The sequence below is a fragment of the Lolium perenne genome, chromosome 7 (assembly GCF_019359855.2).
Source record: "Lolium perenne isolate Kyuss_39 chromosome 7, Kyuss_2.0, whole genome shotgun sequence".
NCBI lineage: Eukaryota > Viridiplantae > Streptophyta > Magnoliopsida > Poales > Poaceae > Lolium > Lolium perenne.
This window is the reverse complement of record NC_067250.2, coordinates 327,534,392-327,606,480: the sequence shown is the minus strand read 5'-3', so window position 1 is coordinate 327,606,480 and position 72,089 is coordinate 327,534,392. Positions and strand designations below refer to the sequence as shown.

Below are 72,089 nucleotides of genomic sequence, written 5' to 3'. Positions count from 1 at the left end.
TTGTGCTTGGTTGTAGGCTCAACACTGTAGTGCACCATGTCGCTATATTGTCACTCGTTCTCGATATTTTATTTTTTTATATCTCGGGTGCGCGAACAGCGCTCCCGATGGGAGTAGCCCCCGAGGCTATGATCAAATGCTTGCGTTTGATCATAGGCTCCCTCAATTTCTATATTGTCACACTCGAGATTTCCTTTTTTTTTCAAAGTAGCCCCCGAGCATTTGGGCAAAAACTTGTTTTTGATCAAAGGCTTCCGAAGTATTCAATAACTTCTCCTGTCGCCAATCTCCTTTTTATTTTTCTTGTCGAAATTTTCTCCCTTGGTCGGGTTACTTCATTGCTGTTAATAGTCGCAATTTTTCTGCCTTGTGGGTCCATTGTTTCCACCACATTGACACGTCGTGCAAGTGGGGGACACACGTCCTCCGCTTTTCCTGGCGCATGTACCGTAACTCCTCCACTGTAAAATACTGTTTTACCCTTGCTCCTATGTGGCTATCATCTGCTGCACACTTTTTCTATCCAATGGTCCACCGTTTCGCCACACCTCTATATAAGATCTCCTTCTTCTTCCTCGAGCACTTCCGCTCGCGCCGTTGCTGTGCTCCCTCTCGCAAATCCTCTTGCGCTCCATAATTCTCTAAGCTCTGCACTCCTGCGCCATTGTTGATGCCTCCGCGCCGCTTGACCAGACACAGCACGCCGGAATCTTCAATGGCTGCCGCGGATCTGGGAACCGCGGAGTGGGAAAGATCCAAGCTTTCCGCTCAGGACATCAATCTGCTGAAGAAGCTGGGGCTCAATAAGAAGCCCAACGCACTGCGCTTTCCTAGTGAGGAGAGCTACCCAACCCCTCCAATGGGGTACCGGGTAAGTTTCATCGACCACCTCATCCGCGGTCTTTCCGCCCCCATTCATCCTTTTCTCCGCGGACTGCTTTTTGTTTATGGTCTGCAACTTCACCACTTGACCCCCAATTCTATCCTCCATATTTCTATCTTCATCACCCTCTGCGAACCCTTCATTGGCGTCCAGCCTAACTGGGCGCTATGGAAGCGCATTTTCTTCTGTCGCCGCAATGGCTCTCCAAACGTCGCCTATAATATAGGTGGCGTTGTAATTTCTGTTCGCCCCACTGTCGACTACTTCGACGTCAAGCTCCCTGACTCAGTTCAATGGTGGCGCAAGAAGTGGTTGTATATTCAGGAGGAAACCATGGATGTGCTGAAGACAACATCCCCCCTTTTGACGGTGCCGAGAGAATTCTTCGCCGCCGCTCCTGGGACGCGGAGGCTACCGAAGGAGAAAGAACAGCGACTGAAGCCCTGATGGCTCGTATCCACGAGTTGCAAAATACTCGCGGCAAAGAATTATCAGGCATCCAAATCACAGCCTATTTTCTAAGGACCAGAGTGCAGCCTCTTCAGGCTCGCAAACACCCTCTCTGGAAGTATTCTGGCGACACGGACGTTGATCGGTTGTCGACGGATTTAGAAGTCAAGGATTTAGAAAAACTTGTCCGAAAAATATGGCCTCATCAATATGCAAATCGTGAATTAAACTTCTTGAGCTTATGCAAAATTTAGTGTGACGCGAACACATAGATAGGGCAGCGTAATATCACCTAAGACAATAGTAGATTATTTGCTGCCACGCTTCTCGTTGATGCACTAGTAGAAATCAAGGTTTTAAATAGCGCGCAATTTCGTCGATTTTAGCGCGCAATAGCGAATTTGGACCCTCCACGCTATATTTGACAGAAAATGGTCGCTACAGTGCTAAACATGAAATAACACGCTAAATCGTGCTAAATCGTGCTAAAACACATGACACGTAGCGGCGCTAAAACGTTTAGCTGCAAAAAACAAAGGTCTAAAACTGCATGCCAACCCATCCGCCCAAAAGTCCAATTTCCCCAACAAAGCTAAATACCTAAAGCCCATATACGTACGGCAAAACCTAGCCTAAATCCCAGTTTAACAGTTCCGCACAGAAGCGACGGCGGCGGCTACCTCTTCCAACGTGACGTCGGCGTCCGTTGCTTCCACCCATAGAGTTCTGTCGGCTACTTCTTTCGGCTCGGATGTGGGAGACGCCTTAGAAAAATCACCCACCAGGTTAGAGGTGACTAGAACCTCCTCCTCATCCTGATATGTAGATGCGTAGATGTATTGAACTATTGATGTGTAGTTCTTCCGATTCTGAATGAGTTCTTTCACCTTTGTTGTTGCCTCCTTGGCTCTAAATCATAATTTTAGTATGTGTTAAAAAATATTGCCTTTAATTTGATCCTGGGAATCTACTTTGAACGATTTGATTATGCAATTTGTTTGCTGGACAAGATTTTAGTTGCTGAAATCCTTAACATTTGCTTGTCTTTTTGCAAAACGCTATTTTATATATAGCGCGTTATAGCGCGCGCTATAACATGCATAGCGTTTGGAGAAGGTCCCCGCTAAATGAAATAGCACGCTATTTAAAACCTTGGTAGAGATACAAAATTCCATGTATCCATTTGCGCTAGCTTACTCCTCCGTGTCGAGGTCCTCGCTGAAGAGCCATGTCGGCGGCACCGCTCTATCCCAGTTGCGCGTTGAGGAACCATGTCCCTCAATAGCCGCCGGTGGTAGCTTGCTAACCTTCCCGTCCTTCATGTTATACACGTTGGCCAAGGCATCCCGCAGTCCCGATACTTCCATTCCAGTGGAATCATCCAGGAAGAAGATGCGGTCGCTGGGCACCCAGTGCTGATCTGCCACCACAGCCCTAGAGCACAGCCGGCCGACGAAGAGCGCCTCGTTGCCGCCTAGGGTGTTTACCTGTACCCATCGTGACGATTGGAGGTCCGCCTCAAACACCGCAAACTCGTACGTGGTCCAGCCATAATCCAACATAATCCTCTCTCCACCGGATAAGGTTTTGAAATTTCCAAATTCTTGAACCGACAGTGTTCTTTCTTCAAAATTTTAATGCAAGGGACGGGATCAGAGTTACTAGAAAGAAAAACATTCAAAGGGCTTGTAGAATCCATCGTGCATCCATGGCCGAACAAGTGCGTCGGCCTTTATCGATGGTTACTGACCGGCGATCAGCCGATCACCAAAGAGCTGTAGATCCAAATCTGATTTTTTTTTTCAAAAAGGTGGCCCATCATGGCATAAGGCCGAAAGATGTACATATGATTTCATGGGCCAAAAGGGCCTAGATATTTTTTTTGGAACAACGCGGGAAGGAATAAAAAGTCTACACGACCTATCAGAACCAAAGAGGCTTATGATATGGTTCAATACCCAGTAGAGCATCAATGCTGTTGTCAGAAGAAAGAACGAGGCATCTTGTTGGTTCGGTTCCAAGCAATGCAAAGTCTTTGACATAAGATAAGAATAGAAGCAACCAAGAGCATCCGGTGCAAGAACGGACAAAGGAAAAGGAATTTTATGCAGAAAACAGAGCCCCAGGTTTACTGCCACAAGCAACTCCAGCAGCTGAATTTGGTCAAATGATTATTTTTGTTGAATCGCATCCACAGTGCATGGTCCCTAAAACCAGGCATGTCAGTGTCTATCCCTCATTTTCTCGCTGCATCTTCGGTTTCGTCAAGTTGGGGTGGCTAGGGTTGTTTTGGCCATGCGCGGGCACTTAGCTAGTAATAAAAGAGCTGCCTTCATCAACTGATGCAAAGGCTATGGTACCCCATTTAGAAAAAAGATGGTCCCTTCAATATGCAAATCGTGAATTAAACTTCTTGAGCTTATGCAAAATTTAGTGTGACGCGAACGCATAGATAGGGTAGCGTAATTTCACCTAAGAAAATAGTAGATTATTTGCTGCCACGCTTCTCATTGGTGCACTAGTAGAAATACAAAATTCCATGTATCCATTTGCGCTAGCTTACTCCTCCGTGTCGAGGTCCTCGCTGAAGAGCCATGTCGGCGGCACCATTCTATCCCAGTTGTCCATTGAGGAGCCATGTCGTTTAAGAGACACCGGCTGTAGCTCGCTGACCCTCCCATCCTTCATGTTATACACGTTGGCCAAGGCATCCCGCAGTCCCGATACTTTCATTCCAGCGGAATCATCCAGGAAGAAGATGCAGTCGCTGCGCACCCAGTGCTGATCTGCCACCACAGCCCTAGAGCACAACCGGCTGACGAAGAGCGCCTCGTTGCCGCCTAGGGTGTTTACCTGGACCCATCGTGATGATTGGAGGTCCGCCTCAAACACCGCAAACTCGTACGTGGTATAATCCAGAATTATCCTGCAGACCATGAGCATACCTCGGCCGTGCGGTCTGACGACAAGGTAGCGCATTCGTGTGAATTCCTGTAAGGTGTAGCAGGAGTTGGCACCGTCGATGACACGCTCAATTCGACCAATCCTAGGATGGCCGCTCTCTTTATCATGGCTGACCTCCATGGCGAGGAGGTCCTCGTCATTGGTGAGCGCATAGAGCTTCCCGTCTAAGTAGACCATGTCCGTGTAACAACGCCACGAGTCAAGCGCTGACAAACCACGTCCTCGCCGCCTCCGGCTTACAGAGCGCTACCCTCGCGGATCGCTCGTGGCCGACAATGGCCGCGACGAGGCCGCTGTCTGGGCACACGACTAGCTTCCGCACCGGCGTCTCCTGGCTCCAACATAGTTCCTCGGGAGCCGGCTCGTCATCCTCATGGACGCGGATGCCGTACGGGACAGGGATCCGCCTCTTCCTCAGGGTGAAAGGGTTCACCAGGCTGTATAGGTTGCGGTCTTTGTTGTCAATTAGAAGCTGGCTGCTGGATGCGCCACGGTAGTTTTTACGAGATAAGCGATTATGTGGTATCAAGACGCTGAAGCACCCGGGCTTGAAAGTGAAGAAGCAACCGTTCGGGAGAGCCAGCCAGAGCTTGGGCAGAGAGTAGGGCAGGTGTTGCCGCTCGACGGTGTACCAGTGGCGGCAGACGGCGGCGAAGCGGAGGCGGAGGTTGTCGTTGAGGAGCGGGAGGCGGCATATGACTTCAGAGAGGATGTCCTTGGGGAGTTTTGACCAACGGCAACCGTCTCCTTGGGCCTGGGAGGGCCGCCGTCCATCGCAGGTGATCTCGTCGTTGTCTTTTGGGGACTGGGAGCTCCACCGCATGTCGCAGGCGGCAGCGAGGCAGGCCATCTCGTCGGAGTGGTCTTTCATCGGTGAGAGGTTTCCGTGCACGCGACGCGACGTAGCAGGCCGATCGATTGGACTAGCGAAGTCTTGGGATGTCCCAATACCGAAGTCGATCACCTGATCGTGCCTTGTCGATTTTATGTACTTACTTATATGCACGTCACGACCAGCTCCACGTGTCCTATACAAACTCTAGCTAACTATACCATGCTCGATCTCTTGTACTAATCGAACTCTGCTGCTACTAGACTAACGTTGAATCAACCAGGATATCCTTTCCTAACTTTAAACAAGTCTAACTGAATTAGCCCATGTTTGTTTTGCAACCACACTTGTGAGAAGCTTTTTTTGTCATGTAACAATCTTATATTTACTAATTGGAGACTTCCAACAAGCCTCCACGTTAATCCTAGAGATTAACCATTTTCGTCCATTAGATCTTCTAATTATGCATCTCCTGCCATCGCTTTGACGGCGTGAGGCGTGAGGCGTGACTCCTCTATTCCTACTCCCGTCTACTTCCGTACTAGGAAAAACCTAATTAATGGTCACGTCTACCTAATCTCGAGATGGCGAGTTATCCGGCCGCCGGCGTACAGCCTGAGGGAACCTATGAACTATCCCTGATATTCGTTTGTGCAGATGGCGAGAAACCGCCTCCGTCCATCGGTACACATGCGCACACGTACGGCAGGAGGATCAGCTGCAAAACTTCCTATCGGGCAGTGCTAGATCAGACGAGGAGCAGCGGAAAGACCTTCGCGTCCGCCGGTGATGGATGGGAAGCTGAAGCTGATGTATTATACGCAACACTGTCGATTCTTTCTACTAATCAGATTAAAGATTCGTGAGTTAGTTGCATCTCTCACCTGCCTCCATCTATTTTATGAATACAGTCGTTTAATTTATATGCATGACACACTAGGACTTGATCGTTGATTTCCGCACATGTCTGCACGCTCGCGCTTGCTCTTACACCAATTTGGTATTAAACTAACTGCTAGCCTGTACTCCCTCCGTTTCACAGTTAGTTTGCATTTTAGTTTTAGTCAAATTATAACATTAGAATCGTCATAAACTATATTTTTGTACCATATAGCATTCGGTATTATGGTTCTCGATATTTTTTCCAACGACCGAAGAGATGTGAGTGATTTATGTGCAATTCTGTTAGTAGTCAAACTAACTGATGGAGTATACCATTGAAAGGACATTTGTCATGTAGTATGTGCAAAAACATATCTGGACTTCAGGTTATCAACCTCACAGTACGCACTGCAACGCTATGTAAGAGACATGCAAGTTATTCGATAGATTTTGATGTATTATACTTCCATCTTATTTGCAGTACATCCCTCAAAAGTGATAATTATTTTTGTAATATTATTGAAGATGAAAGTGGGTCAATATTACCCTGGGATCCTACTTATATTTCAACTAAATGAGCTAAGCTTTTTAAATGACGATGTCATTGAAAATTAGTTAATTTGGTTGAAATAAGTAGGGTTACATGTACCATAATATGAATCCACTTGCATCTCTAAATATTATGATAATGCTATGCCGCTATGCTTTACTATTGTACTTGCAGCTCTTAAATTGTCACGGCTTTTTCTTCGGACCGAAAGAAATCAAATGATTACTTGAGCAAAATAGCACATGTACAACAGTACGTGTGGGACATGGAAGCAAGAAGAGAAGTGGAGGAGCTCAACAATCACCAATTCGAACCAAATTTGAACGGACAAGGTTAGCTTTCCCATAGCTCTTATTGTCAAATCAAATATAGATATATACGTGCAATCAAGGGTATGTAGAATTTGACCACAGTGATACTTTGAATCGTCGACCATATTTCTTATATATATATATATTTTACTAATTGGAGACGGCCAACGATGCTCTACATTAATCCTAGCGATTAACAAATTAGGTCCTTCAGATTAGACTAATCATCAATAAAGAACCGTCGGATGAAGTAGCATAGCCCTATCCGTGGTCTCCTCATCCTCTCCTTCCCAAATAGCCGCCTAACCCGATTTGCGAACCACGAGATCTCCAATGGCCATCTCACCATCCGAACCACATAAAAGTCTCCGACGGATTTGTGTCACAGATGGTCGCGTACTGCAACTCTGTTGAAGCATCAGCCCAAATTTTCATGATCCTGCCGGATGCACACATTACAGCGAGGATGCAGCGCAGGAATCTAAGGACATGAAGCTGGTCATCGATATATTAAAAAGGAGAAACGGACGAAAAGTTGGTTTGTCCTCCATCTAACGTCTGGCCTGCCTCCGATCGATTCGGACTCATGGTGGAGCAGCAACCTCTGCCTCTCCGCTGCATCTATATCGGCATCATACAAAATTTGGGGCTCTACCAGATTTGTGCAGCAATTTCCCGCTGTGCTGGCCAGAATTGAGTCTCAGATCAGCAACGTGATCTTCTATTTCAGACTAATTCATATCCTAAATCGATCAGCAAAAGGTGAGACCACACATTCTTTTAGGGGCGACAAAATTCAGCCGTAGGAGGATTGGTCATACATACTAGGGACCTCCTAGAAATTTGATTTGTGGCAAAAACAGTAATGTTTACGTTTTACAATACTACAGACATGAACGTGATATATGTGATAATAATTTCCTGATTCTACATGTATTTATTCAGTATATTCCAGTGAAAAAATATTGAGTTTGCAAATTATCGGGAAATTCCTGGTGTTCTGAAAATTTTGGTCACTATTTATTTTTTCAGAGCAACATGATACACGTGTATATAAAGGAAAATCAAGTTAGTATGTTCAGATTATTTACAACATCTTTTTCGGCGTATTGTGGAACAATCATGAGAGCTGCTCTTCCTCATGTTTTGCCCGCAATACTTGCTCTGCTTTTCTCAGCATCAGTCTTCCACCGACATTTGAATCTATTAAAATAAGGTACAGTCCAATCCAGGCTCTCTGGCTCTCTCTAGGGTTCATTCTCTACAAAATCTACCTACCTTTCAGTTTCTTAAGAACGCTGCAATACAACGTCTGTTTTTGGTGGTATATATGAATCTATCCGATAGCCTTCCGCGTCGCCTTCTGCGTCAACCACTGTGTCTTCTAGGTGTGGCTCTTCACGTTCTAAATTAAGTTATCCATTAAGCTTAATTAGCAGAGTCTCTGAAGTAGCGCTTACATCTCAAGAGTGATATATAGATGAGAGATGAACGTACATCGTCAATGGTAAGGGGTGTGATTATACTGAAATAAACCTAGCGTAATGGAAAAAATAAATATTGGAGTAAAGTGCATTCCTTGATGTGCAGATAATGGAGGATGGTAATGGAATTAATTTCTGAGTTTACGAGCAATAATACTCCTGAATGGATTATGAGCCAAAGGAAGGGAAGATGACCCAGGATGCATTGCCTCAGGCGGCACCACAAATCAAATAAGTGTTATTTTGTACTACTGATCGGTATTGTCTCCACTTCTGTAGGTATTGTTTTGATATATACTCTGTACCTTTTTTCACACAAATACATGTAGAGAACTGTTATGCGTTAGAACTTGGGAGACATGTCATGTAGGATTTTCACCGAAGTATTGATAAGCTCGATGTGTTGCATGGTTTCTCTCTAAAAATGCACATTCTCTAATAATCCTTCCCTCCGTTCGAAAATAAGTGTCGCATATTTTTCTAAATACGATGTAAAACTAATCAGTTGCTTCTTTCAGGACCTTCTTTACAGTTAAGTGATTATTTAATTTTTTGGTACCATGGAGATGATTTCATATAGTTTTATACACATTCTCTAATTGAAATATGGCAAACAAATGGAAGTAAGGTAGCTTGCAACTTGAAAACTGCAGCAGCAGCAGCAGAGAAAAGCTGTATCTATTTATTCATACAAAATAAAGTGGCAGACACCACTGTTAGAGAGTTTATTAAGTGCCATAAAACATTAACATATGCTTGAATTTTGCCAAAATTATTTATTACAACTTTCATGTAAAATTTGTAACAACTGAGAGTTTGTTTGTTTTTTGAACTTACAGCTAATGAAACAATTGCCTGCTCCATTGTTCGTGAAACAGGCGAAGTATATGTTTCAGTGGAGTAACACAGCTTGACTTTATTTGGCCTACAACGAAACAAAAGCAGCGGTCGTTAAAAATTGAGGCACACAGCTTGCCAGGGACTTACCTTTGTATTCAACCATGTCAGTAAGTTTCTCTTATGTATACTCATTCATTTGCTGAAAATGAGAAAGTAGAAGGTATTTTATTATGTTGTAATCATATATTGTTATAAAATATAAATTTGACGCAATTCTTCTTATATATTTAGTTAGCCCGGGCATATTTTCTGCATTTGTCCTTAAGTTCTGAAGAATGAATAATTTTAGACTTAAATAGTTTCACCATATTAATGTGACATAAACTATGTAGCCCGTGTGATGCACGGGTTGGTGACTAGTGGTAATAATCAACACACAAAAAGAACTGTTCCTCGCAGCATTGCCTTCCAGAAGAAATAGCAAACATGGGTGAAATATTACGGTGTGCTTTCTTTATTAGCGGAGAGTCTTGCTGAAACACGTGAAGAAGCAGCCGCTCAATGAGATGGCGATGATGACGAAGAGGCCTGTGCAAAAGAAATAGGCTACATGAGTTCAAAGCAGTGAAGTAAACAATTGTTCCATCTTATGCTTGTCTCCTCAAAAGCGAAAAAGGGATTGCATTGGCTTGCCCTGGACTTGCTAATAGCAAACAGTAAAGTATAGAACACTGCCTGACACAATGAGACATGCCATTTTCTAAATGCAGGTTTTAGAAGGAAATGAGCCTGACATAAACCTATGATGCATGCAACAGCTATCTAAAGCAAGAACTAGCTGATTTCTGACACACATAAACGATGTCAACTAGTGATCCGTCACTAATTTAAGTACCACAAAGGTGCCACTGCAATGATTATGCAACTCGGACACGTACTAGCCCTGCTTTTCAAAGTCATGACCTATCAACAAGTCTCTGAACTTGATAACAGTTGCAGACTGGAAAGAGACTCCATCAAGACAGAGTTTCTATGTTGCCTTATTCTGTACAACGAGAAATAAAAAGCATTGCATTGCCTTATCCCGTACAACATCCACAAGGCATGCTAGTAACAAACATATTTGACACACCTAGAACACCAGCAATAGCTGTTTGTTGTTGTCACAATACAACATGGCATTTTCCAAATGCAGGTTTTAGGAGGCAGGAAATGAGCATGCATGTAACAGCGGGCTCAGCTTATCAACTATCTATCTAACAAGACCTAGCGCCTTCAAATGGTTGTCCAGGATAAATGACAAACAGACTATTAACAAGAACAGGAATCAAGCAGCAAAAATCTTTTCGGTTGCAACCAAAGAGCTATATGAATTTTACAACTACAGGATGTAGTCTGAAGCTAATACCACTTTTGACACCCATTCCAATTATGTTTGGCTAAATTATCTTTGGTGAGCAACACTCAGAGAGCTGGTAGAATCCATCGTGCTTCATGCATCAATGGCCGAACAAGTGCGTCGCGTTCATCGATGGTTACTGACCGGCGAACACCAAAGACCTGTAGATCCGAATCTGAGTTTTTTTTTCAAAAAGGTGGCCCATCATGGCATAAGGCTGAGATGGGCAAATGATTTCACGGGCCAAAGGGGCCTAGATTTATTTTTTTGGAACAACTCGGAAAGGAACGAAAAGTTTATACAAACTATCATCTAAGACCATCCACTAGGTGCAAAAGCGAACCAAAGAGGCTGATGATAGAACCATCAATCAATCCGGTGTGGGCAAATATTTGGTCTCTCAGAGTGCCTGCTAAAGTCAAAATATTTTCTTGGAAGTTACTACATGGCACTTTGGCGTGTAAGGGGGTGCTGGCTAATTGGCACATTATTTACAGTTCATTGTGAAGGTACTCTACATGCTTTTTTCAAATGCCCCAGAGTTGTTGAAATATGGGAAAATCTTGACCTTTCGAGGCTTTTTTTTATTTATGATACACTAGTGAATCTAAATGGTATAGGACTGAGGGAGCTAGTGAAAATGTCATGCTGGTATATGTGGTGGGAGCGAAGAAAAATTATCCATGAGGAGCATGTGCTGAGGCCAGCAAGATCCGCTCAAGCTATTCAGTCTTTAACACTAAACTATGACAGAGCTCTTAAGAAAATGCAAGAGTGAGAAAAGAAGGGTGGGAGAAACCAAGAGATTGTTATACTAAACTCAATGTTGATGCAGCGTTTTCAGTCAAGTCTTTCTTAGGTGCTTCGGGAGCACTTATTCATGATCATCCTGGAAATTTCATTGCAGGTAGCTCCAATGGGATACCGCATGTGGATGATGCAACAACGGCAGAGGCCAGGGCGTTGCGCGATGGTCTTTCACTGGCAGGCCAGACTGGTTGCTCCAAAATTGAGGTGAATAGCGATTGCATGAATGTCATTGAGGTAATGCAACAAGAGGGAAACTCAATTGGACCTGTTGCGGCGATTTATGAAGAATGCGCCTTCCTGTCTCGAGGCTTTGCTCATGTTATCTATAGTTATAGTCCCAGGGATAGCAACTGTGTAGCCCACTGTTTAGCTAGTAGAGCGGAGGGATCTCAATCAGTAGTCTGGCATGAGGATCCACCCGATTTTATTGTTGGGCTTCTTGCCAATGATGTAAACCTTTTTGTGAACTAGCAGCAGCAAGTTTTTGACGAACTTTTTTCCTTACCAGAGTACCTAAAGGGACTGGAAGATTTTTAATGAAACAGCTTACTTGCTTAATATATTGCTTTATCAAAAAAAAGAGGCTTATGACACGGTTCAATACATAGTAGAGCATCAGAAGAAAATATGGCCTCATCAACTTCGTAAGTTTATGCAAAATTTTGTGTGACACCAACACATAGATACGACAACGTAATTTCACCTAAGACACTAGTAGATTATTTGCTGCCACGCTTCTCATTGGTGCACTAGTAAAAATACAAAATACATGTATCCAATTGCGCTAGCTTACTCCTCCATGTCGAGGTCCTCGCTGAAGAGCCATGTCGGCGGCACCGTTCTATCCCAGTTGTGTATTGAGGAGCCATGTCGTTCAAGAGCCACCGGTTGTAGCTTGCTGACCCTCCCATCCTTCATGTTATACACGTTGGCCAAGGCATCCCGCAGTCCCGATACTTCCATTCCAGCGGAATCATCAAGGAAGAAGATGCGGTCGCTGGGCACCCAGTGCTGATCTGCCACCACAGCCCTAGAGGACAGCTGGCCGACGAACAGCGCCTCGTCGCCGCCTAGGGTGTTTACCTGGACCCACCGTGACGATTGGAGGTCCGCCTCAAACACCGCAAACTCGTACGTGGTCCAGCCATAATCCAGCATAATCCTGCAGACCATGAGCAGACCTCGGCCGTGAGGTCTGACGACAAGGTAGCGCATTCGTGTGAATTCCTGTAAGGTGTAGCAGCAATCGGCACCGTCGATGACACGCTCAATTCGGCCGATCCTAGGATGGCCGCTCTCTTCATCATGGCTGACCTCCATGGCGAGGAGGTCCTCATCATTGGTGAGCGCATAGAGCTTCCTGTCTAAGTAGACCATGTCCGTGTAACAACGCCACGAATCAAGCGCGCTGACAAACCACGTCCTCACCGCCTCCGGCTTACAGAGCGCTACCCACGCGGATCACTCGTGGCCGACAATGGCTGCGACGAGGCCGCTGTCTGGGCACACGACTAGCTTCCGCACCGGCGTCTCCTGGCTCCAACATAGTTCCTCGGGAGCCGGCTCGTCATCCTCATGGACGCGGATGCCGTACGGGACAGAGAGCCGCCTCTTCCTCAGGGTGAAAGGGTTCACCAGGCTGTACAGGTTGCGGTCTTTGGTGTCAATTAGAAGCTGGCTGCTGGATGCGCCACGGTAGTTTTTACGAGATAAGCGATTATTTGGTATCAAGACGCTGAAGCACCCGGGTTTGAAAGTGAAGAAGCAACCGTTCGGGAGAGCCAGGCAGAGCTTGGGCAGAGAGTAGGGCAGGTGTTGCCGCTCGATGGTGTACCAGTGGCGGCAGACGGCGGCGAAGCGGAGGCGGAGGTTGTCGTTGAGGAGCGGGAGGCGGCATATGACTTCGGAGATAACGTCCTTGGGGAGCTTCGACCAACGACGGCCATCTTGTTGGGCCTGGGAGGGATCACAAGCAGTGAGGCAGGTGATCTCATCGTCGTCCCGTGGGGCCTGGGAGCGCCGCCGCCTGTCGCAGGCTGCAGCGAGCCGGGTAATCTCCTGGTCGTCCATCGGTGGCAGCGTTGGAGATGCAGGGGGTGGATGGAGTGATGAGGACTGACAAGGTATTAACTTGTCAATGCCTACAAGTAGTAGACTAGGGTTTCGTTGGATGTAGAGGGCAAGTAGATCTCGAAGGTTTCAGCCGAAAAGTACTCGACGAAATAGAAATTAGGGTTTGCTCAACAATGATTCGATGATCTTCTCGTCCCTCGACTCCCCTTTTTATATATGAGGTGGAGCCGAGGGATTCGTATTGTACAAGTTACAGAGTCCGGGAGGTTTCTAACTCATCCCGCAAGATTACACACAACACTTTCTATTACAACTCTAGCTTTCCTTAATAATATATTTGGGCTTCCGAGTCTTCTTATTCTTCGGGTAGTGGGCCTTCAGTAAACCCCGGGTACTATCTTCGACAGGCCCATTGGGGATGCCTATGTCAGTAGCCCCCGAGATTTTGCTTGAATCGTAGAGTCAGGAAAAATCTCCACGTTTTATTTTTACTTGACAACTTTAACTTTTCTATATTTCTTCTCACGAATTTCTATATTGTACAGGGATAATGGTAGTTGGGGCTAGTTCATCTGACGGATCAGGTACTAGTTAACTGCTCTAGTGGCAATCCGCAAAAACCTACTTCAAGATCACGTCCCTGGACATGATCTCGGGATACCGTGTAAACTTCGACAGTGCCGCTTAAGGTCTTACCATTCTCGTCGAGTCCCAACAATTTATCGGGTACCTAACGCGTCCGTTAGGATTTTTCTTCGTATCTGTTGATACGGATAAAAGTAGCAAACCACCGTCAGAGACGGTGCCACGCCGCACAGAACGGATCTGGGGTCTTACCTTCGCAGTGTTTTGCGGCATTCAGAATTTATTCGCAACTTTTGGCGTTCTAAGAATATATTGTCGAGTACTTATTCGGCTGTTGGAATAGCACATTTCATCGAGTCAATTTCTGACTTATATTGCTTTCCCGATGGGAGTATATGTAGAGTTATTTTTATAACTCGAAATATGCTCCTTCTTCCTTCTTTTACTTTCTTTTTTCCTCTTTTTCTTTCTGATAATTTTCATCGGGCACGCGAACAGCGTTCCCGATGGGAGTAGCCCCCGAGGCTACAGCCAAGGACTTGTGCTTGGTTGTAGGCTCAACACCGTAGTGCACCATGTCGCTATATTGTCATTCGTTCTCGATATTTTATTTTTTATATCTCGGGTGCGCGAACAGCGCTCCCGATGGGAGTAGCCCCCGAGGCTATGATCAAATGCTTGCGTTTGATCATAGGCTCCCTCAATTTCTATATTGTCACACTCGAGATTTCCTTTTTTTTTCAAAGTAGCCCCCGAGCATTTGGGCAAAAACTTGTTTTTGATCAAAGGCTTCCAAGTATTCAATAACTTCTCCTGTCGCCAATCTCCTTTTATTTTTCTTGTCGAAATTTTCTCCCTTGGTCGAAGTTACTTCATTGCTGTTAATAGTCGCAATTTTTCTGCCTTGTGGGTCCATTGTTTCCACCACGTTGACACGTCGTGCAAGTGGGGGACACACGTCCTCCGCTTTTCCTGGCGCATGTACCGTAACTCCTCCACTGTAAAATACTGTTTTACCCTTGCTCCTATGTGGCTATCATCTGCTGCACACTTTTTCTATCCAATGGTCCACCGTTTCGCCACACCTCTATATAAGATCTCCTTCTTCTTCCTCGAGCACTTCCGCTCGCGCCGTTGCTGTGCTCCCCTCTGCAAATCCTCTTGCGCTCCATAATTCTCTAAGCTCTGCACTCCTGCGCCATTGTTGATGCCTCCGCGCCGCTTGACCAGACACAGCACGCCGGAATCTTCAATGGCTGCCGCGGATCTGGGAACCGCGGAGTGGGAAAGATCCAAGCTTTCCGCTCAGGACATCAATCTGCTGAAGAAGTCGGGGCTCAATAAGAAGCCCAACGCACCGCGCTTTCCTAGTGAGGAGAGCTACCCAACCCCTCCAATGGGGTACCGGGTAAGTTTCATCGACCACCTCATCCGCGGTCTTTCCGCCCCATTCATCCTTTTCTCCGCGGATCGCTTTTTGTTTATGGTCTGCAACTTCACCACTTGACCCCCAATTCTATCCTCCATATTTCTATCTTCATCACCCTCTCGCGAACCCTTCATTGGCGTCCAGCCTAACTGGGCGCTATGGAAGCGCATTTTCTTCTGTCGCCGCAATGGCTCTCCAAACGTCGCCTATAATATAGGTGGCGTTGTAATTTCTGTTCGCCCCACTGTCGACTACTTCGACGTCAAGCTCCCTGACTCAGTTCAATGGTGGCGCAAGAAGTGGTTGTATATTCAGGAGGAAACCATGGATGTGCTGAAGACAACATCCCCCCTTTTGACGGTGCCGAGAGAATTCTTCGCCGCCGCTCCTGGGACGCGGAGGCTACCGAAGGAGAAAGAACAATGATCGAAGCCCCGATGGCTCGTATCCACGAGTTGCAAAATACTCGCGGCAAAGAATTATCAGGCATCCAAATCACAGCCTATTTTCTAAGGACCGAGTGCAGCCTCTTCGTGCTCGCAAACACCCTCTCTCGAAGTATTCGCGACACGGACGTTGATCGGTTGTCGACGGATTTAGAAGTCAAGGATTTAGAAAAACTTGTCCGAAAAATATGGCCTCATCAATATGCAAATCGTGAATTAAACTTCTTGAGCTTATGCAAAATTTAGTGTGACGCGAACACATAGATAGGGCAGCGTAATATCACCTAAGACAATAGTAGATTATTTGCTGCCACGCTTCTCGTTGATGCACTAGTAGAAATCAAGGTTTTAAATAGCGCGCAATTTCGTCGATTTTAGCGCGCAATAGCGAATTTGGACCCTCCACGCTATATTTGACAGAAAATGGTCGCTACAGTGCTAAACATGAAATAACACGCTAAATCGTGCTAAATCGTGCTAAAACACATGACACGTAGCGGCGCTAAAACGTTTAGCTGCAAAAAACAAAGGTCTAAAACTGCATGCCAACCCATCCGCCCAAAAGTCCAATTTCCCCAACAAAGCTAAATACCTAAAGCCCATATACGTACGGCAAAACCTAGCCTAAATCCCGGTTTAACAGTTCCGCACGTGTTTAAGCGGCGGCTACCTCTTCCAACGTGACGTCGGCGTCCGTTGCTTCCACCCATAGAGTTCTGTCGGCTACTTCTTTCGGCTCGGATGTGGGAGACGCCTTAGAAAAATCACCCACCAGGTTAGAGGTGACTAGAACCTCCTCCTCATCCTGATATGTAGATGCGTAGATGTATTGAACTATTGATGTGTAGTTCTTCCGATTCTGAATGAGTTCTTTCACCTTTGTTGTTGCCTCCTTGGCTCTAAATCATAATTTTAGTATGTGTTAAAAAATATTGCCTTTAATTTGATCCTGGGAATCTACTTTGAACGATTTGATTATGCAATTTGTTTGCTGGACAAGATTTTAGTTGCTGAAATCCTTAACATTTGCTTGTCTTTTTGCAAAACGCTATTTTATATATAGCGCGTTATAGCGCGCGCTATAACATGCATAGCGTTTGGAGAAGGTCCCCGCTAAATGAAATAGCACGCTATTTAAAACCTTGGTAGAGATACAAAATTCCATGTATCCATTTGCGCTAGCTTACTCCTCCGTGTCGAGGTCCTCGCTGAAGAGCCATGTCGGCGGCACCGCTCTATCCCAGTTGCGCGTTGAGGAACCATGTCCCTCAATAGCCGCCGGTGGTAGCTTGCTAACCTTCCCGTCCTTCATGTTATACACGTTGGCCAAGGCATCCCGCAGTCCCGATACTTCCATTCCAGTGGAATCATCCAGGAAGAAGATGCGGTCGCTGGGCACCCAGTGCTGATCTGCCACCACAGCCCTAGAGCACAGCCGGCCGACGAAGAGCGCCTCGTTGCCGCCTAGGGTGTTTACCTGTACCCATCGTGACGATTGGAGGTCCGCCTCAAACACCGCAAACTCGTACGTGGTCCAGCCATAATCCAACATAATCCTCTCTCCACCGGATAAGGTTTTGAAATTTCCAGTCCTTGAACCGACAGTGTTCTTTCTTCAAAATTTTAATGCAAGGGACGGGATCAGAGTTACTAGAAAGAAAAACATTCAAAGGGCTTGTAGAATCCATCGTGCATCCATGGCCGAACAAGTGCGTCGGCCTTTATCGATGGTTACTGACCGGCGATCAGCCGATCACCAAAGAGCTGTAGATCCAAATCTGATTTTTTTTTTCAAAAAGGTGGCCCATCATGGCATAAGGCCGAAAGATGTACATATGATTTCATGGGCCAAAAGGGCCTAGATATTTTTTTTGGAACAACGCGGGAAGGAATAAAAAGTCTACACGACCTATCAGAACCAAAGAGGCTTATGATATGGTTCAATACCCAGTAGAGCATCAATGCTGTTGTCAGAAGAAAGAACGAGGCATCTTGTTGGTTCGGTTCCAAGCAATGCAAAGTCTTTGACATAAGATAAGAATAGAAGCAACCAAGAGCATCCGGTGCAAGAACGGACAAAGGAAAAGGAATTTTATGCAGAAAACAGAGCCCCAGGTTTACTGCCACAAGCAACTCCAGCAGCTGAATTTGGTCAAATGATTATTTTTGTTGAATCGCATCCACAGTGCATGGTCCCTAAAACCAGGCATGTCAGTGTCTATCCCTCATTTTCTCGCTGCATCTTCGGTTTCGTCAAGTTGGGGTGGCTAGGGTTGTTTTGGCCATGCGCGGGCACTTAGCTAGTAATAAAAGAGCTGCCTTCATCAACTGATGCAAAGGCTATGGTACCCCATTTAGAAAAAAGATGGTCCCTTCAATATGCAAATCGTGAATTAAACTTCTTGAGCTTATGCAAAATTTAGTGTGACGCGAACGCATAGATAGGGTAGCGTAATTTCACCTAAGAAAATAGTAGATTATTTGCTGCCACGCTTCTCATTGGTGCACTAGTAGAAATACAAAATTCCATGTATCCATTTGCGCTAGCTTACTCCTCCGTGTCGAGGTCCTCGCTGAAGAGCCATGTCGGCGGCACCATTCTATCCCAGTTGTCCATTGAGGAGCCATGTCGTTTAAGAGACACCGGCTGTAGCTCGCTGACCCTCCCATCCTTCATGTTATACACGTTGGCCAAGGCATCCCGCAGTCCCGATACTTTCATTCCAGCGGAATCATCCAGGAAGAAGATGCGATCGCTGCGCAAGCACCCAGTGCTGATCTGCCACCACAGCCCTAGAGCACAACCGGCTGACGAAGAGCGCCTCGTTGCCGCCTAGGGTGTTTACCTGGACCCATCGTGATGATTGGAGGTCCGCCTCAAACACCGCAAACTCGTACGTGGTATAATCCAGAATTATCCTGCAGACCATGAGCATACCTCGGCCGTGCGGTCTGACGACAAGGTAGCGCATTCGTGTGAATTCCTGTAAGGTGTAGCAGGAGTTGGCACCGTCGATGACACGCTCAATTCGACCAATCCTAGGATGGCCGCTCTCTTTATCATGGCTGACCTCCATGGCGAGGAGGTCCTCGTCATTGGTGAGCGCATAGAGCTTCCCGTCTAAGTAGACCATGTCCGTGTAACAACGCCACGAGTCAAGCGCGCTGACAAACCACGTCCTCGCCGCCTCCGGCTTACAGAGCGCTACCCTCGCGGATCGCTCGTGGCCGACAATGGCCGCGACGAGGCCGCTGTCTGGGCACACGACTAGCTTCCGCACCGGCGTCTCCTGGCTCCAACATAGTTCCTCGGGAGCCGGCTCGTCATCCTCATGGACGCGGATGCCGTACGGGACAGGGATCCGCCTCTTCCTCAGGGTGAAAGGGTTCACCAGGCTGTATAGGTTGCGGTCTTTGTTGTCAATTAGAAGCTGGCTGCTGGATGCGCCACGGTAGTTTTTACGAGATAAGCGATTATGTGGTATCAAGACGCTGAAGCACCCGGGCTTGAAAGTGAAGAAGCAACCGTTCGGGAGAGCCAGCCAGAGCTTGGGCAGAGAGTAGGGCAGGTGTTGCCGCTCGACGGTGTACCAGTGGCGGCAGACAGCGGCGAAGCGGAGGCGGAGGTTGTCGTTGAGGAGCGGGAGGCGGCATATGACTTCAGAGAGGATGTCCTTGGGGAGTTTTGACCAACGGCAACCGTCTCCTTGGGCCTGGGAGGGCCGCCGTCCATCGCAGGTGATCTCGTCGTTGTCTTTTGGGGACTGGGAGCTCCACCGCATGTCGCAGGCGGCAGCGAGGCAGGCCATCTCGTCGGAGTGGTCTTTCATCGGTGAGAGGTTTCCGTGCACGCGACGCGACGTAGCAGGCCGATCGATTGGACTAGCGAAGTCTTGGGATGTCCCAATACCGAAGTCGATCACCTGATCGTGCCTTGTCGATTTTATGTACTTACTTATATGCACGTCACGACCAGCTCCACGTGTCCTATACAAACTCTAGCTAACTATACCATGCTCGATCTCTTGTACTAATCGAACTCTGCTGCTACTAGACTAACGTTGAATCAACCAGGATATCCTTTCCTAACTTTAAACAAGTCTAACTGAATTAGCCCATGTTTGTTTTGCAACCACACTTGTGAGAAGCTTTTTTTGTCATGTAACAATCTTATATTTACTAATTGGAGACTTCCAACAAGCCTCCACGTTAATCCTAGAGATTAACCATTTTCGTCCATTAGATCTTCTAATTATGCATCTCCTGCCATCGCTTTGACGGCGTGAGGCGTGAGGCGTGACTCCTCTATTCCTACTCCCGTCTACTTCCGTACTAGGAAAAACCTAATTAATGGTCACGTCTACCTAATCTCGAGATGGCGAGTTATCCGGCCGCCGGCGTACAGCCTGAGGGAACCTATGAACTATCCCTGATATTCGTTTGTGCAGATGGCGAGAAACCGCCTCCGTCCATCGGTACACATGCGCACACGTACGGCAGGAGGATCAGCTGCAAAACTTCCTATCGGGCAGTGCTAGATCAGACGAGGAGCAGCGGAAAGACCTTCGCGTCCGCCGGTGATGGATGGGAAGCTGAAGCTGATGTATTATACGCAACACTGTCGATTCTTTCTACTAATCAGATTAAAGATTCGTGAGTTAGTTGCATCTCTCACCTGCCTCCATCTATTTTATGAATACAGTCGTTTAATTTATATGCATGACACACTAGGACTTGATCGTTGATTTCCGCACATGTCTGCACGCTCGCGCTTGCTCTTACACCAATTTGGTATTAAACCAACTGCTAGCCTGTACTCCTCCGTTTCACAGTTAGTTTGCATTTTAGTTTTAGTCAAATTATAACATTAGAATCGTCATAAACTATATTTTTGTACCATATAGCATTCGGTATTATGGTTCTCGATATTTTTTCCAACGACCGAAGAGATGTGAGTGATTTATGTGCAATTCTGTTAGTAGTCAAACTAACTGATGGAGTATACCATTGAAAGGACATTTGTCATGTAGTATGTGCAAAAACATATCTGGACTTCAGGTTATCAACCTCACAGTACGCACTGCAACGCTATGTAAGAGACATGCAAGTTATTCGATAGATTTTGATGTATTATACTTCCATCTTATTTGCAGTACATCCCTCAAAAGTGATAATTATTTTTGTAATATTATTGAAGATGAAAGTGGGTCAATATTACCCTGGGATCCTACTTATATTTCAACTAAATGAGCTAAGCTTTTAAATGACGATGTCATTGAAAATTAGTTAATTTGGTTGAAATAAGTAGGGTTACATGTACCATAATATGAATCCACTTGCATCTCTAAATATTATGATAATGCTATGCCGCTATGCTTTACTATTGTACTTGCAGCTCTTAAATTGTCACGGCTTTTTCTTCGGACCGAAAGAAATCAAATGATTACTTGAGCAAAATAGCACATGTACAACAGTACGTGTGGGACATGGAAGCAAGAAGAGAAGTGGAGGAGCTCAACAATCACCAATTCGAACCAAATTTGAACGGACAAGGTTAGCTTTCCCATAGCTCTTATTGTCAAATCAAATATAGATATATACGTGCAATCAAGGGTATGTAGAATTTGACCACAGTGATACTTTGAATCGTCGACCATATTTCTTATATATATATATATTTTACTAATTGGAGACGGCCAACGATGCTCTACATTAATCCTAGCGATTAACAAATTAGGTCCTTCAGATTAGACTAATCATCAATAAAGAACCGTCGGATGAAGTAGCATAGCCCTATCCGTGGTCTCCTCATCCTCTCCTTCCCAAATAGCCGCCTAACCCGATTTGCGAACCACGAGATCTCCAATGGCCATCTCACCATCCGAACCACATAAAAGTCTCCGACGGATTTGTGTCACAGATGGTCGCGTACTGCAACTCTGTTGAAGCATCAGCCCAAATTTTCATGATCCTGCCGGATGCACACATTACAGCGAGGATGCAGCGCAGGAATCTAAGGACATGAAGCTGGTCATCGATATATTAAAAAGGAGAAACGGACGAAAAGTTGGTTTGTCCTCCATCTAACGTCTGGCCTGCCTCCGATCGATTCGGACTCATGGTGCAGCAGCAACCTCTGCCTCTCCGCTGCATCTATATCGGCATCATACAAAATTTGGGGCTCTACCAGATTTGTGCAGCAATTTCCCGCTGTGCTGGCCAGAATTGAGTCTCAGATCAGCAACGTGATCTTCTATTTCAGACTAATTCATATCCTAAATCGATCAGCAAAAGGTGAGACCACACATTCTTTTAGGGGCGACAAAATTCAGCCGTAGGAGGATTGGTCATACATACTAGGGACCTCCTAGAAATTTGATTTGTGGCAAAAACAGTAATGTTTACGTTTTACAATACTACAGACATGAACGTGATATATGTGATAATAATTTCCTGATTCTACATGTATTTATTCAGTATATTCCAGTGAAAAAATATTGAGTTTGCAAATTATCGGGAAATTCCTGGTGTTCTGAAAATTTTGGTCACTATTTATTTTTTCAGAGCAACATGATACACGTGTATATAAAGGAAAATCAAGTTAGTATGTTCAGATTATTTACAACATCTTTTTCGGCGTATTGTGGAACAATCATGAGAGCTGCTCTTCCTCATGTTTTGCCCGCAATACTTGCTCTGCTTTTCTCAGCATCAGTCTTCCACCGACATTTGAATCTATTAAAATAAGGTACAGTCCAATCCAGGCTCTCTGGCTCTCTCTAGGGTTCATTCTCTACAAAATCTACCTACCTTTCAGTTTCTTAAGAACGCTGCAATACAACGTCTGTTTTTGGTGGTATATATGAATCTATCCGATAGCCTTCCGCGTCGCCTTCTGCGTCAACCACTGTGTCTTCTAGGTGTGGCTCTTCACGTTCTAAATTAAGTTATCCATTAAGCTTAATTAGCAGAGTCTCTGAAGTAGCGCTTACATCTCAAGAGTGATATATAGATGAGAGATGAACGTACATCGTCAATGGTAAGGGGTGTGATTATACTGAAATAAACCTAGCGTAATGGAAAAAATAAATATTGGAGTAAAGTGCATTCCTTGATGTGCAGATAATGGAGGATGGTAATGGAATTAATTTCTGAGTTTACGAGCAATAATACTCCTGAATGGATTATGAGCCAAAGGAAGGGAAGATGACCCAGGATGCATTGCCTCAGGCGGCACCACAAATCAAATAAGTGTTATTTTGTACTACTGATCGGTATTGTCTCCACTTCTGTAGGTATTGTTTTGATATATACTCTGTACCTTTTTTCACACAAATACATGTAGAGAACTGTTATGCGTTAGAACTTGGGAGACATGTCATGTAGGATTTTCACCGAAGTATTGATAAGCTCGATGTGTTGCATGGTTTCTCTCTAAAAATGCACATTCTCTAATAATCCTTCCCTCCGTTCGAAAATAAGTGTCGCATATTTTTCTAAATACGATGTAAAACTAATCAGTTGCTTCTTTCAGGACCTTCTTTACAGTTAAGTGATTATTTAATTTTTTGGTACCATGGAGATGATTTCATATAGTTTTATACACATTCTCTAATTGAAATATGGCAAACAAATGGAAGTAAGGTAGCTTGCAACTTGAAAACTGCAGCAGCAGCAGCAGAGAAAAGCTGTATCTATTTATTCATACAAAATAAAGTGGCAGACACCACTGTTAGAGAGTTTATTAAGTGCCATAAAACATTAACATATGCTTGAATTTTGCCAAAATTATTTATTACAACTTTCATGTAAAATTTGTAACAACTGAGAGTTTGTTTGTTTTTTGAACTTACAGCTAATGAAACAATTGCCTGCTCCATTGTTCGTGAAACAGGCGAAGTATATGTTTCAGTGGAGTAACACAGCTTGACTTTATTTGGCCTACAACGAAACAAAAGCAGCGGTCGTTAAAAATTGAGGCACACAGCTTGCCAGGGACTTACCTTTGTATTCAACCATGTCAGTAAGTTTCTCTTATGTATACTCATTCATTTGCTGAAAATGAGAAAGTAGAAGGTATTTTATTATGTTGTAATCATATATTGTTATAAAATATAAATTTGACGCAATTCTTCTTATATATTTAGTTAGCCCGGGCATATTTTCTGCATTTGTCCTTAAGTTCTGAAGAATGAATAATTTTAGACTTAAATAGTTTCACCATATTAATGTGACATAAACTATGTAGCCCGTGTGATGCACGGGTTGGTGACTAGTGGTAATAATCAACACACAAAAAGAACTGTTCCTCGCAGCATTGCCTTCCAGAAGAAATAGCAAACATGGGTGAAATATTACGGTGTGCTTTCTTTATTAGCGGAGAGTCTTGCTGAAACACGTGAAGAAGCAGCCGCTCAATGAGATGGCGATGATGACGAAGAGGCCTGTGCAAAAGAAATAGGCTACATGAGTTCAAAGCAGTGAAGTAAACAATTGTTCCATCTTATGCTTGTCTCCTCAAAAGCGAAAAAGGGATTGCATTGGCTTGCCCTGGACTTGCTAATAGCAAACAGTAAAGTATAGAACACTGCCTGACACAATGAGACATGCCATTTTCTAAATGCAGGTTTTAGAAGGAAATGAGCCTGACATAAACCTATGATGCATGCAACAGCTATCTAAAGCAAGAACTAGCTGATTTCTGACACACATAAACGATGTCAACTAGTGATCCGTCACTAATTTAAGTACCACAAAGGTGCCACTGCAATGATTATGCAACTCGGACACGTACTAGCCCTGCTTTTCAAAGTCATGACCTATCAACAAGTCTCTGAACTTGATAACAGTTGCAGACTGGAAAGAGACTCCATCAAGACAGAGTTTCTATGTTGCCTTATTCTGTACAACGAGAAATAAAAAGCATTGCATTGCCTTATCCCGTACAACATCCACAAGGCATGCTAGTAACAAACATATTTGACACACCTAGAACACCAGCAATAGCTGTTTGTTGTTGTCACAATACAACATGGCATTTTCCAAATGCAGGTTTTAGGAGGCAGGAAATGAGCATGCATGTAACAGCGGGCTCAGCTTATCAACTATCTATCTAACAAGACCTAGCGCCTTCAAATGGTTGTCCAGGATAAATGACAAACAGACTATTAACAAGAACAGGAATCAGGCAGCAAAAATCTTTTCGGTTGCAACCAAAGAGCTATATGAATTTTACAACTACAGGATGTAGTCTGAAGCTAATACCACTTTTGACACCCATTCCAATTATGTTTGGCTAAATTATCTTTGGTGAGCAACACTCAGAGAGCTGGTAGAATCCATCGTGCTTCATGCATCAATGGCCGAACAAGTGCGTCGCGTTCATCGATGGTTACTGACCGGCGAACACCAAAGACCTGTAGATCCGAATCTGAGTTTTTTTTCAAAAAGGTGGCCCATCATGGCATAAGGCTGAGATGGGCAAATGATTTCACGGGCCAAAGGGGCCTAGATTTATTTTTTGGAACAACTCGGAAAGGAACGAAAAGTTTATACAAACTATCATCTAAGACCATCCACTAGGTGCAAAAGCGAACCAAAGAGGCTGATGATAGAACCATCAATCAATCCGGTGTGGGCAAATATTTGGTCTCTCAGAGTGCCTGCTAAAGTCAAAATATTTTCTTGGAAGTTACTACATGGCACTTTGGCGTGTAAGGGGGTGCTGGCTAATTGGCACATTATTTACAGTTCATTGTGAAGGTACTCTACATGCTTTTTTCAAATGCCCCAGAGTTGTTGAAATATGGGAAAATCTTGACCTTTCGAGGCTTTTTTTTATTTATGATACACTAGTGAATCTAAATGGTATAGGACTGAGGGAGCTAGTGAAAATGTCATGCTGGTATATGTGGTGGGAGCGAAGAAAAATTATCCATGAGGAGCATGTGCTGAGGCCAGCAAGATCCGCTCAAGCTATTCAGTCTTTAACACTAAACTATGACAGAGCTCTTAAGAAAATGCAAGAGTGAGAAAAGAAGGGTGGGAGAAACCAAGAGATTGTTATACTAAACTCAATGTTGATGCAGCGTTTTCAGTCAAGTCTTTCTTAGGTGCTTCGGGAGCACTTATTCATGATCATCCTGGAAATTTCATTGCAGGTAGCTCCAATGGGATACCGCATGTGGATGATGCAACAACGGCAGAGGCCAGGGCGTTGCGCGATGGTCTTTCATCGGCAGGCCAGACTGGTTGCTCCAAAATTGAGGTGAATAGCGATTGCATGAATGTCATTGAGGTAATGCAACAAGAGGGAAACTCAATTGGACCTGTTGCGGCGATTTATGAAGAATGCGCCTTCCTGTCTCGAGGCTTTGCTCATGTTATCTATAGTTATAGTCCCAGGGATAGCAACTGTGTAGCCCACTGTTTAGCTAGTAGAGCGGAGGGATCTCAATCAGTAGTCTGGCATGAGGATCCACCCGATTTTATTGTTGGGCTTCTTGCCAATGATGTAAACCTTTTTGTGAACTAGCAGCAGCAAGTTTTTGACGAACTTTTTTCCTTACCAGAGTACCTAAAGGGACTGGAAGATTTTTAATGAAACAGCTTACTTGCTTAATATATTGCTTTATCAAAAAAAAGAGGCTTATGACACGGTTCAATACATAGTAGAGCATCAGAAGAAAATATGGCCTCATCAACTTCGTAAGTTTATGCAAAATTTTGTGTGACACCAACACATAGATACGACAACGTAATTTCACCTAAGACACTAGTAGATTATTTGCTGCCACGCTTCTCATTGGTGCACTAGTAAAAATACAAAATACATGTATCCAATTGCGCTAGCTTACTCCTCCATGTCGAGGTCCTCGCTGAAGAGCCATGTCGGCGGCACCGTTCTATCCCAGTTGTGTATTGAGGAGCCATGTCGTTCAAGAGCCACCGGTTGTAGCTTGCTGACCCTCCCATCCTTCATGTTATACACGTTGGCCAAGGCATCCCGCAGTCCCGATACTTCCATTCCAGCGGAATCATCAAGGAAGAAGATGCGGTCGCTGGGCACCCAGTGCTGATCTGCCACCACAGCCCTAGAGGACAGCTGGCCGACGAACAGCGCCTCGTCGCCGCCTAGGGTGTTTACCTGGACCCACCGTGACGATTGGAGGTCCGCCTCAAACACCGCAAACTCGTACGTGGTCCAGCCATAATCCAGCATAATCCTGCAGACCATGAGCAGACCTCGGCCGTGAGGTCTGACGACAAGGTAGCGCATTCGTGTGAATTCCTGTAAGGTGTAGCAGCAATCGGCACCGTCGATGACACGCTCAATTCGGCCGATCCTAGGATGGCCGCTCTCTTCATCATGGCTGACCTCCATGGCGAGGAGGTCCTCATCATTGGTGAGCGCATAGAGCTTCCTGTCTAAGTAGACCATGTCCGTGTAACAACGCCACGAATCAAGCGCGCTGACAAACCACGTCCTCACCGCCTCCGGCTTACAGAGCGCTACCCACGCGGATCACTCGTGGCCGACAATGGCTGCGACGAGGCCGCTGTCTGGGCACACGACTAGCTTCCGCACCGGCGTCTCCTGGCTCCAACATAGTTCCTCGGGAGCCGGCTCGTCATCCTCATGGACGCGGATGCCGTACGGGACAGAGAGCCGCCTCTTCCTCAGGGTGAAAGGGTTCACCAGGCTGTACAGGTTGCGGTCTTTGGTGTCAATTAGAAGCTGGCTGCTGGATGCGCCACGGTAGTTTTTACGAGATAAGCGATTATTTGGTATCAAGACGCTGAAGCACCCGGGTTTGAAAGTGAAGAAGCAACCGTTCGGGAGAGCCAGGCAGAGCTTGGGCAGAGAGTAGGGCAGGTGTTGCCGCTCGATGGTGTACCAGTGGCGGCAGACGGCGGCGAAGCGGAGGCGGAGGTTGTCGTTGAGGAGCGGGAGGCGGCATATGACTTCGGAGATAACGTCCTTGGGGAGCTTCGACCAACGACGGCCATCTTGTTGGGCCTGGGAGGGATCACAAGCAGTGAGGCAGGTGATCTCATCGTCGTCCCGTGGGGCCTGGGAGCGCCGCCGCCTGTCGCAGGCTGCAGCGAGCCGGGTAATCTCCTGGTCGTCCATCGGTGGCAGCGTTGGAGATGCAGGGGGTGGATGGAGTGATGAGGACTGACAAGGTATTAACTTGTCAATGCCTACAAGTAGTAGACTAGGGTTTCGTTGGATGTAGAGGGCAAGTAGATCTCGAAGGTTTCAGCCGAAAAGTACTCGACGAAATAGAAATTAGGGTTTGCTCAACAATGATTCGATGATCTTCTCGTCCCTCGACTCCCCTTTTTATATATGAGGTGGAGCCGAGGGATTCGTATTGTACAAGTTACAGAGTCCGGGGAGGTTTCTAACTCATCCCGCAAGATTACACACAACACTTTCTATTACAACTCTAGCTTTCCTTAATAATATATTTGGGCTTCCGAGTCTTCTTATTCTTCGGGTAGTGGGCCTTCAGTAAACCCCGGGTACTATCTTCGACAGGCCCATTGGGGATGCCTATGTCAGTAGCCCCCGAGATTTTGCTTGAATCGTAGAGTCAGGAAAAATCTCCACGTTTTATTTTTACTTGACAACTTTAACTTTTCTATATTTCTTCTCACGAATTTCTATATTGTACAGGGATAATGGTAGTTGGGGCTAGTTCATCTGACGGATCAGGTACTAGTTAACTGCTCTAGTGGCAATCCGCAAAAACCTACTTCAAGATCACGTCCCTGGACATGATCTCGGGATACTGGTGTAAACTTCGACAGGTGCCGCTTAAGGTCTTACCATTCTGTCGAGTCCCAGTCAAATTTATCGGGTACCTAACGCGTCCGTTAGGATTTTTCTTCGTATCTGTTGATACGGATAAAAGTAGCAAACCACCGTCAGAGACGGTGCCACGCCGCACAGAACGGATCTGGGGTCTTACCTTCGCAGTGTTTTGCGGCATTCAGAATTTATTCGCAACTTTTGGCGTTCTAAGAATATATTGTCGAGTACTTATTCGGCTGTTGGAATAGCACATTTCATCGAGTCAATTTCTGACTTATATTGCTTTCCCGATGGGAGTATATGTAGAGTTATTTTTATAACTCGAAATATGCTCCTTCTTCCTTCTTTTACTTTCTTTTTTCCTCTTTTTCTTTCTGATAATTTTCATCGGGCACGCGAACAGCGTTCCCGATGGGAGTAGCCCCCGAGGCTACAGCCAAGGACTTGTGCTTGGTTGTAGGCTCAACACTGTAGTGCACCATGTCGCTATATTGTCACTCGTTCTCGATATTTTATTTTTTTATATCTCGGGTGCGCGAACAGCGCTCCCGATGGGAGTAGCCCCCGAGGCTATGATCAAATGCTTGCGTTTGATCATAGGCTCCCTCAATTTCTATATTGTCACACTCGAGATTTCCTTTTTTTTTCAAAGTAGCCCCCGAGCATTTGGGCAAAAACTTGTTTTTGATCAAAGGCTTCCGAAGTATTCAATAACTTCTCCTGTCGCCAATCTCCTTTTATTTTTCTTGTCGAAATTTTCTCCCTTGGTCGAAGTTACTTCATTGCTGTTAATAGTCGCAATTTTTCTGCCTTGTGGGTCCATTGTTTCCACCACGTTGACACGTCGTGCAAGTGGGGGACACACGTCCTCCGCTTTTCCTGGCGCATGTACCGTAACTCCTCCACTGTAAAATACTGTTTTACCCTTGCTCCTATGTGGCTATCATCTGCTGCACACTTTTTCTATCCAATGGTCCACCGTTTCGCCACACCTCTATATAAGATCTCCTTCTTCTTCCTCGAGCACTTCCGCTCGCGCCGTTGCTGTGCTCCCCTCTGCAAATCCTCTTGCGCTCCATAATTCTCTAAGCTCTGCACTCCTGCGCCATTGTTGATGCCTCCGCGCCGCTTGACCAGACACAGCACGCCGGAATCTTCAATGGCTGCCGCGGATCTGGGAACCGCGGAGTGGGAAAGATCCAAGCTTTCCGCTCAGGACATCAATCTGCTGAAGAAGCTGGGGCTCAATAAGAAGCCCAACGCACTGCGCTTTCCTAGTGAGGAGAGCTACCCAACCCCTCCAATGGGGTACCGGGTAAGTTTCATCGACCACCTCATCCGCGGTCTTTCCGCCCCCATTCATCCTTTTCTCCGCGGACTGCTTTTTGTTTATGGTCTGCAACTTCACCACTTGACCCCCAATTCTATCCTCCATATTTCTATCTTCATCACCCTCTGCGAACCCTTCATTGGCGTCCAGCCTAACTGGGCGCTATGGAAGCGCATTTTCTTCTGTCGCCGCAATGGCTCTCCAAACGTCGCCTATAATATAGGTGGCGTTGTAATTTCTGTTCGCCCCACTGTCGACTACTTCGACGTCAAGCTCCCTGACTCAGTTCAATGGTGGCGCAAGAAGTGGTTGTATATTCAGGAGGAAACCATGGATGTGCTGAAGACAACATCCCCCCTTTTGACGGTGCCGAGAGAATTCTTCGCCGCCGCTCCTGGGACGCGGAGGCTACCGAAGGAGAAAGAACAGCGACTGAAGCCCTGATGGCTCGTATCCACGAGTTGCAAAATACTCGCGGCAAAGAATTATCAGGCATCCAAATCACAGCCTATTTTCTAAGGACCAGAGTGCAGCCTCTTCAGGCTCGCAAACACCCTCTCTGGAAGTATTCTGGCGACACGGACGTTGATCGGTTGTCGACGGATTTAGAAGTCAAGGATTTAGAAAAACTTGTCCGAAAAATCTCGTCTCTCAGCAAAAAAGATCATGTCCCTTCTTCTTGTCGCGTGAAACCATTCAGCTCCACCAATCCACTTCCCAAGGTAAGCTTTTTAGCTTGGTTTGCTATTGCTTTGCTATCTTTATTTTTTCCTTTCCTACTTTTTAACATCCTCCTCTACTTTTTTATAGAACCATCCAAATCTCGTCTCGCTCCCTCCCCTTCCTGAAGGTGGAGAAGTCGAGGAAAGGGCTATCATCGCCGACGACAACCAAGATGCCCCCTCGTTTGTAAATGAACCCGTAGATTCTCGAAAATCTGCGGGTTCTTCCGAAAATAGTACCCGGGGTTTACTGAAGGCCCACTACCCGAAGAATAAGAAGACTCGGAAGCCCAAAGATATTATTAAGGAAAGCTAGAGTTGTAATAGGAAGTGTTGTGTGTAATCTTGCGGGATGAGTTAGAAACCTCCCCGGACTCTGTAACTTGTACAATATGAATCCCTCGGCTCCACCTCATATATAAAAAGGGGAGTCGAGGGACGAGAAGATCATCGAATCATTGTTGAGCAAACCCTAATTTCTATTTCGTCGAGTACTTTTCGGCTGAAACCTTCGAGATCTACTTGCACTCTACATCCAACGAAACCCTAGTCTACTACTTGTAGGCATTGACAAGTTAATACCTTGTCAAGGACATCCCTACCTCACTACTACCTCTGTCATTGCAAGTTGAAGATGAACCTGCTGTGAAGCTCAAGTCCAATGAAGTTCGGATTGGACCAATTACAAGGGCTCGTGCGAAGCTACTTAAACAACAGGTGAACTTGTTTCTAAACGGTACTTTGATTGATGAGAACTTTATACTGCCTAAGTCCTATTACTTATGTATCATCAGGTATCAAGAAGAGATGAGCATCGCACGAGGAGAAGAGGAGCAGCTGGACATGAAGACGGACGTCAAGTTGGACGTGAAGCTGGACATGGAGCTGGACATGAAGATATCTGATACGTCCAATTTGCATCACTGTTTTATATCATAATTTGCTGTTATTCATTGATATATTTCATATTGGGACACAATACTTATGTTATTTCATCTATTTTGCATGTTTCATCATTATTGGAGGATCAAGCACCGGAGCCAGGATTCTGCTGGAAAAAGCACCGTCAGAATGCAAGATTTCGGAAGATCAACTGTGGAAGGAAATTATACCAAAAATCCTATTTTTCCAGATGACGAAGGAAGCCAGAAGGGGGAGCCAGCTGGACCCAGGGGGGCCCAGACCATAGGGCGGCGCGGCCCATGGCCTGGCCGCGCCACCTGGTGGTGAGGGGGCCCCACAGCCCCTTTCGCCTCCTTTTCTTCGCGAAATCCTTCGCCCCGAAGACCCAAGCCACAGAGGATACCTCGCGAAGAGTTACAGCCGCCTCTGCGGGGTGGAGAACACCAGAGAGAAAAGATCTCTCCGGCGGCTGAAATCCGCCGGGGAAATTCCCTCCCGAGAGGGGGAAATCGACGCCATCGCCACCGTCATCGAGCTAGACATCATCTCCATCACCATCATCATCATCTTCATCATCATCACCGCCATCTCCACCGCAGCACATCGTCACCGCCGTAGCAATTTGGGTTTGATCTTGATTGTTTGATAGGGGAAACTCTCCCGGTATTGATTTCTACTTGTTGTTGATGCTATTGAGTGAAACCATTGAACCAAGGTTTATGTTCAGATTGTTATTCATCATCATATCACCTCTGATCATGTTCCATATGATGTCTCGTGAGTAGTTCGTTTAGTCCTTGAGGACATGGGTGAAGTCTAAATGTTAGTAGTGAACTATGGTTGAGTAATATTCAATGTTATGATATTTAAGTTGTGGTGTTATTCTTCTAGTGGTGTCATGTGAACGTCGACTACATGACACTTCACCTTTATGGGCCTAGGGGAATGCATCTTGTACTCGTTTGCCAATTGCGGGGTTGCCGGAGTGACAGAAACCTAAGCTCCCGTTGGTATATCGATGCAGGAGGGATAGCAGGATCTCAGAGTTTAAGGCTGTGGTTAGATTTATTCTTAATTACTTTCTTGTAGTTGCGGATGCTTGCAAGGGGTATAATCACAAGTATGTATTAGTCCTAGGAAGGGCGGTACATTAGCATAGGTTCACCCACACAACACTTATCAAAACAATGAAGATTAATTAGCCGTATGTAGCGAAAGCACTAGACTAAAATCCCGTGTGCCCTCAAGAACGTTTGGTCATTATAAGTAAACAAACCGGCTTGTCCTTTGTGCTAAAAAGGATTAGGCCACTCGCTGCAATTGTTACTCTCGCACTTTACTTACTCGTACTTTATTCAACTGCTACATTAAAACCCCCTGAATACTTGTTTGTGAGCATCTACAGTGATTCCTGCATCGAAACTGCTTGTCAACACCTTCTGCTCCTCCTTGGGTTCGACACTCTTACTTATCAAAGATACTACGATACACCCCCTATACTTGTGGGTCATCAAGACTATTTTCTGGCGCCGTTGCCGGGGAGTGAAGCGCTATTGTTAAGTGGAATTGGTAAGGGAAACTTTTACTGTTAGTGCTGATTTTATTTCTGCCTGCTGCTATAATTCATTATGGAGAGATCTTCTCTCGAATGTTTGTTTGGGAAATGTACTACTACTGCAAAGGTAGTGGATAAGGCGCCAGGTGAGGAAGAGATACCATACAAAATACCTATGAAAATTATTGAACGTGTAGTGGATAACCGTTATACAGGGGATGGAACTGTCCACCCTGGAGATCATTTACTGTTCTTACATGAATTATGCGGTTTATTCAAGTGTGCAGGTATTGCTATGGATGAAGTGAGGAAGAAACTATTCTCTATATCGCTGTCTGGTAAAGCGGCGCATTGGTATAAATTATTGGATGATGGGGATTCTCTTGAATGGAATGATATTGTGCCCCGGTTTATTCTAAGTTCTATCCTCCAAGTGAAATTCATAAGGATCGGAACCGCATATATAATTTTTGGCCTCATGATGGAGAGAGTACTGCCCAAGCGTGGGGGAGATTGAAGTCTTTAATGCTCAAATGCCCCATTCATGAGCTTCCTGGTAATGTTATTATTGATAATTTCTATGCAAGACTTTCCTTTGAAGACAAGACCTTGCTGGATACTTCTTGTTCTGGATCATTCACGCGCAATAAGGAAGAGTTTAAAAGGGACCTTCTTAATCGGATCCAGGAAAATACTGAAGGATGGGAAATCGACAAAGAAAGAGAATCATGTATAAATTATGATTACAAATGCATTGAAGCTTTTATGGAAACTGATAAATTTCATAATATGAGTGCTGCTTATGGTCTTGATTCTCAAGTTGCTGCAAATCTTTATAAAGTTTTTGCCTCTCATTATGAATTGTCTAAGAAGAATTTTGATAAGTTTCATGAACCGTATAAAGATAAAATGGATTCATCTATAAATAAATGTGTTGTAGTTGAAACTATGGATCATGTTATTCCTGAAGCTTATATTGAAAAAACTCCTTTCCCTGCTAAAATGAAGGAGTACTCTGTTATAAATAGTGCGGTTCATAAAAGTGAAAAGAAACCTATAGAACCTGAAGAACAAATAAAAGTTGAACCTGCTGTTGCAATAGTTAAAGATCTTGTGACTGAAAATGTAGAGGATGGTCATATTATTTTTTGTGAAGATGCTTCTAATATTGTTTCACATCCTAATAAGTCTAGGAAAGCTAGTGTTCTTATGCTCTCTGTTAGAATTGGTGATCATTGCTATTATGGTTTATGCGATATTGGTGCAAGTATTAGTGCTATTCCTTATGAGCTTAACACGGAGATTATGCACGAAATTGGTTCTCGTGAACTTGAAGATATTGATGTGGTTATTCAGCTGGCTAATAGAGAAACTATCTCTCCAATTGGTATTGTTCGAGATGTGGAAGTTCTATGTGGTAAGATTAAATATCCTGCTGACTTTTTGGTACTTGGTTCTGCTGCTAGTGATTATTGTCCTATCATTTCTGGTAGACCTTTTCTAAATACTTGTGGAGCTATTATAGATTGCAAGAAAGAGAAAATTTTGACTAAATTTGCTGGTGAATCTTATGAGTTTAACTTCTCTAAATTTACCAAAACTCCTTATAAAATTGATCCGCCTAATGATGATTTTAAAATGGAACAGTGTGCATCTATTGTTGTTGTTCCTAATAATCCTTTGCAGCAACATTTGGAGAATAGCGAGAGTGAAGTTTTTAGGAAAGAAAGAGATGAGCTTGATGAAATTTTTCTTCGCCAACCTATTCTTATGCATGATTTACCGGTGGAAGATTTGGGTACAACACCGCCACCAAAGGAAGATCCTGTCTTTGATTTAAAACCTTTGCCTGATAATCTTAAATATGCTCATATTGATGATAAGAAAATATATACTGTTATTATTAGTTCTACGCTTACAGAGTTTGAAGAAGAAAGGCTATTGGAAATATTGAAGAAACACCGAGGTGCTATTGGCTATACTCTTGATGACTTGAAGGGGATTTCTCCCTCTATTTGCCAACACGCCATTAATATGGAAGATGATGCGAAGCCTGTTGTTGAACCTCAGCGTCGTCTAATTCCTAAGATGAAGGATGTGGTAAGAAATGAGGTATTACGACTTCTTGAAGCTGGTATTATATATCCTATTGCTGATAGTAGATGGGTTAGTCCTGTGCATTGTGTTCCTAAAAAAGGAGGAATGACGGTTGTGCCTAATGATAATGATGAGCTCATACCTCAAAGAGTAGTTGTAGGTTATAGAATGTGTATTGATTTTCGTAAAGTTAATAAAGTTACTAAGAAAGATCATTATCCGTTGCCTTTTATTGATCAAATGTTAGAAAGGTTATCCAAAAATACTCATTTTTGCTTTCTTGATGGTTATTCTGGATTTTCACAAATTGTCATTAAAGCTAAGGATCAAGAGAAAACCACTTTCACTTGTCCCTATGGAACCTATGCTTATAGACGTATGCCTTTTGGTTTATGTAATGCTCCTGCTACTTTTCAAAGATGCATGTCTGCTATTTTTCATGGTTTTTGCGAGAGTATTGTAGAGGTATTCATGGATGATTTTTCTGTCTATGGGAATTCTTTTGATAATTGTTTGCGGAACCTTGATAAAGTTTTGCAGAGATGTGAAGAAACTAACCTTGTTCTTAATTGGGAGAAATGCCACTTTATGGTTAATGAAGGAATTGTATTGGGACATAAAATTTCCGAGAGAGGTATTGAAGTTGATAGAGCTAAAGTTGAAGCAATAGAGAAGATGCCCTATCCTAGGGATGTTAAAGGTATTCGTAGTGTTCTTGGTCATGCTGGATTTTATAGGAGGTTTATTAAAGACTTCTCTAAGATTTCAAAGCCTCTTACTAATCTTCTTCAAAAAGATGTACCTTTTGTTTTTGGTGATGATTGTAAGGAAGCTTTTGAAACTCTAAAGAAAGCCTTAACAACTGCTCCTATAGTTGAACCTCCTGATTGGAACTTACCATTTGAAATTATGTGTGATGCTAGTGATTTTGTTGTAGGCTACTGTTCTTGGACAAACAGTAGATAAAAAATTGAATGTTATTCATTATGCTAGTAAAACTCTTGATGCTGCTCAAAGAAATTATGCTACTACTGAAAAAGAATTGTTAGCTGTAGTCTTTGCTTGTGATAAGTTTAGATCTTATATTGTTGATTCAAAAGTTACTATTCATACTGATCATGCTGCAATCAGATACCTTATGCAAAAGAAAGATGCTAAGCCAAGGCTTATTAGATGGGTGCTTCTGTTGCAAGAATTTGATTTACATATTGTAGATAGGAAAGGTGCTGATAATCCTGTTGCTGATAATTTGTCTAGATTGGAAAATATTGCTTATGATCCAGTTCCTGTCAATGATAGTTTTCCAAATGAACAATTGGCTGTAATAAAGGTGAGCTCGCGAGACAGTCCTTGGTATTCTGATTATGCTAACTTTATTGTTTCCAAGTACTTGCCTCCGAGCTTTTCAGCTCAGCAAAGGAGGAAATTCTTTTATGATTTGAGGCATTATTTCTGGGATGACCCACACTTATATAAAGAAGGAGTGGATGGTATTCTGCGAAGATGTGTTCCCGAATATGAACAACAGGAAATATTGAGTAAATGTCATGGGAGTGCTTATGGAGGACATCACGCCGGAGAAAGAACCGCGCAAAAGGTTCTACAATCAGGTTTTTATTGGCCAACTCTCTTCAAAGATGCAAGAAAGTTTATTTTATCTTGTGATGAATGCCAAAGGGTTGGTAATATCTCCAGACGCAATGAAATGCCTATGAATTATACTCTTGTTATTGAACCGTTCGATTGTTGGGGATTTGACTTCATGGGACCTTTCCCTACTTCAGAAGGTAACACTCATATACTTGTTGCTGTTGATTATGTTACTAAATGGGTGGAAGCCATACCTACAAAAAGTGCTGATGGTGAGACCTCTTTAAGAATGCTTTTAGATATTATTTTTCCTCGATTTGGAGTTCCTAGATATATTATGACTGATGGAGGTTCTCATTTTATTCATGGTGGTTTTAGAAAAACTCTTGCTAAATATGGCATTAATCATAGAATTGCTTCTGCTTATCATCCTCAAAATAGTGGGCAAGTAGAACTATCAAATAGAGAAATTAAATCTATCTTGCAAAAGACTGTTAATAAAACTAGAAAGAATTGGGCTAGCAAATTGAAGGAAGCATTATGGGCTTATAGAACTGCTTATAAAAACCCCATGGGAATGTCACCTTATAAAATGGTTTATGGAAAAGCTTGTCATTTACCTTTAGAATTAGAGCACAAAGCTTATTGGGCTGTTAGAGAATTAAATAAAGATCCTAAACTAGCTGGTAATAAGAGGTTGCTGCAATTGAGTTCTCTAGATGAATGGAGAAGTGAAGCTTATGAAAATGCTAAACTCTTTAAAGAGAAAGTTAAAAAATGGCACGATAGAAGGATTATCAAAAGAGAATTTAATATTGGGGATAAAGTCCTATTGTATCGGTCTCGTCTCAGATTCTTTGCAGGGAAATTACTCTCGAAATGGGAAGGACCATATGTTGTTGAGGAGAGTAATCGTTCAGGAGCAATTAAAATTAGTTCTCTCCAAGGCAATGCCACGCAAGTGGTGAATGGACAAAGGCTCAAGCATTATATCTCAGGTGATTCTTATAATGTTGATGTTGATATTATTCAAGTGGAAACACCGGAGGCTTTCATCAAAGGACAAATTGACAGTCCGCCAGAACTCTACTTTGAATAGGTAACAGTACTGGTAATAAAAGTTTCGTAATTTACCTTCCGAACAATATTTTTGCTGTTTTTGGAAAATATGAAAAATTACGAGATCAAAACGGAGTGGAGGAGACGCACGAGGGCGTGCCACCATAGGCCGGCGCGGCCTGGCCTGGGCCCGCGCCGCCCTATGGTGACGCCGCCTCGTCGCCCCTTTCCGACTCTGGTTCGACCTGGTACTTTCCGTTTGTCGTAAAAATTTATTCTATATAATCCCCCGGACCCCTGGAGGTCCGTATATCGTTTTCTCGACGTGTTTTGTTTTGAGCTGTTTCTGCCAGGATCTGTTTTCAATCTAGAAGCACCATGGCCTCCAACAACAAGGGCAAGGGGCTCTCGGAGGAAGAAGTGAAAAGGGTGTCATCGAAACAAGAGCAACAAGCCGTTGGGAGTAAGCAAATCTTGGTGGGATCTGTTGACACTCGACGTTCTTTTTCTCATAACTTGCAGGGACCCTTACCACCTGCTCTTAGCCTCGAATCTTTCCCCGTGTTGGAAGAAGCTCTACGGACTACCGATGAGTTTTGTGATCAATACCGGGCTCTAAGAAGAGAAGTGGAGATACTCCAGGAGGAGAATTACCGGCTCCGTAGAGTGCTGGAATATTACTCGATTCCTGTCACAAGGTCGCCACCGCCAACTTCAGATAACAATGAATCTCTTCGAGTCTTAGTGCATAATTGCCAAACTGAGAAACTGAAGCTGAAGGAGATCTGTAAGAAGCGCGGGAGGAATTCATCACCACCATCGCCATAGGAGTAATTCATCATCGGTATTGGCATCCCCTTGGTTTGTTCCAAGCTTGGGGGAGTGCCGCGGTATCACATCATCACTGCCTTTTACTTTTTACTATCAAGTAGTATCATATCATGAGTAGGGAAGTTATCATATAAGATGGGTTGCAGTATGGAAGTATCTCTCCTTTAGTTGGTTGTCTATGTATCCCTTGGTGTGAGTTATCGTTATGAAATATTAATGAGAAGTCTTATCATTTACATATTGCACATCTTATTTTAGGTTGCAATTCTATTATATGATTGATCTTGATTTTAGTATTGGTATCACTTTGGGAGCATCGAATAAATCTATTTGGTTTTGGCAAACTTAGCATTGGTCAATAGCAACAAAACTTTGAGGTTTAAGTAGAAAAGAGAAATACATGTAGTTGTTTCATTGTCTTTCTTTCTTGTTAGCTCATAGCTTATTATTCTGAAGTTAAAATTATTTGTGCTTACAAGGAAGATGCATGATTATGTCTATCACATGTATATTTGTTTGTTTCCATCAACTCTTATGCTTGCTAATTAACCTTGCTAGCCAAAGACCTGTACTGAGAGGGAATGCTTCTCGTGCATCCAAACCTGAACCCAAACCTATGCCATTTGTGTCCACCATAACTACCTACTACATGGTATTTTCTGCCATTCCAAGTAAATACTTCATGTGCTACCTTTAAACAATTCAAAATTTATTACTTCTTATTTGTGTCAATGTTTTATAGCTCATGAGGAAGTATGTGGTGTTTTATCTTTCAGTCTTGTTAGGCAGCTTCCATCAATGGACTAGTGGCTTCATCCACTTATCCTATAATTTTGCAAAAAGAGCTGGCAACGGGGTTCCCAGCCCCAATTAATCAACTTTCATTAATAATTCTCTTCACATGTTTTGCTCTGATTCATCAGTAAGAAACTTAATTTTGCAATAGACACTCCTCCATGGTATGAGATTGTTGGAAGGCACCCGAGGATTCGGTTAGCCATGGCTTGTGTAAGCAAAGGTTGGGGGAGTGTCATCCTTAAGTAAACTAAAATACATGTGTAAACAAAAGAGAAGAGGGATGATCTACCTTGCTGGTAGAGATGACATCCTTCATGGGAGCCGCTCTTTGGAGGTCTGTTTGGCAAGGAGGTTAGAGTACCCGCTACCAGTCGTTGACAACAACAAACACCTCTCAAAATGTTACTTTCATTCTCTTTATATGATTTCAAAACTGAAAAAGCTCTAGCACATGATTTAATCCCTGCTTCCCTCCCCGAAGGGCCTATCTTTTACTTTATGTTGAGTCAGTAAACCTATTTCCCTCCATCTTATGCAAGCATTTGAGTTGTTGTGATCAAACTATCTATATTGTGATTTACTTTATCATGTCTTTTATTCTTCCTTGTTTAGTACAAGTTTTATCTGAATGAATATAGCTTTGCAAGTTATCAATGATCATTATGATTGAGTATGCAAGTTTACCATAAGCTTTAATATGAGAGCATTGCTCGATAGATAAGTATAACCTGTTAATTGTTCTCTGACCAAGAACGAAGTTTGCCATCACCAACTATGATTTCTTATGCACCTTTATTTGTGATTACCTTATACTTGTTTCAAGTTGAGTTATATGAGGAAGTTGTTTACTAGAATGATTTGTGTGAATGAATATGATGCTTCTTGTCCGTATTTTATTTATCGACTTTTCACTCCATAAACATGTGGTCCTGTTTACTGAGTTCAGTTTCGCTTGGGGACAAGCGAAGTCTAAGCTTGGGGGGAGTTGATACGTCCAATTTGCATCACTATTTTATATCATAATTTGCTGTTATTCATTGATATATTTCATATTGGGACACAATACTTATGTTATTTCATCTATTTTGCATGTTTCATCATTATTGGAGGATCAAGCACCGGAGCCAGGATTCTGCTGGAAAAAGCACCGTCAGAATGCAATATTTCGGAAGATCAACTGTGGAAGGAAATTATACCAAAAATCCTATTTTTCCAGATGACGAAGGAAGCCAGAAGGGGGAGCCAGCTGGACCCAGGGGGCCCAGACCATAGGGCGGCGCGGCCCATGGCCTGGCCGCGCCACCTGGTGGTGAGGGGGCCCCACAGCCCCTTTCGCCTCCTTTTCTTCGCGAAATCCTTTGCCCCGAAGACCTAAGCCACAGAGGATACCTCGCGAAGAGTTACAGCCGCCTCTGCGGGGCGGAGAACACCAGAGAGAAAAGAGCTCTCCGGCGGCTGAAATCCGCCGGGGAAATTCCCTACCGAGAGGGGGAAATCGACGCCATCGCCACCGTCATCGAGCTGGACATCATCTCCATCACCATCATCATCATCTTCATCATCATCACCGCCATCTCCACCGCAGCACATCGTCACCGCCGTAGCAATTTGGGTTTGATCTTGATTGTTTGATAGGGGAAACTCTCCCGGTATTGATTTCTACTTGTTGTTGATGCTATTGAGTGAAACCATTGAACCAAGGTTTATGTTCAGATTGTTATTCATCATCATATCACCTCTGATCATGTTCCATATGATGTCTCGTGAGTAGTTCGTTTAGTCCTTGAGGACATGGGTGAAGTCTAAATGTTAGTAGTGAACTATGGTTGAGTAATATTCAATGTTATGATATTTAAGTTGTGGTGTTATTCTTCTAGTGGTGTCATGTGAACGTCGACTACATGACACTTCACCTTTATGGGCCTAGGGGAATGCATCTTGTACTCATTTGCCAATTGCGGGGTTGCCGGAGTGACAGAAACCTAAGCTCCCGTTGGTATATCGATGCAGGAGGGATAGTAGGATCTCAGAATTTAAGGCTGTGGTTAGATTTATTCTTAATTACTTTCTTGTAGTTGCGGATGCTTGCAAGGGATATAATCACAAGTATGTATTAGTCCTAGGAAGGTCGGTACATTAGCATAGGTTCACCCACACAACACTTATCAAAACAATGAAGATTAATTAGCCGTATGTAGCGAAAGCACTAGACTAAAATCCCGTGTGTCCTCAAGAACGTTTGGTCATTATAAGTAAACAAACCGGCTTGTCCTTTGTGCTAAAAAGGATTGGGCAACTCGCTGCAATTGTTACTCTCGCACTTTACTTACTCGTACTTTATTCAACTGCTACATTAAAACCCCCTGAATACTTGTTTGTGAGCATCTACAGTGATTCCTGCATCGAAACTGCTTGTCAACACCTTCTGCTCCTCGTTGGGTTCGACACTCTTACTTATCGAAGATACTACGATACACCCCCTATACTTGTGGGTCATCAATATCTCATGAACGCGCGAGGGAGGAGCGGGAGGCATGCGCGAGAGGAGAAGAAGACGTCCAGGCCGGTCCAGCACCCGGTCCGACCGGCCGCCAGACCGGCCAACCCGGTCCCTGGCCCGGTCGACCGGGCGCCAACCGGACGCCGTTTATCGTACCGGATGAAAACCGGAAATTCTCGCAAATATCCGGTTGCCGCCCGGTTGACCGGACCCCAGACCGGCCAACCCGGTTGCCGCCCGGTTGACCGGACCACCGACCGGCTCGCCCGGTCCACAGCCCGGTCGACCGGATCCCAGACCGGACGCGTCCGAGTCTGTCTCGACCAGATCTATTCTGGGTCGGTTTTCTTTGTATCTTTTCGACCAGAACTTGTCCCGGACGCCTATATAAGTGCCCAGGACGCCCCCCTAGCTGCTTCAGACCACGTTTAAGATAAACCCTAGTTCTTAGTTGTTTGCTCTGCAAAACTATTGAATTCTCTACACCATATTGCTTGATATTGTGTAGATCCTGAAAAATCTTGTGTGATCTGCTGTTCCATTGGGAATTAGACGATTGCAACCTACCGCTTCGTGGTCGGCGGCTACGTGCGCAAGTGTGTGGAGTTGCGAATATCTTGCAGGGTTGAGAGCTGTTGCATTGGCGACAGGGACCAATCGAGAGATCTCGTTGCGTCATACAAGTTATCATCCACTACATCATCGTGTTCCTCCGCTGCTATCATCCCGTGATCATCATCACCACCGTCGCTTACTGAGAAGATCGGGCCACCCCTTATCATCTTGGTATCAGATTTCCAGTTTTCCTCGGTAAGCCATCCACAATACACCCCATCATTGAGTTGTGAGTGTTTCCTATCCAGAAAAAGCCAAAAATATTAGGGTTAGGGTTTGCCATAGCTTTAGATTGCACTAATTTCGAGTTTTAGTTGCTTTTCGTAGTTGTTTTTGCGTATCTTTGTCTCTCATCTAGTTGTTAGGGTTTGAGTCTCTACTTTCATCTAGTTTTAGTTTTTGTTACTCCGAGTCCACATAGTGTACAGTGTGCTTTTCCCAACCATAGCCACAGCCTATCGATATACGTGACTAGGAACTTCCCCAGAAGAGACTAGTTTTACCGCTCGTCAGGCTGCTCATTAGGGTTTGGTGCTTTGCATATTTTGTTAGCCGTGTTATCAAGGAGTTGAGTCATAAAATCAAAAAAAGCAAAAATAGAAAAGAAGCAAAAAGAGCTATATAGCTGCGTGTGTTCTACAAAAAGAAAATCCAAAAAGAAAAGTGAAGTGCTAGTTGAATCAAGTGAAGGCCTAAGTTTACTTTACTGCACCCGTAGTTGAGCAATCTTGTGCCTGTCTCGTTGAGCTTTGCTAGCGTCTCTCGTGTGCATTGCAACCTTTCCCACATATAGTTGCATCGCCCCATTATATCGCCTTGTGTGAGTATCATTGGTTGTCTACGGTCAGCGCTAGAGCTTGTTATTGGTGCAAATAGGTAGCCTACCTACATCCCCACATATATCCTGCTTTGCCGTGTGATTTGTTCTTATACCCTTGATATTCGCTTCGCTACATCCGTGCACTAGTTGTTACTACAAGTGGTAAGCAACACCAATTTACTTTGGAACGGTAAGATCTCCTTTTCTTATCAGTTTTTGAGTGAGTTGTGAGAGTACCACCATATATTCTTGATTTAGTGCACTAATCTACTAATGATGTCTGCTAGTGATCATAAACTTGTGAACCAGGAAAACAAGAGTGCTGCAGATATTATCAGTTTTATAGGAAGTAGATGTGTCTAAAATTGAATCTATTCAAAATTGGCCTACTCCCATGAATGTGAGTCAAGTAAGAAGTTTTCATGGTCTAGCTGGGTTTTATCGCCGTTTTGTGCCCAATTTTTCTACTATTGCTGCACCTTTGAATGACTTGACTAAAAAGGGTGTTATATTTGAGTGGGGCGCAGCCCAAGATCATGCTTTTGATGAACTTAAGAGATTGTTAACTTCTGCACCGTTACTTGCACTTCCTGATTTCAATAAGCAATTTGAGATTGAATGTGATGCTAGTGGTATTGGAATTGGTGGTGTGTTGATGCAAGAGGGTCGCCCAATTGCATATTTTTCTGAGAAACTGTCTGGTGCTAAGTTGAACTATCCTATATATGATAAATAATTGTATGCTTTAATTAGAGTTCTTGAGGTTTGGCAACATTATTTGTGGCCAAAAGAATTTATCATACATTCTGATCATGAAGCTTTGAAATATCTGAAAGCCCAATCTACTTTGCATAAGCGTCTTGCTAAGTGGGTTGAGTTCATTGAATCTTTTCCATACATTATTAAACATAAGAAGGGAAAAGATAATATTGTTGCTGATGCTCTATCTAGAAAGAATATGCTATTAACTCAACTTGATGTTAAAATTCCTGGATTAGAAGTGCTATGTGATTTATATGCTGCTGATCATGATTTTGCTGAACCATATCGCTTATGTGCTCTTGGTAAAGCATGGGAAAAATATCACATACATGATGGGTTCTTGTTTAGAGCTAACAAACTATGTGTTCCAGAATCGTCTGTGCGTTTGCTCTTATTGCAGGAATCACATGCTGGAGGTTTGATGGGTCACTTTGGGCGTGAGAAGACGCTACTCATGCTGGCTGACCACTTTTATTGGCCAAAGATGAGGCGGGATGTGGACAGGTATGTGAAGAGATGCATTACTTGCAACAAGACCAAGTCCAAGCTGAAGCCTCACGGTTTGTATACTACTTTACCGGCACCTACTACACCTTGGGAGGATATAAGTATGGATTTTGTGTTGGGTTTGCCGCGTACTAAGAGAGGCCATGATTCTATATTTGTGGTAGTGGACAGATTTTCTAAGATGTCACACTTTATTGCCTGCCACAAAAGCGACGATGCGTCGCATGTTGCTAACCTGTTTTTCAGGGAGATTGTTCGACTACATGGAGTTCCGAAGACTATTGTTTCTGATCGTGACGTGAAGTTTATGAGCTATTTCTGGAAGACGCTGTGGGGAAAGCTAGGGACAAAGCTGCTGTTCAGTACTACTTGTCATCCCCAAACTGATGGTCAAACTGAGGTGGTGAATAGAACATTGTCACAACTATTAAGATCCATAATCAAGAAGAACCTGAAGGAGTGGGAAGATTGTTTGCCGCATGTGGAGTTTGCTTATAACAGGGCGGTACATTCTACCACGGAGTTGTGTCCTTTTGAGGTGGTGTATGGTTTCAAACCCATTACTCCACTTGACTTGTTGCCTTTGCCCATACATGAGAGAGTTAATATGGAGGCATCCAAGAGGGCAGATTTTGTGCGTAAGATCCATGTGAAGACTAAAGAGTTGATAGAGAAGAAAGGCAAGAGCAATGCTGCAAGGATGAACAAGAAGCGCAAAGAGATGTTTTTCAAGCCTGGTGATATGGTCTGGGTACATTTTCGCAAGGATAGGTTCCCGAAGCTGCGGAAGTCTAAGTTGAAGCCTCGTGGTGCTGGTCCTTACAAAGTGCTTGCCAAGATCAATGATAATGCATACTTGATAGATCTTCCAGTTGATGAGTTTGGTGTCAGTAATTCTTTCAATGTTGCTGATTTGACACCATATGACGGAGAAGACCTTGGAGCGTCGGGGTCGACGCCTTTTGAAGGGGGGGAGATGATGAGGACATCCCTACCTCACTACTACCTCCGTCGTTGCAAGTTGAAGATGAACCTGCTGTGAAGCTCAAGTCCAATGAAGTTTGGATTGGACCAATTACAAGGGCTCGTGCGAAGCTACTTAAACAACAGGTGAACTTGTTTCTAAACGGTACTTTGATTGATGAGAACTTTATACTGCCTAAGTCCTATTACTTATGTATCATCAGGTATCAAGAAGAGACGAGCATCGCACGAGGAGAAGAGGAGCAGCTGGACATGAAGACGGACGTCAAGTTGGACGTGAAGCTGGACATGGAGCTGGACATGAAGATATCTCATGAACGCGCGAGGGAGGAGCGGGAGGCATGCGCGAGAGGAGAAGAAGACGTCCAGGCCGGTCCAGCACCCGGTCCGACCGGCCGCCAGACCGGCCAACCCGGTCTCTGGCCCGGTCGACCGGGCGCCAACCGGACGCCGTTTATCGTACCGGATGAAAACCGGAAATTCTCGCAAATATCCGGTTGCCGCCCGGTTGACCGGACCCCAGACCGGCCAACCCGGTTGCCGCCCGGTTGACCGGACCACCGACCGGCCCGCCCGGTCCACAGCCCGGTCGACCGGATCCCAGACCGGACGCGTCCGAGTCTGTCTCGACCAGATCTATTCTAGGTCGGTTTTCTTTGTATCTTTTCGACCAGAACTTGTCCCGGACGCCTATATAAGTGCCCAGGACGCCCCCCTAGCTGCTTCAGACCACGTTTAAGATAAACCCTAGTTCTTAGTTGTTTGCTCTGCAAAACTATTGAATTATCTACACCATATTGCTTGATATTGTGTAGATTCTGAAAAAGTCATGTGTGATCTGCTGTTCCATTGGGAATTAGACGATTGCAACCTACCGCTTCGTGGTCGGCGGCTACGTGCGCAAGTGTGTGGAGTTGCGAATATCTTGCAGGGTTGAGAGCTGTTGCATTGGTGACAGGGACCAATCGAGAGATCTCGTTGCGTCATACAAGTTATCATCCACTACATCATCGTGTTCCTCCGCTGCTATCATCCCGTGATCATCATCACCACCGTCGCTTACTGAGAAGATCGGGCCACCCCTTATCATGGAGTGCTAGGTTTCACCAACACTCCTGGACGGAAATTCTTGGCGAAAAGCAACTCTCGCGTTCGTCCTTGTTTTCATGTGTATTTCTCTTCCAAAACTAACGTCACCAAAACTCTGCTGTGCTTATATGCACGCACAGCCAGCTCCACATGTACCAAGTCCGGCTCGAACTCTGGTACTAGTCTCACGCTGGATCAAACTTAGTAGTCGATTATTGACATGGCAAACCATCCGGCCGGACTCAACACCAACCGCTCAACATTAGTAAGGGTGCAGGCCGAGTCCAACAGCTACTGCTCACGTAAAAGTTCACGTCCCGTTGTACCGGCACCGGCAGAAACAAAATTTAAAATGCCCTAGCAAATCATCGTGTTGACACTTCTTCTCTTTGCCACCGTTGATGGTGTTCACCTTGTTTCCTATTTATAACGGACTAGGAAAAATACCGTGCGTTGCACCGGGAAAAACTACATTGTTTTCTATTGTATATTTTCGTAAACCCTAGGATATTTGCTATTGGAAATTAGGTTTTAAACAATTATTTCATTTAACCTACCTCCTATCATTTATCTATCTGTCTGTAACATGATTTTTGAGTCGGTGATTAATTGCCAACTAATCGCCTAATTGTCGCTGCCTGCGCGGGTCGCGAACGCGACTTGACTCATGGAGCAAGTCGCCCGACTCGCCGTGATTAGTCGCCGGAACTGAGCCAGGAGTCGCTCGACTCGGTGAGGTCCCAGTGCCAGAAATTTTCAGGGGCTACAAGTACCCATCGAGCAGAGCGAACGCGCGGGAATTCATAGAGAAAGAGAGGGAAAGGGCGGGAGCATAACTCACGGTGTGGGTGGCCGTGACCTAGGAGCCAACGCCGCCCCTCGCCGGCGACGCCCGACCTTCAAATCGGCCGCGATTTGACCTTCGCTGGCGACGGCCCCCCTCCTCTGCTCGCTTGCTCGACCTAATTTCGCCGCCTCCAACCTCCCTCGACGGGATCCCCTCCGGCAACAACTGATTACGGCCGCCGCCGCGCGCCTCCAATCTTTATTTCAGTATGTTTTACAAGTCTGCTGTTACAAGTTTGATGTTACAAAGATCTCAAAAAACTGCTAGTACATGCTAGGCGACTTTGGGCGACTATACAAGCCCTAGTCGCTGAGTCAAGTCACGAAGTCACGAGTCTCAGCCTCGGCGACTTGACTTGACTCGGGTGAATAAAAAATTATTTTCTGTAATTATAAAATATCTCTCTGAACCAAAATAAAATGATACAACATCATAGTTCGTTTAAAATTTTAGAGCATCAAGCAATAGCAACAAAATAGGCGCAACAATTTCAGCAGCACGAAATACAGGAAAAAAGTGCACACACTCATATATAGTCTATAACAAAAAAAAAAAGCAAAGCACGCACACATCTACTTGTATGTACTACATCACGAAAAAAGTGAGGATTATAGCTTCTGCCCCATAGACCATTCGGAAATGAGAGGAATTTCACTCCCATTGACTGAGAAAGAAATCGGTGGTCTATTGATTCGAGAGCTAGCCGAATAGCTTAACTATCGGTGACATATGCAAACGATCAGTAATGAAAAAGGTAGTAAAAAGATCCATCTGCGAGTAGTTCGTCTTTTTCCTAAGCAAGGACGGAGCCGTCGAGTGAGGATTGGCTGAGCGCGCTTTCGCTGCTCGTGGTGGAGTACTCTATGAATTATTCGCTCTATTATTGCCTCAGGATGTGATCGGGATTAAGCCGCGTGTCGATCGATACCGGGGGGGGGGGGGGGGGACTCAAGGGATTCATTATTTTTCGCACTAATGGAGGACATGAATTCTGGGCAAATTATCTATGTTACATTCTATTAAAAAAAGGACATGTAATAAGAAATTATTCTGCTGGCTCGCCTATAAATAGAAGCATTGGCGCACTCTCTGTTTTGCGGGACAAGAAAGAAGCCATGGATATCGTTGCAAGACTTTCCTTCATTCCTCAGGAAATTCTCAATATAGAAAACAATAGGCTCGAACTAGAGCAAATCTTGGGTGTCATCTCCGCGCCTGTGTTTCTGGCTTCCGTCAATCCAGGTGATATACACAATCATATACTTCATCTGAGGAATGCAATCCACATTCTTGAAAATAGTAAGAGGGCGCTGCTGGAAGAATAGCAAGAGCTCATCGTGGCGCGGCTGCCCAACCGTAGAAACGAAAATAGAAAAAGGTAGTTACTCGTCTATCTCAACGTAAATGAACGAAGTCACTTAAGTCTTCCTACTACTACTGCTCCTTCTTACTTATTTTCGTTTTTTCAGGATCTAAAGAAGAAGAGGTTTTCTTAGCGGGCGTGAATCCGGTAGCTTCTACTTCTGTTCTGTTGTCTCACTTATGAGGGTCTGGTACTTCCTCATCAAGAGTGTAGTGAGCATAAGTATTGTATTGTTCGGTATTTTGTTTTCAGGTGTGGTGTGTAGAGATATCTCATGTATCAAGTGAAGGTGTGGTGTGTAGAGATATCGCATGTATTGCCTTTATGAATAATACTTATGTATTGCCTCTTCTTCTTGTTGTACAAGAATACTGATGTATTGCAAAGACCTGTTGTTGTTTTATTTCTTTATGTCCCTTTATGACAAAGACTTTCAAATTGTCGATTAATAAGATCTACCTCTTTCTCGCAGCAGAGTATTCGAATGGAACCGCTTTTTCGGCTAGTATTTTGATTATCACAACACTTCTTCTTAGACTGGACTACTTATCATTGAAAGGCCGCTAGGTTTGACTTCAGAAACTTTTGATTCGGCTAGGAAGTTGTTTTTTCACTGCTGATGAGACTGCTTTTAGCGTAAATAAAGGCACGCTGTGAAAGAATCCACTTGTGTGAACTGTCCAATAAAAAGTTGGATGAAAATTTTGGCAGAAACCTTAGCTTCTTTATTATTAGGTATAGATTATTATTAGGTAGATATACCATCAATTCTAAGAAGAAGAGCTCGCAAGATCCTTCGTCCCACTAACTTGTAATACCGTGGAATTGCAATGATTGTGGGTGCCATTACTATGTAATCTACACTTGGTCAATGCTTGTTAGACTGTATATACATGTACATCTGTACACTATAAATATAAAACCTACGCCAACCCTAAGGGGTGCCGAGTGTTCCCCAAAACACACGTCTTACATGGTACCAGCCTGATCTCGGTCGATGACTTCCGCTGCCTCCGAATCAACGCCCACCGGTGCGGTCGTCTCCGTCGCCTCGACCATCTCCATGATGCTGGCGTCGGCCTCCCCTACGGCCTCCCTGCTCGTGTCACCGTTTCTAGCGGCCCTCCTTGCCGGGACCGCGCCGCCGCCACTTGCACCTCGGCCGATCTCCACTACGGCCGCCGGGATCTCCATGTCGAGATCTGGCCCGCCGCTATCTGGGCTCTCTCTGTGGCCCTTTATTGTTGTTGCCTCCGCCGCCGCGGTCACCCCTGCCACCGCGACCCCCGCCCCGATCGCATCTGTTGCCGCGGTCACCGGGCCCATGCTCCCCTCGCCGAGCGTGTCACCTGAGGCGATGGTGCCCTATGGCGTGTCTCCCTCCACGTACGGCGCCGAACCCTATGGTCATTCGTTGTTCTACGGGGCACCTCCGATGGTGTACGTCACCCACTCGCCACCCCATGCCTCCTACTCATCGTCCTCGGAGCTGCCTCCCTCCACCGTTCCAGCTGCGCATGATTTTGTTCCCGGTCGTGACCATGCGCCTGTGCACCTTGCACATCTACTAACGGTGAAGCTGACAGCGGACAATTACCTCCTCTAGCGGGATCGGCTCCTGCCCCTTCTCCGCAGTCACCATCTTGAAGGGTTTGTTGACGCCACTCTGTCGTGCCCTCCGAGCGTGCTCTCTGTCACAACGACCACTGGCGCACCGATGATGGTTAACAATCCAGGGCATCGATCAAGCCATCCTTGGAGCTATTCAGTCGTCGCTCACTCCGTTTGTGGCAGGCATGGTGATTTCCGCCACTACGTCTCGCGATGCTTGGGGCATCCTTGACTCTCCTCACAGTCCATGGCGTGTTCCATGGCTATCCGCACTAAACTTGGTGAAATCAAGAAACTGGACTCCTCCATCACGACTTACTTCAACAGGGCCAAGGAGAGGGGGACACCTTGTCCTCTATTGGACAGCCACTTCGTGATGACGAATTCACATCCTTCATCCTCAACGGGCACGATGAAGAATATGAGGCGCTGGTGGAGAATATCAATGGACGTGATACTCCAGTTCCACAACGCGAACTGTACGCGCATCTCCTCAACACCGAGCAGCATCGCCTGAAGCTCCGCCCCGAGGGTCTTTCTGACTCCTCGGCCAATACTGCATCTAGGGGTGGATGCCCGCAGCAGCCACCTCGTCCGTCAGGTAGCATGCCGCAGCAGTAGCCACGGCAACCCGCCCAGCCTCGCCCCAACAACACCAACACTGGCGACGGGCGTGGTCGGGCCTGGCAGTGCACCGCCTGTGGAGCTAAGGCTCCTTGCCAACTGTGCGGAATTGAGGGTCATCTTGCCTCCCGCTTCCATCAACGCTTCAGACAAGATTTCCTAGGCATTGGGAATGATAGTCGCGACAATGAGAACCAGGCGGCATTGGCGACGCAGGGGACTACCTCATCCTATCCTGTTGATCCCACCTGGTACATGGACACTAGCGCTACGGATCATCTGACACATGATGATGCTGGTTTATCTCTTACTCAGATGAAATATTCTCACGATCTGCTCCGTCGTGCGGGCATGCTTCAGTGTAAGACTGCTACCACTCATATGTCTGCATCAGATCAGCTTACTTCTATGGATGGTGCACTTTTGTCTCCTGAGGATACAACAGAGTACCGCAGTATTGTTGGGGCCTGCAGTATCTCACTCTTACACGACCAGACATCTTTTATGTTGTTAATCGTGTCTGTCAGTATCTCCATTCACCTCGGGATCCTCGTGAAGCGGATTCTGCGTTATATTCGCCATAGGCCGTGCTATGGGCTTCGTCTTCGTTCTGCTTCTTCAGGCTTGCTCTCTGCGTTCTCTGATGCGGACTAGGCTGGTCGTCCTGATGATCGGCGATCTACGAGGGGATATGCAGTATTCTTTGATCCTAACTTGATCGCTTGGAGTGCTCGCAAGCAAACTACAATGTCTCGAAGCAGAATATAAAGCTTTCTATCATTGTAGATAGTTTTCAGCTGGAACCTAACATATAGAAGAGATGGATCTTCACTCCCTCAAGCCTCCACGGACCAAAATATCACATCAGGTCGGCCACTTACAAAACAGTTCCCAATTTCTAGACAGGTTTAACCACTCAATTGGCCTCAATTGAAGCTAACGCATGTGTAAATCTGAGCTGCCAACTTTTCACCGTCCTACCATCAATAATAACAAAGATAAAGGGATGAACACAAATGCTGAGCAGAAGTGAATAACAAACTCCAATATGGCCCCGTACTCAGCCACCAGCCCATCCAAAACATAGTGGATTTACCATGGTGGACCTCATGCTTTGCTCCTTCTTAAACAGATGTCCTTCATAATTTTGAGACGATGACAAAACTCCAAACATTTGAGGTGTTTGATAGATCATCGCATGATATAGTGGAATTAATGCCATTTGTCATTGGGGGAAGTTGTTATCTTTGGGGGAGATTCCAGGTCGTTCCTTCCCAATGTGGTGCATGATGGATATATATACCTTGTTGCGGATCCATGTAATAAAGTGGTAGTTGTGTGGTGGTGGCGAGGAGATGGAGACGTACTTCTATACATATACCAGTGCTTCTATATATACCCCTTGAGGGTCATCAAAATAAACAACGAAATAAAATTTTAGGGTTCTACAACTTTCTACAAACTAAACACGTAGATTCGGCCGCTTAATTTTAACTAAAACACTCATAGATCGGTGCACTAACGAGAAAAAGATCTTACTCGAAGACACTAAATTCATGATCCCAAGGTGTTCACGTGTGCTCACTCCTCCATGTCAACATCCTCGTGGAAGAGCCATGTCGCTGGCACATGCACTTCCCTACGAGCGCGTCGGCAGCAGCTCGCTAATGCTTCCGTCCTTCATGTCATACATGGTTGCCAAGCCATCGCACAAAGGTAGTCCCGGTCCTTCCATCCCAGCGAAATCATCCAAGAAGAAGATCTGGTCACCAGGCACCCCATGTCGATCTGCACCAGGCAGAAGTGAATAACACTCTCCAATATCGCCCCTACCGTCACCAGCCCATCCAAAACATGGTGGGTTTACCATGGTGGACCTCATGCTTTGTTCAGACGTCCTTCTTAATTTGGAGACGATGACAAAACTCCAAACATTGAAGTGTTTGATAGATCATCGCATGATATATGTATAGAGGAATTAATGCCATTTGTCATTGGGGAAAGTCATTATCTTTGGTGGAGATTTCAGGTCGTTCCTTCCCAATGTGGCACGTAATGGACAATAGTATATTACCCTGTCGCGTTCGTATTCTGGGCATATAAAGTCATAGTGGTGGTGGAGAGGAGACGGAGACGGAGACGCGGATATAGCCACAAATGTTCAAAGGACTTTTAAGCCTAAATTTGACCTTGCTTCAAAATCAACTGAAAAGAAATTATTTGCAACAATTTTCGTTTGGAGCTGATCAATGTGTGAAGTTATGAAAAACTGTAATAGTAAAACATAAATTTATGCCTAATAAAAAAATAACCATATGGATGAAAATCAGTGGCCTGGTCAATGTGCAAGCCCTAAAGTGTAGTCCTTGATCTTACGCAGCTGAACACGTAGATTCGGCAGCCTAATTTTAACTAAAACACTGTAGATAGGTATTTGTGCCACTACTCCTTTCCGGTGCACTAACAAGAAAAAGATCTTACTCGAAGACACTAAATTCATGATCCCAAGGTATTCATGTGGGCTCACTCCTCCATGTCAACATCCTCGTGGAAGAGCCATGTCGCCGGCACAGCTCCATGCGAGCACATCGGCAGAAGCTCGCTAATGCTCCCATCCTTCATGTCATACACGTTAGCCAAGCCATCGCACAAAGGTAGTCCTAGTCCTTCCATCCCAGCGAAATCATCCAGGAAGAAGATCTGGTCACCGGGCACCCCATGTCGATCTGCACGCACAGCCCTGGAGCACAGCCGGCTGACAAAGAGCGCCTCGCGGCTGCCCAGGCTTTCTACCCGGACCCACTGGGACAACTGGAGGTCCGCCTGGAACACCGCAAACTCGTGTGTAGTCGAGCCATAATCTAGCATTATCCTGCAGACCATGAGCAGCCCTTGACCGCCCGGCCTGACCACGAGGTATCGCATTCGGGTGTACTCTTGTAAGCCGTAGCTGCAATCAGCGCCGTCGATGACACGCTCAACATGGGCGATCCTTGGATGGCCACTCTCGTTCTCATAGCCGACCTCCAAGGCGAGCAGGTCCATATTGTTGGTGAGCGCGTAGAGCTTCCCGTCGAAGAAGACCATGTCGGCATACCAGCGCCATGGGTCCCCCGCGCTGAGCGACCAGCACCACGCAGCCTCCGGCACACAGAGCGCGACCCTCGCGGAACGCTCGTGGCCGATGATGGCCGCGACGAGGCCACCTTCCGGGCACACCACCAGCTTTCGCACGGGCATCTCCTCGGTAAAGTAGCCTCCCTCGGGAGCCGGCTCGTCCTCCTCGTGGAGGCGAATGCCAGACGGGGCAGGAAGCCGCCTCTTTCTTGACAGAATGAAAGGGTTCACCAGGCTGTACACGCCACGGTCGTCGGTGTCACACAGAAGTTGGCTGCCGGAAGCACCGCGGTAGGAGCCACAAGATAAGCTGGTATCTCGGGGCATCAAGACGGAGGAGGAGCCGTGCCGGAAGGTGAAGAAGCTCCCGTCTGGGAGCGCTAGGCAGATCTTGGGCACGGAGTAGGGCAGGTGTTGCCGCTCTGCGTCGTGCCAGTAGCGGCAGACGGCGGCAAAGTTGAGGCGGGCGCTGAAGGACGGGAGGCGGCAGATGACCTCGTCCAGGACGTCCTTGGGGAGCTTCGACCAGCGACTGCCATCTCGCGGGACCTGGGAGCGCCGCCGCCGATCGCAGCCGGCGGCGAGGCGGGCGATGTCGTCGTCTTGTGGGGCCTGGGAGCGCCGCCGCCTATCGCAGGCAGCAGCGAGGCCGGTGATCTCGTCGTCGACGTGGCCCTCCATTGGTGGGGGATTTGGGTGCAGGCGATGGATGGAGCAGACCCAGTAGGGCCGATCTTGGACAATGTCTTGGGTTTCGCCCAAGAATCGATCGAATCGACAGGATATTCTTGGCCAAAGGCACCTGCGCGCCGTCGCTTGTTCTTTCTCTGTTAAATCTTACGTCACAAACTCAACCGGCAAGTATGCTTATATGCATGCAAAACCAGCTCCACGAGTCATATCCGAACTCTAACTATACCATACTCGCGTATACTAAGTCTGAATCAAACTCGAGTGCTGCTACAGTAACGCTAAACCAGGACATCCTTTCCTAATTGATAAACTGAACCCGCTAGCATACGGCAACCAACAGCATCTCCAACAGGCGCCGCCTCAGTGGACTGCTTCGTGCGCGGAAAGGAGTGCTTCACCATACAAGCTAAAAAACAGCGCCGCAAATAATTTCTCGGGTCTTCCAGCTGCGTCGGGATGAAGTTCTTTTCGCACGCTCGCTTCGCCACCCTCGCGGCCTTGTTCTCCGCCTGCTTCCGGGCGAAGAACTCCTCCTTGTCGACGGCATCTTGGGGTAGTTCTCACACCACGTTGCCATGGCGCGCTTGTCTGCCTCGGCGATGGTGAGCCGACGCTGGAGCTGGCGGTGCCCTGCCTCTCCTCGTCGGTGATGAGGCGTGGTGGGGGTGTCAACATCTCTGCTTAGGCGGCAGAGTTGACGTCGTGGAAATTCATGGCGCGGCGCGGACTGCCAAGCCGCCACGCCGCCATGTTGTAGGTGTGCGCGGTCTCTAAGAGATGGTAACCAAAGGCGTGAATCTCGGCGTAGAAGTTGCCAGTCAGCCAAGCCCGAATGTGGAGATAGATGGATAAATAAAGAACTTGTTAGTATACTGTAAGGTGTTGCTCTAACTTCACCTCTTGATCATCAAGTACATGAGTCCATCTTTTCATCATCGTGGAGGCACGCCGTGTAGGTGTAGCCACCCTCATCATCGACCTTGTTGTGCCATGCCGAAGTCTTAGGTGTGTCATATTCAGCCATCTTGCACCTAGGTAGTGTAACTGCCTTGTCCACTATTGGCCATGTAGCATGGTGGTCTTTGTGTGGGGCCAGCATGGTGCCCGACTTCGCAGATGGTGCCCACAACCAAACAAACTAAACTTTGTGTTGCTCGGCTAGAAAGGAGGAAATTGCAAGGGCGAGCAACTCTTGGAGAGGATGTTGCACAAGCAAGTGACTTAGAATTTTCGTTGCGCAGACCAGTGACTCTTGGAGAGAATATTGCAGAGAGCTCTAATGACCACTTAACATGACATCTGATTATTGGGTTCACTTTATCCGCTGACCTAACGGGGTGAGCCTAATGCTAATAGAGTATGGATTTTTGACACTAGAACTCTAATGCTCTCTTTATTAAAAAAGATGAAAATCATTTCGTGAGTTTTATGAATTGCAAAGTAAATTGGGACGTGTCCAATGGTAATATCCTACAAACGTCTAAAATCCGACGATATTCGGAAATGGATGGTTTGGACGGAACTTTGTCCAGGGCCGACAAAATTACAAGTACCAGCAACTCTAGTGGCAAACTTTGCGCAAACCGGCGACTCCAATTTATTTTTCCACGGACCAGCAACTCCAAGAGTAATTTGCTCCCGTGACCATGGTGACAGGAAAAGGATCACCGCCGCGCCTTAATCTCCCACCTCCGGCCAGCTCCGCCTCCACCACGACCAGATCCGGTATCTTCTCGGTGTCCTCTCTCTATCCATCCCAAGGTCAAGCGATGACGTCACGGGAGTTGGAGCGGCTGCCTGCTCCGTGTGGTACTGTTGTGTGGCCACCTCCTCCGTGAGCCGCGTCTCCAGCCTTCTGGCGAAGCTCCCGCCTTCTATAGGCTCCAGCTCAACGGAAGCAGTGAAGTGGAATCGGGGAAAACGAGGGGACTGTTGTAGTGATGGTTGCCTCGTCGCTACCGCTGGGACTGCTCTTGCTTTCGTCGTCATTGCTGAACGATGTAGTCCTCGTGTTTGCTGCCATGGGAGGCCCCCCAATCACTCCCGGTGAAGGTGGGAGCTCGACACAGACTCCAACGACGATGCGGAGCACACCGTAGGGCCAAGAATTCAAGCTTTGGGCTGGGCCAGATTTTTTTGGGCTTCGGGCTTTGGGCTTGGCTTGGGCCTGAATTCTTGGCCCGACAGTCGGGCCGGGCCGGGCAGGGCTCAGGCCTAGACTTTTAGCTTCTTGTTTTTTTAGCCTAGCCCGAAAAATAACAAGGTACGGGTGGATTTATCTTTATGTTTTTAATTTTAATACAGGCTTTTTTTTACGATTTTAGCCATTGGGACCGCTACCAGCAGCCAATAGACCGTGGCCTATTTCATGTCCACAAGTCGCTGCATCCAGACCTAAACAGCTCGAAAAGCGGTCAGTTATATAGAAGATGTCCTAATAAAGTAGGTCTTCTTTCATCATTTGCTTTATTAACCACATAACCTAATCATTACAGCTGCTTGCAACGAATCAGAACCAGAGTCGCTGGTCTGCACAAAAACAAACTTGAGTCACTGGTTTGCGCAAACTCTACCCCAAGGGTTGCTGGTATGCGCAATTTTCTCGCTAGAAAATCGTTCACGAAGTCCACTTTTTAACCTTGAGTTGGTTTTGGACGAGCTAGCATCCAAACACACATTGCCAGTATGGAACGCCAAAATTGGCCGAAGAACCGAATGCGCCTTAACACTGCGTTCTATGGTACAACACCACAAGTTAGACAAGCCTATCCCAATTAGTCTAAAATGCACCTATTAATAAATATGCATTTTAGATTTATTTTAGTATGTTAAAAAATTCTGGAAAAAACCCTAGATGCACTTTAGAACATTCTATGTTCACTCACAAAAGTCTGTGGAAACAAATTTGTGTGACCCACGTAAAAAAAATCATGTAACATGAAAAGCTATTTTGGATCACCAAAAAATATCTTTTTTCCACGGGCCATAAAAAATGTTACTATTTCTTTGCGGAACTTATTGTGTGAAGAATGTCAAGATGTACATCCTGAAAAAAAATCAGAAATTTTAGACAATTTGAAATATACATTTTAGAGGATTTCCTATTGGCCCCGGCTTGTTTTGCAACCACACTTGTAAGAAGATTCTCTCATGTGTGGCACCAATTTTGAAAGCTTTTTTGACCAACGATGGCCACAGCGACACCACCTTCCAGGCACATGAACCGAACTGAGACTGGACTGTATCGAAAGAAAGAAGGAAACATACGTACAACATAGCTTTGCCAGTTTGCCACCCATCTTCCATGCATTCCACTTGCAATCCACATTCAGTGATTCCATAGGTACTGCATGGATTTTACTTGTCAGAGGATATAAACCTCGGCGACAGAAAAGAAAAGAAAAACTGTAACGATGGTAATAATCAACACACATATAAAGAACTGTTGCTCGCAGCATTGGCTTCCCGCCGAGGCCAGCTCCAAAGCAAGTTACATATAATCAAGCACCACACTAATAAAGCCAGTTTGTGTGCTAAGAGAAAGTAGCAAACATGGGTGAAATATAACGGTGTGCTTCCTTTATTGGCGGAGACTCTTGCCGAAACACATGAAGGAGCAGCCGATCAATGAGATGGCGATGATGACGAAGAGGCCTGTGCAAAAGAAATAGGGTACATGAGTTCACAGCAGCAAGGTAAACAATTGTTCCATCTTATGCTTGTCTCCTCAAAAGCGAAAAGGGATTGCATTGGCTTGCCCTGGACTTGCTAATAGCAAACAGAACCAAGTATAGAACATTGTCTGACACAATGAGACGTGGCATCTTCTAAATGCAGGTTTTAGGAGGAAGTGAGCATGACATAAAACTATGATGCATGGAACAGCTATCTAAAGCAAGAACTAGCAGCATCAGCAGTAACGAGTTGGTACTGATTACTGACATTCACTAATTTAAGTAGCACAAAGATGCCATTGCAATGATTATGCAACTCGGACACGTACTAGACCCGCTTTTCAAAGTCATGACATCACTACGTATCAACAAGTGTCTAAACTTGATAACACTTGCAGACTGGAAAGAGACTCCATCAAGACAAGAGTTTCTATATTCCCTTATTCTGTACAACAGCAAAACAAAGCATTGCATTGCCTTATCTTGTACAACATCCACAAGGCATGCTAGTAGCAAACATATTTAACACACCTAGAACACCAGCAATAGCTGTTTGTTGTTGTTGTTGTCACAATACAGCATGGCATTTTCCAAATGCAGGTTTTAGGAGGTAGGAAATGAGCATGCATGTACTAGCTGATTTCCGGCACATATCAGCATAGTATGTCAATTAGTGATACACAATCATGTCATTGAAATGATTATGCAACTCCGACACATACTAGACGTGCTTTTCTAAATTGTGACTACCTGTAAAATATAAACTTGCTAAAATGTTGCAGATTGGAAAGAAACTAAATAGCAACATAGAAGACAGGTAAGATGACAAACAGATTATTAACAAGAACAGGAATCAAGCAGCAGAAATCTTTCGGTCTGTAACCAAAGAGCTATATGAATTTTACTACTACAGGATGTAGTCTGAAGCTAATACCTCATGCTCATGTGCATGTCCATGACCATTAGAATGATCGTCGTGCCCATCCCAAGGATGGCGCAGACCCTGAAAACATCAGTAACTATAAAACATGTACGCGAGTAAACCAAGACCATGAGTAGAGTGCAAGCAGCAAAATCGAAGGTAATAGAGAATTACCAAGAGCACAGCACCGTCCTGCTTAGCCCTGTAGAAAATCCAAAACCTGTAGACAGGAACCTTTGGTTATGAAGGTGAAAATACGGCAAAAGTGCACTATTAGAATAACTGGAGCTGAATATATTTCCAAGGAAAACTATACTTGGGTAAGCTAAAAATCAGAGCTTAAAATAAGAGCATATTTCAGATTCCAAGTGTTAAGTAAATGAATGTGCAAAAGACGGACCCTTACACCATTTTCCCTTGACATGAGGTCATAAGAGCAACCCTAGCAGATCCTGATAAACGGCACGGAATCGGATAACCCCGGTCTTTTCCCAGGATTGGACTGTTTTGTGAGAGAATTCCTTATTTGACATTACTTCAAAATATGATTCCCTATTTAACACTTCAAAACTTTTCCTTCCTTATTTGACTCTTTGTCAAAATTTCTTGGCTTATATGACACTCTACTTCATTTTGAGCAGTAAAGAAGTTAAATTCATACATAAAAAGATGCTTTTACCCCTAGTGCATTATTTGACCAAAATCTTGTACAAAACAACAGTACCGTCGGAGATTTAGGGTTACATTACCCCAAACCCTCCGCCGCAATTTCTCACCGCTCCGCCTCCCCCACATTTCCCCAACAGCGAGCAATCTAGCCCACAATGGCCAACGGAGCAGCCCCGGCTCGCCGCTGATCGAGGCCACGTAGCCCATCATCCGACGATGAGGCAAAACGGAAGCGCCTCAGGAGCAGGCCCATGCCCACGGCAACTTTTCCCGCCATATCGTGGCATCCCCGATTTGGGACGGGTTCCCCGACACCAAGGACAGTCGCGAGAGAGCGTGGCCGCGGCGCCCCACGGTGTGTGTGTGGGGGGGGGGCAACTATGCGGAGGTGGGGAGCTCCCACGCGCAACCTGCTCCGCCCGTGGAGCCATGGCAGGCGAGTGCCCACGGCAGCCTTTCCCGGAGAAATCCGAGGGCATGGCGCGACCCCAGCTGGGAGCTTCTCAACAACGTGATGCTGCCGCAGGTCAAAGCGAGCCAGGACGCGTTGCCGGATTTCGTGGAGGCAAAGGAGGCGGCAAGGGAGAATCCCGCGGGCATGGCCTTGCAACCCAGTGTGGACGAGGCGAAGGAGGAGCTTGACCTTCAGGAGGCTGTCCTTCAAAGTCTGGAGATCGGGCATGGTTTCATGCAACCTCCGGCTCCCCCTCCGGTGAGCGCCACTCCGACGACGACGCCTAGGCCCTTCAGTGAGCGCCGCTGCAAAGACGCCGCCTAGGCCGTCCAGTGAGGGTTATTTCTATACGAATCTAGCTTGTCTAGATTCGTTTATTCCTGCGTGTATGAGATGAACTATGTCATCAGTTTGCAATGGAATGTCCGCTTTTGTGTCGAAATATCGCGCGAATATTTTTTGAAAAATATCCGAGTATAAGATATCCGGTTCCTGTTCTGCGTGTTGAGATTTCTGAACCGTGAACCTGTATCAGGGGTACCCGATCCGCGATATCCAGGTTTGGGATACTGGGGATCTGCTAGATTTTCTGTAAGGATATATCAGTAACTGCATAGTCCCATGTTGAAAGTTAATGTGTGAACACTTCAGCACAAGATATTCATACTGAAACATGTACTCTGAACATGGACGATGTCCATCTTCTTGTTTTCTTATTGTTCCCTGCTTGTGTGGTTTTAAGTTAGGTTCAAAACTGATAAAATGACAAGCTTCAGGGTCACACTACAGTTGAAGAAGCAACTGAAGGTGGTTACAATTACATACGTAAGGTAAGAACCTAAAGGCCTAGATTTCTATAACTCCCAATGTTGTGGACTTAGATCCACAACGGGATAACTATTGTGCAGAAGATAGCCAGACAGCGTGGTTGCGAGAGATTGGGTACACATAGGTTTAGAAGGGAGAATAACCAGGCATATATTAGATTGACTGTTCTTGCATGGCTAAAACCTAGATACATGACATCCTTATGTAGTGGATGCGAAGGCTCCTGTCATTTCCTAACACAATACGAACTCCTAATGAATTAGACTACTGTAATCCTAAACTTCCTAATACAACACTACTTCCTAAAAGACTCTACTCCCTTCCATTTGCTTCCTGTTGCATGTCTCTCCCCAACACGTGACCTTCTGCTGCTGCAATATGTTCAGTTGCATTGGCCCTGTTGCCAGCCAGCTGGCCACATCCACCGTGCTAGTACACAGAACACCCCATGAAACTCTAGTGCAGCTACCATAATCACCGCTAAGCCAATGACACAGCAACCGGCAAATCGCACAGGCCAGACAGAACGAGATCGGATGAAAAATCTGTGGCTCCGACTCTAGATCCCCAAAATGGCGCGTTTGTACCAATAATGCTCCAACTCATTGTTGGCACGAGTAGCAAGATTTTCTTAAAATAAATGATAGTGTGGACATAAAAACATACTTGGATAAGCTTAAGATCAGAGAGGAGCGACACAATCAACATAAATCCAGCATTTTTAAGGCAGTAAGGTGTCCTAAAGCACTGGTTGGCGCTCTACTGCCTAAGTGCCCGCCTAAGCGCCTAAAGCGAACCAAACGCAGGAAAAGCGGTAAGGCCGTTGGGGGAAGGGGGCTCTATCGCCTACGCGCCGCCTAGGTGTCCTAAGGCGGACGCCTTAAAAACCATGAATAAATCAGTGATGCAACGCTTTAGTTTTAGAGACATACAGTCAAGTTTGGTATTTTACAGTCTCTTGAACGAATTTTAGTGTGGACCCATGGTAACATATTCAAGCAGGATCTGGAGTTCGAGACAGAAGCAGAAGAAAAGTGCAAAACAGTGACCAGAACTGAAGACTTTGCTATCATACATGTCTATTGGGCTATGTCTATTATTTCTCAGAAATCTACTCCCTCCATCTCGGTTTATAGGGCCAGTGCGCATCCCTAGATCGTCAATTTAACCAACATATATAAATTTTCCAAAACAAAACTTATATCATTAGAAAGTAGAACATCTGAAATTTTTAATGATATATGTTTTGTAATATATATCTTGTATTACGTCTGTCAAATTTACAACCTAGGGATACTCGCAGGACCTATAAACCGGGACGGAGGGAGTACGCATTTTGGTTTCATATGTACTGTGGTTGTGGTGCTGATACTCACTGGCCTTTCTTAACTATCAGTATTTGCTGTTCAATTGCAAGTGAATGGTTCGGCACGATTCAGATTCCAGGCGCTATGCAAAACAAGATGCAAACGTGTTAAACATATATGCTATTGACAGCAGGCACATCTTTCTCTCGACAGGAGAGAGAATTGCACGAGCACCATCTTGTTCAAAATCAAATCACGACACTAGATTTTCATACTGAAGAACCTGAACCTTGCTTTCTTATTGTTCTCTACTTGCATGGTCAGGCACAAGGCTGGAAACCGGTAAAATGGCACACTCCAAAGCCACTGAAGGTGGCCGCAATCGCATACCTAGAGTAAGCACCTAAAGACCCAAATTTTAACCAATCCATGCGAAACTCGCTCTCCACTCTCCAAGTACATTTGCTAGAGGTCGCCGCTGCGGCGCCGACAGCAAAACGCATGGGCAGGAGAGAATCAGATCGGGGTAAACAGCACGCGTCCGGGGTCCAGCTCTAGATCCCCGTACGCATAACCTCGGAGCAAACAGAACCAGCCGATCTGATACAAGCTGTTCCCGGCCCAACCTGCCATAACCTAGAGGAAACCCATCCGCAGAGGAGCATCGGGGGGTCGCGGAGGAGAAGGCGGAAAGGGGATCGAGGAGGGGTAGGTAGGTACCACATGGTGGCGCAGAGGCCCTTGCCGACGACGGTGTGCCAGCGCTTGTTGTGGGGGATGGTGTAGCCCTTGTAGGTGGTGCCGCCGTGCGCGCCGCCGGCCATCGCCGCCGCCGTCGTCCTGCCTCCTCGCCGCCGGTGTCGCCTCGCTGGGTCTGGTGGGTTGGGGAGAGAGTCTGCGCCGGCAGGTGGATCTGGCTCACTCACTGGCGCTGCGTCTAGCTAAGCCCGCGTGTGATTCCAGATTTGCAGGCCCAAAGCTCTCCTCAGCACAAAATGCAGGTCCAGCTAAGAAGGCCCAGAAGGTATCCATCAGTTTTTTTACACTGAAAAAATGTCCTCTTTTTTTTGGTCTAAAAAAGGGTTCTTGGAAATATTTCAAAAAAAAGGGTTCTTGGAATTTACACTCCTTTATTATGGGCATAGTAGACATTCAAGCATGCAAGATCATAGTTTTTAATACTTGCATTCCATATATCTTGTCAAGTTTAGAAAGGATTGAGTTTTTTACCAAATTTATACACCACCTATTTGGGGCCGGCTGGAGCAACACATATCGTTCACGGCGCATTCAACAATCTTAGGTTCTCATTTATCAGCGTGAACGAATGATTTGTGTTCTTATTTGAGAAAATTGAGGATTCAAGTTTTGCTATTTAGGATTTTTTTTTTTACATGTGGTGTGGACTCGTGGTGGGACGTTGACTCCCGTAGCACGAGATCCACATTTATCTCTTTCATACGATGAATGAGAAGTCATGATTCAACGAATGAAGCTAGACTAGGACAACTTCAAAAGTGAAGTACACGGATGGTCATGGGATCACCAGAAACCGAGTTCCAAAATTGGCGAAAAAAGTTATGTTTCTAAGTTCCAGAAATTTTAAAATAAATAATGTACATGCAGAATGACCTGAACATAACCTTTGCATAATTACAAGAAAAAATTCGATCGCAAGAAACATCCACAAGAAAAGAGGAATCTGAACTTGCACGGTGAGAATCTCATGACTTGTACTATTCATGACATATTTTGTTTCTTTTGCAAATGTTTCATACTTTTGCGCTTAAATTTCAAATGTGGCATGCACATACCGACCTACATCCTCTAGATGCATGGTTTATGACGCATTTTTTTTATTTTATTACTAGTATTTTATAAGTTTGTTGTTCATCTGAGATCAAAAGTATTGTATTCTAAGAATTCCTTGTCCACTTCAAAACTACAATTTCATCCATGGACTTTTTCTCTATCATTAGCTTTTCTATCACAAATACACGGCACAAGAAGATGCTTCTCTTCCATCATTAACACCATATTGTTTCAGTTGTCGACAACCGTCGTCGACATGATAAAAGAGTGACTCGGTCGGCATAATAATTAACCAATCCGCATGTATGTGCAAAAATAATGCTCCCCTATCAACTATTCCAGGAAGAAGATGAGCAACAACAGAAACAACAACGCGAAGACGAAGAGTACCATCTTCTAAGAATTCTGTCTCAACTTCAAAACTACAAGCAGAAAAATCAAAACTACAATTACATCATCGGACACGTTTTCTCGATCATTGTTTTCCTTTCACAAATACTCCTTCCACTCCATACTATTTGTCGTTGATTCGAATGTAGCTAGAGGTGGGTGAGAAACTTTTTTTTTTGCATCGTGCCAACTAATATGAAACGAAGGGAGCATATGACGCACAAAAAATGTTTCTGATCTCCTCCATTATCACCACAATCACGACAATGATTTCTCAGTCGTCGACAACCATCTTCGACAAGATAATAAAATGCCCCATGCATAACTCAGTCGGCAATCACTTAACCAATCGGCGTGTACGTACGTGCATCCAACGTTCGATCAATAATGTTGAGGATTCAGGAAGAAGAAGACGAGCAGCTAGCAGCAGAAACAGCAACGCTGTCATGTGATTCCAAGACCAAAACAAGCTATGTACATGCTGCACTAACTCCTTTCCCGCCACACGTGACGCTAAGTGCCAGCGTCCCCGGTCTAGAGCCAGACACGGGAACTTTGTCCTAACTGTAATTTGGCCGTCGGCGGTGATCATGCGCCACACATGCATGTACGTAGGCGCTGGCACGTACACGTCTCTGTACAGTGTACATGCAGCAGCTCGCGGGACCTCCGGTGGTGTTGCCGGTGGCCGGCCGGTGGTGCAGGAACCGCCGCCATTGGCGTACATCCGTGCATGCTCCAATATCGTACCGTCGATTAGACTTCACGCCGTGGAAGTGTGTGTCATCGGAGCTCCTTGTCGCCGTTCTCGTCGGCAGAGCCGCAAGAGGCGCCGCCGCATGTGCTGGCGGCGACGTCGGCGACGCGGAGCCCGGTGTCGTACACACCTCCGGGCGCCCACTCCGCGGGCAGCACCGCACCGGCGGAGTGCAGCCACTTGCCGCCTGACCCGGCGGTCACCACGACCCTGAAACGGAGCGGGCCGTCCGGCGCGCGCGACGTGCTCCACACCCCCGGCGAGCCCTCCCGCCGCGTCATGTACCGCCACATCGACGCCGGCGACGGCGCGGCGTCATCGTCGGCGTTAACAACCGCCTGGGCCACCTCCACGGCGGCGATGTCGGTCTGCCCGCCCTGGTAGAGGAAGCGGAGGACGAGGCGGCCCCGGTTCTTGACGCTCGCCTCCTCCACTCTCACGGACAGGTTCTTGTCGCTGTACGCGCACGGTATCCTTCTGAAGTCGATGTCGATGGTCGCGTCGTCGTCGTCCTGGCGCGCGAGGCGATCGCCGCCGCGGTTGGTCAAGGCGGCGAAGGCGTCCCTGGTGAGCATGAACCCACCGTCGCCTGTAACGTTAGCGTCCGGCGCGTCGCCGACGACCACGACCTTGACGCCGTCCTCCGCGCACGCCGCCCGGCCCCTGCACTTCAGCTGGTAGCACGCGCCGCATGCCTGGCCGCGGCGGAAGAAGCCGGCGCTGACGGCCGCAATGTGGAACCCCCCGTCGGTGAACCCCGATGCTACCGTCTCCGGGTCGTATCCGCAGGCAGCGCCGGTGAGCACGGGGGCGTCGGGAGGGAGGAGGGAGGCCGTGGAGCGACGCGGGCACCAGCCGCAGCGGTAGGAGGAGGCCGAGGCCACCTGTGGAAGGGCGACGGCCGCGGCGAGGGCGAGGACCAGAAACAGGTGCTGCCGCTGCGGCACGGCGGCCATGGCGTTGTTAGCTAGATGGAAATGCAAGAAATGCGATGGCTAGTTCTGCACTGCCGGTCGATGGATAAGGCGGTAGAGATTTGAGAGGCCGGACGGATGCTGATATATGGTGTCAAGCAGACGTGGGCGGCATGAAGAAGAAGAAGAAGGATCACGGGGAGGAATAAAATCACGGGGATCTCTCTCACGCGCGTGTCTTGGGCTGGCGAGTGCGCGCGCGAGACTTTGGCGAGTACGCCGCAGGAACGGGCGCCGGAGAAAGAGCGTCGTGTCCGACCGCGACATGCACCATGGATCTATCCATTGGTGGTTGTGCATGTCGCTGTATAGAGACGAGATGGCCGCCATTTTTACCTTGACCAGGACACCCGTGAATAGCTTGATTGGAACGTTTATGCATGCGCGGGTATAGTCTTTGCGAATTTATCTTAGAGAGTAACCACCGTTTGTTGCTCGATCTGCTACACGACATTAGTTCGACAAGCTAGTGGTCGTCGATCATGCATACTCTCTTTGTTCTGAATTAGTTTAGTCTAGTTACACGTATGTATATCGCGTTTCAGTATGCAAGTTCACTCATTTTAGATGCTTTGATGACTTGTTTGTTTCGATGTTGGTATTGAACTTAACTACACACAAGCAAGTAATTCACTCCATCTCATATTATTACTATTATGCGGGTTATGTTGCGTCGCAGTGATTTTCGCCCCGCAAAAGTGCGATGTTGTTTATCACATCCGCATTTTGCGATTTCGCATTATTGCGGTATCTGCTAGAGATACTCTTTTGTGTTCCAAGGTCTGCTATGTCCCCACCACTTCGGGTTCCGTCCGCACAACCAATTGAGGTTGTAAGCGTCGAAATTTGTTTTTGTACAACTGATGGACCCGCAACCAAGAATCAGTCATCGGAAAGGTAAATAAGAAGACAATAACTGCTATTTCAAGATAGCAGAAAGACAAGGCAATAGGAAAACAATCATACCTTGGATAAAAAGGGCTTTTCTATGTGTTATGCCCTACGTTACATTCACCTTATTTATCGTAGGGTTGTGGTGCGGGAATGATGTTTTGGCACATGGGAGCTTTATTTTGAAATACATGTTAAACACATTTTGAAATTTCAAAAAAAATGAAACGAAAATTACGCACATACATCTTCACGTGCTACACGCTCACAAAGGTGTTTCATGAAAAATTGACTTGTCGTGTGGCGTGTGTAAAACAGACAAAATATCAATGCTAGAAATAAGGCTTTTCATAAGATAAGTTTTTCTCTTTTTTTTTTTTACATAGACCACCCAAAATAGTAGTTCCTCGCGAAACTTGTCAAACGTACATAAACTATGGAGATGTACATGTATAATTTTTTTCAAAATTGTTCGATATTTTGAAATATAATTTTTTGTAGAGGGATCATATACACTTGAGAGCCGAATTGAGTTTCTATAAAAGCATGTTTTTTTATAAATAGAATAGGCATTATATTTGGTTATTTACACCCCAACAACCTCTTTTTTTGGGGTGTGATTAATTCTCAATCGACCTAGAACTAACTTAGTTCAGATAGATAACATCATCGAATCTCAGTTGCAAACTATACATGTTGCAACTCACCGTTAGCACAAATTATGAAGCAAAGTAATGATATAATAGCAATTTTCTTAGTTGCAACCTCACATGCAACTGAATTTTTTTAGTTGTAACCCAACTTACAACTGAAAAAATGCTACCCAACTGAAAATATGCTACCCAAGTGCATGAATCATGGTTGATGTAGAGCTCGACACAGAACTATGTTTTAGATCCAAGCAGGGTCGGTCTTGTTGTTGCATGTAGGTGGTGGACACCTACCCTACACTACGCTACAAGTACATACACACACGGGCTCAAGTATGAACAGCTCCAGAGTGCCGGTGGGGGACCGCGCCGGAACGGAAGAAGACTGCAAGCACGAAGGAATCTTTCCCGCTAATTTGGACCCGCCGGCCTTCGGGACGACGACGACGACACTCAGCTGTCAATCGCCAATCACTCACTCGCCCACTAGCTTAGCCGTGTCCATCACACGCGTGACACTACCCTGACACTAATGGTGCATTCATTTGCCTCCCCTGCATATGGGTCAAGGCAAACATATGCATCCTGGAGCAATAATGAAAGTGTTTCACAATTAATATTGATTAGTTATTGGTCGTTCACGTTGTTATCCCGAAAATATACAAAATCATCTCGTCCAAATGCCAACCCTTTTCGTTTCTCGTTAACGGGCTGTGGAGATTTTTTTGGTACAATCATTCATTTTCAATTCAAAGTTTAATCTAGACCCATCTTCACAATTGGAATCTTAAGAAACTAAGCAAAGCTGGAAGCGAATCAACTAGATCAGCCGACGTGCATGCCATATACCGTGCGTGTAATCCATGTGCTAATGGAAAAAACTAGCTAGCTACAACAACAATTTAATCGCATAAGGCAGCTGGGGGTCGCGATGAACAGATCCTCGTGATTTCGCCGGCCGACGCCATCCTTGATACGGTTTGCAAGTTGCAACCACCACAGCCCACAGGCTACTAGTCATAGTTTTAAAAACCGGATCGGTGATCGAACCGGTGAAGCTATTGGTTTTGGTTTTTACCGGTCAGACCACTGGTTCACTGGTTCAGTGTCTGGTTTTTTAAGATACAATAATATATTTGTAATTATAAATGCTGCAATAAACAAATAATTTTATATGCAAAAATATTTTATTCACATAATGACATAACATAGTAGTCAGTACCTATGTATCAACTTAAATGAATCCTCGGCTCCCAACCAAAGCAGCAAAGCCACCTACAACGCTATTCGTTGAATTTCTATATTTTTTTGGCTTTTTCGTGGTTTATGGGTATGATGGCAGACGCAAACTACACTAGGAAAACAGTAAAATCTCACCGAGCAACCTGAAATCTTATACCAATTGAGTTGCAGGAATTAAGACAGCCACTTTTTAGAGTCCGTATTGAAGGGGGGAAAGGCCTTCTAGGGTTTGGTTCGGCCACCATACGTATGGCTGGCCAAAACCCCACATTTTCCTCCTTTAAATACCCCCATAACCGTTACGTTTAGACTCGGATTTTGATTAGATTAAAAGTTAGCCATCGCTGCAACTCTCGTGTACTTCTTTTGAGGCCAATGCCCTGAACAAGACCGACTATTCGGAATCCCACCTTTTTCAATAAAGCTTTCATCTTTCATCCGCAATATTCTGATTGCGTCATTAGTTCTTACTTGTTATCGATTTCAGGTATGAATTAAGACCCTCAGGCTGATCGTGCATCTGCAAGATCAGTAACTCCCGGAGATTGTCCTAGCGATTGCATTGGCGCACGAGCTTTGCACGTGTAGTCGGATCGTCAAGCACGAACTCCACCAACAAATCGATCTATCCACGTCTCATCGAAAGATCGGCCATCTTTGCCCTATCAAGTGGTATCAGATTTCAGGTTGCTGGGTGAGATTTTACTGTTTTCCTAGTGTAGTTTGCATCTGTCATCATACCCATAAACCACGAAAAAGCCAAAAAAAAATACAGTTAGGGTTTAGATCATATCGTCCCATAAACCCCCTGCCACGCCTTGCATTGTCTTTTCAGTTTTGCATAGTTGAATTTGTGTCTGCATCTTCGTGTCGAGTTGTTGGTCTTAGCGTCTAGTTCCTTTATGCTCTGTTCGGATGTTTGCTTTGGGCGGCTAGGTATTGTATTGGGTTGAATGACCAATATCCAAGATATTGATATTGAGAGTGAATGTCAATATTTCTGTTTGGATGTGTTAGATATTCGGTACCTAGACTAGATATTGAGGTTGAATGCCAAATGTTGTGTGGATGGTATAAAAGGATGGATTCCATTCCTATTGGTTATCCAGACCATACGTACCAACATAAATATGACCGAATAGTTTGACAACATTATAAAAAGTTTCATTCATAATCCATCAAAAGCAAGCACACAATACAAGTTTGAAGCATACAAACTACACAGTCCCATACGCGGATTGCAAGTTCTTAGTCTAGCAAGCACATGAAACAAACGCTCATGAATCAAGGCAACATCTGCAACCACTCCTTTCTAACATCCATGGGGAGCTCCTGAAGTGCAATTTGTATAGATCAGTTTTAATTAGCATGACATCTGTAGAAAGCATCATACAAAAACACATCACAGGGATCAAATAAATTGGAACAGAGATAATGAACAACTCCAAACGGAGATCAGAGACATCAGATCGAGGGGACTTGTGGCACATACCCGCGCGGATGAAGGTCGCCGGAGCTCGGGAGGTGGTCGCCGGAGCACATGCGAACCCTGCCATGAAAAACACAAAGAATGAGATGGGCGGGAGAGAGATTCCATGGGAGAAGTAGGCTCGCTGGGATTGGAAGGTAGGGGGGACACCGACGGAGCCGTTCTGAGGCGGGGATGAATGGCGGGAGGCCGGGAGGGCACGGAACCTGAGCCGCCGCCGGCGACGGTAAGGTTCCGCACTTCCGCCTCCGTCTTCAAGCTAGAACGAATCGGTGTGGGGAGCGAGTCGAGCGACGCCAGCCGAATACCGACCCAATCTCCACCCTAACCCCTCGACATCGTCTGCCCAGTTTTTTTGCCGTTCGGCCCGATATTAGATATTGAGTCCGAATGCCTAGGCCGAATGCCTAGGTCCGCCAAACGCATGGAATCCAGGTATTCGGGGGCCGAATGTCCCGAATGCCCAATACCGAGCCCGAAAGCAAACATCCGAACAGAGCATTAGAGTTTCGAGTTCTAGTCATATTAGTTACGCCGCCGCCGTCCGCTCGTACCATACGCAGATCACCGCCATATACACCCACCATATACTTCCGCCACTGCCATATACACCCACCATATACTTCCATCACTGCCATATACACCCACCAGATCGTTTCCGCCACAGACATATACATCTGCCAGATACCCCGCTTCCTACCGCGACACAGATTCGTGTTGTTTCTCTACCGCGACAGAGTCCGTGTAGAATTAGATTTTATTGTTTTCCTTAATAGCTGTTGCCTTCTAATTTCATACTGCGTTGTAGAAAAATTTCCATGAGATAAGTTTCGGCCGCCAGCAAAGAATTGGAAG

The 72,089-nt window shown here is 45.5% G+C and overlaps 3 protein-coding genes and 1 pseudogene across 4 annotated transcripts; all 4 read right to left on the bottom strand.

Moving 5' to 3' along the window:
* Positions 1 to 24,302: 24,302 nt before the first annotated feature.
* LOC127312947 (NADH dehydrogenase [ubiquinone] 1 beta subcomplex subunit 2) lies at positions 24,303 to 63,942 on the bottom strand. 2 transcript variants are annotated; one of them, XM_051343481.2, is made up of 4 exons: positions 63,750 to 63,942; positions 59,946 to 59,991; positions 59,784 to 59,852; positions 24,303 to 24,382 (listed from the first exon to the last, which is right to left on the bottom strand). In XM_051343481.2, the coding sequence occupies exons 1-4, from the start codon at positions 63,851 to 63,853 to the stop codon at positions 24,353 to 24,355; spliced, it is 249 nt and encodes an 82-aa protein (XP_051199441.1). In that variant the 5' UTR covers positions 63,854 to 63,942; the 3' UTR covers positions 24,303 to 24,352. The 2 variants fall into 2 exon arrangements, with proteins under 2 accessions (XP_051199441.1, XP_051199440.1); XM_051343480.2 differs by lacking the exon at positions 24,303 to 24,382 and adding an exon at positions 58,455 to 58,829 and having other exon boundaries at positions 63,750 to 63,939.
* LOC139833092 (uncharacterized) lies at positions 26,791 to 28,071 on the bottom strand (annotated as a pseudogene).
* Positions 52,436 to 55,282, bottom strand: LOC139834171 (uncharacterized). The gene has a single exon (XM_071824585.1). The coding sequence runs from the start codon at positions 55,161 to 55,163 to the stop codon at positions 53,889 to 53,891; it is 1,275 nt and encodes a 424-aa protein (XP_071680686.1). The 5' UTR covers positions 55,164 to 55,282; the 3' UTR covers positions 52,436 to 53,888.
* Positions 63,943 to 65,652: 1,710 nt separating the features above from the next.
* Positions 65,653 to 67,299, bottom strand: LOC127312946 (expansin-like A4). Its single transcript, XM_051343479.2, has one exon. The coding sequence runs from the start codon at positions 66,942 to 66,944 to the stop codon at positions 66,015 to 66,017; it is 930 nt and encodes a 309-aa protein (XP_051199439.1). The 5' UTR covers positions 66,945 to 67,299; the 3' UTR covers positions 65,653 to 66,014.
* Positions 67,300 to 72,089: the final 4,790 nt, after the last annotated feature.

Coding starts and splice junctions, on each gene's coding strand:
- LOC127312947 (XM_051343481.2), bottom strand. CDS start 63,853: ATGGCCGGCGGCGCGCACGGCGGCACCACCTACAAGGGCTACACCATC. Junction 59,992..63,749: donor GGCCTCTGCGCCACCATGTG/GTACCTACCTAC, acceptor TCCTGTCTACAG/GTTTTGGATTTTCTACAGGG. Junction 24,383..59,783: donor GACATGCACATGAGCATGAG/GTATTAGCTTCA, acceptor TCTTTTGCACAG/GCCTCTTCGTCATCATCGCC.
- LOC139834171 (XM_071824585.1), bottom strand. CDS start 55,163: ATGGAGGGCCACGTCGACGACGAGATCACCGGCCTCGCTGCTGCCTGC.
- LOC127312946 (XM_051343479.2), bottom strand. CDS start 66,944: ATGGCCGCCGTGCCGCAGCGGCAGCACCTGTTTCTGGTCCTCGCCCTC.